Here is a 72089-nt window from a genome sequence, read left to right on the forward strand (position 1 = left end):
TAGCGTTACATTTCTGGGTCTGATTATCTCCACCACGGGGGTCGCAATGGACCCTCAGAAGGTCTCAGCGATCCTAGATTGGCCTGAACCCACGGACAGGAAAAGCGTCCAACGTTTTATTGGGTTCGCAAACTTCTACCGGAAGTTCATCAAGAACTTCTCGGGTCTGGTCTCCCCCATCACTCAGTTAACTAAGCTTGGGATGCGATTCAGATGGACGCCAGAGGCACAGGAAGCTTTTGAAGCACTAAAAAGGTTATTTACCTCGGCACCCATTCTGGGTCATCCCGACGCCTCCCTGCCCTACATCTTAGAAGTAGATGCGTCAGAAAACGCGGTTGGCTCCATCCTTTCCCAGCGGAAGGGCGCCAAGGAATTACTTCACCCAGTAGCATTCTTCTCACGGAAACTTACCCCTGCGGAGAGGAACTACGACATTGGGGATCGCGAACTACTGGCTATCAAAACCGCATTAGAAGAATGAAGGTACCTGCTGGAAGGTGCCTCCCATCCCATCCTGATATTCACGGACCACAAGAACCTGGAATATCTGAGGACGGCCAAATGTCTGCGCCCATGACAAGCAAGATGGGCATTGTTTTTCTCGAGGTTCCAGTTCCACATCACATACAGGCCCGGCTCGAAAAACACGAAGCCTGACGCGTTGTCGCGCATGTACGAGGACACCAAGGAGATCCCAGTACCCGACACTATTCTTCCTGCAGGAAATTTCTTGGCCCTCCAGACGAACCTTCGCTCCGAGATCCTGAGAGCGTCCACAGCGATGTCTACCTCCGATGGGGCGCCCCTCCAGAACAAGGAGGGACTCCTATGGAGGGAGGACCGGATTGTGGTGCCGGAGGATGCCCAAACCTTAGTCTGGGGACATTGCCATGACCATCCAATGGCAGGACATTTTGGGCCGGTCAAGACCCTGGAACTTCTCCGACGTTCCTTCTGGTGGCCGGACATGGCCAAGGATTGTAAGAACTACGTGGGCTCCTGTGCCATCTGCCAGCGGAACAAGCCTTCAAGAAATAAGGCGTGGGGCCTGCTACGTCCATTGCCCATCCCTGAATGGCCCTGGCAGAAAATCTCTATGGAGTTCATAGTCGAGCTTCCACCTTCACTGGACCACACAGCAATTCTCGTGGTCGTGGACCGCTTATCCAAGATGGCCCATTTCATTCCTTTACGGAAGACTCCATCAGCAGCCGAGACGGCGCAAGTCTTTATTCGAGAGATCGTTAGACTGCATGGGGTTCCCGAAGACATCGTCTCGGACCGAGGGGTGCAGTTTACCTCGCGGTTTTGGAGGGCGTTGTGCAAAGCCCTGGATATCAAGCTGTCCCTTTCCTCGGCATTTCACCCTCAGACCAATGGTCAGACCGAAAGGACCAATCAGACCCTGGAGCAATACCTGCGATGCTACACATCATTCTCTCAGGACGACTGGGTGCCACTTCTCCCTTTGGCGGAATTTGCGTACAACAACGCTTGCCATTCAGCAACTGGGCAGTCCCCGTTCTTCTCCAACTATGGGTTTCATCCTGTCTTCCTCCCGGACTTAGTCCCGGAATGCCCGATTCCAGCGACACAGGATGCACTGACCTTCTTCACCTCCAACAATAAAAAACTACAGGAAGCCATCCGTCAAGCCCAAGAAGACTATAAAAGGGCTTTTAATAGGAAGCGAAGAGGGGACCTGGTGTTGCAGCCCGGAGAGAAGGTTTGGCTGGCTACGTCAAACTTGAAGATGCTCTGCCCGTCAAAAAAGTTGGGACCTAAATTTATAGGCCCTTTTTGCATCAAACGGATGGTCAATGAAGTGGCCTATGAACTTGTTCTCCCTGAGACACTCAAGATCCACCCTGTCTTCCACGTGTCCCTGTTGAAACCAGTAGTCCCTGATGCCTTCCCGGAACGGGAATCCAGGCCCCCGGAGGCCATAACGATTAAAGAGGAAGAAGAATTCGAGGTGGAGGCAATCTTGAAGTGCCGACGAAGGGGGGGCCAGACCCAATTTCTCATCAAGTGGAAGGGCTACGGCCCTGAGGACAATTCGTGGGAGCCAGCCCATAATGTCCATGCACCTAGACTTGTCCGGAGGTTTCTTTGTGATCACCCGTGGTGGAGAGATCGGGTGGGCATCCGGAGGTTGCCCGTAGGGGGGGGCAATGTCAGGGATCTCCTCGATCCCTGCAGCGATGGTCCCGGCGCAGGCGCACTGCTCCGCCCTGTACACGGGCACTAGGTCCGGGCTGGCCGCGGCGTTCGAGTTCGCGCATGTGCAGTAGAAGCCGCGGCCGCCCGCTGGGCACAAATGGCAGCGCAGGGCGGGATATTTAAAGGTCCCTGAGCTGTCATTTCGTTGCCTTCTGGTCTTACCTGCTTCCTGTGATTCTGTACCTGTGCCTAGTAAGTTTATTGACCCGGATTGTTTATTGACCTGCTGATTTCTCCTGCCCAGACCCTTGCTTGCCTTACCTCTCTCCCTGGATGCCCCTCATTAGATCTGACCTCCTGTTGCTGACCTGGCGTGTGACCCGACGATTCTCTGCCTGCTCCCTTGTACCCTACCGTCCTCTACATTACCGACTCGGCCTGTCTGACTACGCACTTGCTCAGCCATCCATCCATCCATCCCATCGGGGTCACCCGACCTCCTCACATCTGGCTCTCCCTGGTTGGAGCCCCTGGCGAACACCCCTACCACTGACAGGTGTGCTCAGTAGAGGCGACCTGGTCTCGGGGTACTACAAGTCCATCCCTACCATCAGGGGCCCTGGTGAACAAGTACCCTGGGGCTTAGACTCCGCGCTCTGGGCACGCCTGACCAGTGGAGTGCTAGTGGTGCCGCTCGGCAGTCCCTCACAGATAGATAGATACCAACCGGGCATCCGCTTATACCACAGAGTAAACACAGACCAAATAATGTGCTAGAGAAGTAATCCACTCTGGCCAGAGCACAACACATTTAAAAAACACACACTACTGACAAGAACATTTGACGACACATGCTCAACATGTTTTTGGCTCACATATTTTTCATTGCTTATTCACAATCAAAGTAAAAAACGTAAGACCGATAAACACTAACTGTGTGCTTTAAACAGTATATGTTACTCCTGGCCCCTTCTCTGCATTGTCTATGCTGTGCATTAAACTTTTCTCTTTTCTTTGTATAGTGTATGTTACACTGTACATTATACTTTTGACCCATTCTCTGTATAGTGTATGTTGTACGTTGTACTCCTAACCTTTTTTTCTGTATAGTCTTTATTGTACATTAAAACGCTATGCTTAACATTACACTTCTGACCTCTTCTCAACAAATTGTGATTCTTTGATATGAAGGGCTTATGGAGCTTCTTTTACTGTTCGCAAGTATGTCTCTTAGCGACTGATCCTTCTTGGCTGATCCCTTTCCTAGGTCGATCGCTGTGTAAAGAGGTAGATCGTTTCTTAGAGTTCGGAAACGAAGAGTTGGAACTCTGCACTGCTGTCCCGTCGGCGTGCCCAGTCTCGACTGTAAAACGGGGAAGAAGGTATACCCCTTTACGGAGGATAGACAGCAGGACCTTTTTGCGCGGAGTATCAGCTTTACAGCCAATCACCCATTTTATCCTTGATCCATAGAAAAATAGACAGACAAATATATAGATAGATAGATAGATCCCAACCGGGCAAACCCGCTTTTACCCCAGAGTAAACTCAGACCAGATAATGTGCTAGAGAAGTAATCCACTCTGGCCAGAGCACAACACATTTAAGAAACACACAATACTGACAAGAACATTAGACGACACATGCTCAACATGATTTTAGCTCACATATTTTTCATTGCTTATTCACAATCAAAGTAAAAAACCTAAGACCGACAAACACTAACTGTGTACTTTAAACAGTATATGTTACTCCTGGCCCCTTCTCTGCATTGTCTATGCTGTGCATTAAACTTTTCTCTTTTCTTTGTATAGTGTATGTTACACTGTACATTATACTTTTAACCCATTCTCTGTATAGTGTATGTTGTACGTTGTACTCCTGACCTTTTTTTCTGTATTGTCTTCATTGTACATTAAAACGCTATGCTTCACATTACACTTCTGACCTCTTCTCAACAAATTGTGGTTCTTTGATATGAAGGGCTTATGGAGCTTCTATACTGTTCGCAAGTACATCTCTTAGCGGCTGATCCTTCTTTCTTGGCTGATCCCTTTCCTAGGTCGATTGCTGTGTAAAAGAGGTAGATCGTTTCTTAGAGTTCGGAAACGAAGAGTTGGAACTCTGCACTGCTGTCCCGTCGGCGTGCCCAGTCTCGACTGTAAAACGGGGAAGAAGGTATACCCCTTTACGGAGGATAGACAGCAGGACCTTTTTGCCCGGAGTATCAGCTTTACAGCCAATCACCCGTTTTATCCTTGATCCATAGAAAAATAGACAGACAAATATATAGATAGATAGATCCCAACCAGGCAAACCTGCTTTTACCCCAGAGTAAACTCAGACCAAATAATGTGCCGGAGAAGTAATCCACTCTGGCCAGAGCACAACACATTTAAAAAACACACACTACTGACAAGAACTTTAGACGACACATGCTCAACATGTTTTTGGGTCACATATTTTTCATTGCTTATTCACAATCAAAGTAAAAAACTTAAGACCGACAAACACTAACTGTGTACTTAAAACAGTATATGTTACTCCTGGCCCCTTCTCTGCATTGTCTATGCTGTGCATTAAACTTTTCTCTTTTCATTGTATAATGTATGTTACACTGTACATTATAATTTTGACCCATTCTCTGTATAGTGTATGTTGTACGTTGTACTCCTGACCTTTTTTTCTGTATTGTCTTCATTGTACATTAAAACGCTATGCTTCACATTACACTTCTGACCTCTTCTCAACAAATTGTGGTTCTTTGATATGAAGGGCTTATGGAGCTTCTATACTGTTCGCAAGTACATCTCTTAGCGGCTGATCCTTCTTTCTTGGCTGATCCCTTTCCTAGGTCGATTGCTGTGTAAAGAGGTAGATCGTTTCTTAGAGTTCGGAAACGAAGAGTTGGAACTCTGCACTGCTGTCCCGTCGGCGTGCCCAGTCTCGACTGTAAAATGGGGAAGAAGGTATACCCCTTTACGGAGGATAGACAGCAGGACCTTTTTGCCCGGAGTATCAGCTTTACAGCCAATCACCCGTTTTATCCTTGATCCATAGAAAAATAGACAGACAAATATATAGATAGATAGATCCCAACCAGGCAAACCCGCTTTTACCCCAGAGTAAACTCAGACCAAATAATGTGCCAGAGAAGTAATCCACTCTGGCCAGAGCACAACACATTTAAAAAACACACACTACTGACAAGAACATTAGACGACACATGCTCAACATGTTTTTGGGTCACATATTTTTCATTGCTTATTCACAATCAAAGTAAAAAACTTAAGACCGACAAACACTAACTGTATACTTAAAACAGTATATGTTACTCCTGGCCCCTGCTCTGCATTGTCTATGCTGTGCATTAAACTTTTCTCTTTTCTTTGTATAGTGTATGTTACACTGTACATTATAATTTTGACCCATTCTCTGTATAGTGTATGTTGTACGTTGTACTCCTGACCTTTTTTTCTGTATTGTCTTCATTGTACAATAAAACGCTATGCTTCACATTACACTTCTGACCTCTTCTCAACAAATTGTGGTTCTTTGATATGAAGGGCTTATGGAGCTTCTATACTGTTCGCAAGTACATCTCTTAGCGGCTGATCCTTCTTTCTTGGCTGATCCCTTTCCTAGGTCGATCGCTGTGTAAAGAGGTAGATCGTTTCTTAGAGTTCGGAAACGAAGAGTTGGAACTCTGCACTGCTGTCCCGTCGGCGTGCCCAGTCTCGACTGTAAAACGGGGAAGAAGGTATAACCCTTTACGGAGGATAGACAGCAGGACCTTTTTGCCCGGAGTATCAGCTTTACAGCCAATCACCCGTTTTATCCTTGATCCATAGAAAAATAGACAGACAAATATATAGATAGATAGATCCCAACCGGGCAAACCCGCTTTTACCCCAGAGTAAACTCAGACCAAATAATGTGCCAGAGAAGTAATCCACTCTGGTCAGAGCAGAACACATTTAAAAAACACACACTACTGACAAGAACATTAGACGACACATGCTCAACATGTTTTTGGCTCACATATTTTTCATTGCTTATTCACCATCAAAGTAAAAAACTTAAGACCAACAAACACTAACTGTGTACTTTAAACAGTATATGTTACTCCTGGCCCCTTCTCTGCATTGTCTATGCTGTGCATTAAACTTTTCTCTTTTCTTTGTATAGTGTATGTTACACTGTACATTATACTTTTAACCCATTCTCTGTATAGTGTATGTTGTACGTTGTACTCCTGACCTTTTTTTCTGTATTGTCTTCATTGTACATTAAAACACTATGCTTCACATTACACTTCTGACCTTTTCTCAACAAATTGTGGTTCTTTTATATGAAGGGCTTATGGAGCTTCTATACTGTTCGCAAGTACATCTCTTAGCGGCTGATCCTTCTTTCTTGGCTGATCCCTTTCCTAGGTCGATTGCTGTGTAAAGAGGTAGATCGTTTCTTAGAGTTCGGAAACGAAGAGTTGGAACTCTGCACTGCTGTCCCGTCGGCGTGCCCAGTCTCGACTGTAAAACGGGGAAGAAGGTATACCCCTTTACGGAGGATAGACAGCAGGACCTTTTTGCCCGGAGTATCAGCTTTACAGCCAATCACCCGTTTTATCCTTGATCCATAGAAAAATAGACAGACAAATATATAGATAGATAGATCCCAACCGGGCAAACCCGCTTTTACCCCAGAGTAAACTCAGACCAAATAATGTGCCAGAGAAGTAATCCACTCTGGCCAGAGCACAACACATTTAAAAAACACACACTACTGACAAGAACATTAGACGACACATGCTCAACATGTTTTTGGGTCACATATTTTTCATTGCTTATTCACAATCAAAGTAAAAAACTTAAGACCGACAAACACTAACTGTATACTTAAAACAGTATATGTTACTCCTGGCCCCTTCTCTGCATTGTCTATGCTGTGCATTAAACTTTTCTCTTTTCTTTGTATAGTGTATGTTACACTGTACATTATAATTTTGACCCATTCTCTGTATAGTGTATGTTGTATGTTGTACTCCTGACCTTTTTTTCTGTATTGTCTTCATTGTACAATAAAACGCTATGCTTCACATTACACTTCTGACCTCTTCTCAACAAATTGTGGTTCTTTGATATGAAGGGCTTATGGAGCTTCTATACTGTTCGCAAGTACATCTCTTAGCGGCTGATCCTTCTTTCTTGGCTGATCCCTTTCCTAGGTCAATCGCTGTGTAAAGAGGTAGATCGTTTCTTAGAGTTCGGAAACGAAGAGTTGGAACTCTGCACTGCTGTCCCGTCGGCGTGCCCAGTCTCGACTGTAAAACGGGGAAGAAGGTATACCCCTTTACGGGGGATAGACAGCAGGACCTTTTTGCCCGGAGTATCAGCTTTACAGCCAATCACCCGTTTTATCCTTGATCCATAGAAAAATAGACAGACAAATATATAGATAGATCCCAACCGGGCAAACCCGCTTTTACTCCAGAGTAAACTCAGACCAAATAATGTGCCAGAGAAGTAATCCACTCTGGTCAGAGCACAACACATTTAAAAAACACACACTACTGACAAGAACATTTGACGACACATGCTCAACATGTTTTTGGCTCACATATTTTTCATTGCGTATTCACAATCAAAGTAAAAAACTTAAGACAGACAAACACTAACTGTGTACTTTAAACAGTATATGTTACTCCTGGCCCCTTCTCTGCATTGTCTATGCTGTGCATTAAACTTTTCTCTTTTCTTTGTATAGTGTATGTTACACTGTATATTATACTTTTGACCCATTCTCTGTATAGTGTATGTTGTACGTTGTACTCCTGACCTTTTTTTCTGTATTGTCTTCATTGTACATTAAAACGCTATGCTTCACATTACACTTCTGACCTCTTCTCAACAAATTGTGGTTCTTTGATATGAAGGGCTTATGGAGCTTCTATACTGTTCGCAAGTACATCTCTTAGCGGCTGATCCTTCTTTCTTGGCTGATCCCTTTCCTAGGTCGATCGCTGTGTAAAGAGGTAGATCGTTTCTTAGAGTTCGGAAACGAAGAGTTGGAACTCTGCACTGCTGTCCCGTCGGCGTGCCCAGTCTCGACTGTAAAATGGGGAAGAAGGTATACCCCTTTACGGAGGATAGACAGCAGGACCTTTTTGCCTGGAGTGTCAGCTTTACAGCCAATCACCCGTTTTATCCTTGATCCATAGAAAAATAGACAGACAAATATATAGATAGATCCCAACCGGGCAAACTCGCTGTTACCCCAGAGTAAACTCAGACCAAATAATGTGCTAGAGAAGTAATCCACTCTGGCCAGAGCACAACACATTTAAGAAATACACAATACTGACAAGAACATTAGACGACACATACTCAACATGTTTTTGGCTCACATATTTTTCATTGCTTATTCACAATCAAAGTAAAAAACTTAAGACCGACAAACACTAACTGTGTACTTTAAACAGTATATGTTACTCCTGGCCCCTTCTCTGCATTGTCTATGCTGTGCATTAAACTTTTCTCTTTTCTTTGTATAGTGTATGTTACACTGTACATTATACTTTTAAACCATACTCTGTATAGTGTATGTTGTACGTTGTACTCCTGACCTTTTTTTCTGTATTGTCTTCATTGTACATTAAAATGCTATGCTTCACATTACACTTCTGACCTCTTCTCAACAAATTGTGGTTCTTTGATATGAAGGGCTTATGGAGCTTCTATACTGTTCGCAAGTACATCTCATAGCGGCTGATCCTTCTTTCTTGGCTGATCCCTTTCCTAGGTCGATTGCTGTGTAAAGAGGTAGATCGTTTCTTAGAGTTCGGAAACGAAGAGTTGGAACTCTGCACTGCTGTCCCGTCGGTGTGCCCAGTCTCGACTGTAAAACGGGGAAGAAGGTATACCCCTTTACGGAGGATAGACAGCAGGACCTTTTTGCCCGGAGTATCAGCTTTACAGCCAATCACCCGTTTTATCCTTGATTAGAGATGAGCGAAGAATTGAAAAATTCGATTCGGCTGATTCGGCGAATTCCAGTCTGAAATTCGATTCGATGCGAATTTCTCCGCTACGAAGATGACTTATAAAAAGGGTTTCTAGGCTTCAGAGAGCCTTTAAATTAGTGCAGAACACTGTACCTTTAATTTAAATGCCCTTGGAGATGAGGAAGGAGAAGGAGAAGGATGAGAAGAAGGAGAAGGAGAAGGATGAGAAAAAGGAGAAGGATGAGAAGAAGGAGAAGGAGAAAGAGAAGGATGAGAAGAAGGAGAAGGAGAAGGATGAGAAGAAGGAGAAGGATGAGAAGAAGGAGAAGGAGAAGGAGAAGGATGAGAAGAAGGAGAAGGAGAAGGATGAGAAGATGGAGAAGGAGAAGGATGAGAAGAAGGAGAAGGAGAAGGATGAGAAGAAGGAGAAGGAGAAGGATGAGAAGAAGGAGAAGGATGAGAAGAAGGAGAAGGAGAAGGATGAGAAGAAGGAGAAGGAGAAGGATGAGAAGAAGGAGAAGGAGAAGGATGAGAAGAAGGAGAAGGATGAGAAGAAGGAGAAGGATGAGAAGAAGGAGAAGGATGAGAAGAAGGAGAAGGAGAAGGATGAGAAGAAGGAGAAGGATGAGAAGAAGGAGAAGGAGAAGGATGAGAAGAAGGAGAAGGATGAGAAGATGGAGAAGGAGAAGGATGAGAAGAAGGAGAAGGAGAAGGATGAGAAGAAGGAGAAGGAGAAGGATGAGAAGAAGGAGAAGGATGAGGAGAAGGAGAAGGATGAGAAGAAGGAGAAGGATGAGAAGAAGGAGAAGGATGAGAAGAAGGAGAAGGAGAAGGATGAGAAGAAGGAGAAGGAGAAGGAGAAGGATGAGAAGAAGGAGAAGGAGAAGGATGAGAAGAAGGAGAAGGATGAGAAGATGGAGAAGGAGAAGGATGAGAAGAAGGAGAAGGATGAGAAGAAGGAGAAGGAGAAGGATGAGAAGAAGGAGAAGGATGAGAAGAAGGAGAAGGAGTAGGATGAGAAGAAGGAGAAGGATGAGAAGAAGGAGAAGGATGAGAAGAAGGAGAAGGATGAGAAGAAGGAGAAGGATGAGAAGAAGGAGAAGGAGAAGGATGAGAAGAAGGAGAAGGAGAAGGATGAGAAGAAGGAGAAGGATGAGGAGAAGGAGAAGGATGAGAAGAAGGAGAAGGATGAGAAGAAGGAGAAGGATGAGAAGAAGGAGAAGGAGAAGGATGAGAAGAAGGAGAAGGATGAGAAGAAGGAGAAGGAGAAGGATGAGAAGATGGAGAAGGAGAAGGATGAGAAGAAGGAGAAGGATGAGAAGAAGGAGAAGGATGAGAAGAAGGAGAAGGAGAAGGAGAAGGATGAGAAGAAGGAGAAGGAGAAGGATGAGAAGAAGGATGAGAAGAAGGAGAAGGAGAAGGATGAGGAGAAGGAGAAGGAGAAGGATGAGAAGAAGGAAAAGGATGAGAAGAAGGAGAAGGATGAGAAGAAGGAGAAGGAGAAGGAGAAGCAGAAGGAGAAGGATGAGAAGAAGGAGAAGGATGAGAAGATGGAGAAGGAGAAGGATGAGAAGATGGAGAAGGAGAAGGATGAGAAGAAGGAGAAGGAGAAGGATGAGAAGAAGGAGAAGGATGAGAAGAAGGAGAAGGAGAAGGATGAGAAGAAGGAGAAGGAGAAGGATGAGAAGAAGGAGAAGGATGAGAAGAAGGATGAGAAGAAGGAGAAGGATGAGAGGAAGGAGAAGGATGAGAAGAAGGAGAAGGATGAGAAGAAGGATGAGAAGAAGGATGAGAAGAAGGAGAAGGATGAGAAGAAGGACAGTTCTGTGACAGTTTCTGTCTATTTCTGACAGTTCTGGGACATTCACTCCATACAGCGGTTTCAACCGCTGTATGGAGGGAATGTCATAGAACTGTCAGAAATAGACTATTTATGACAGTTCTCGGACATTCCTTCCATACAGCGGTTGAAACATTGTATCTATTTGTTTCCATAAATGGATCCATTTATGGAAACAAATAGATACAATGTTTCAACCGCTGTATGGAAGGAATGTCCCAGAACTGTCATAAATAGTCTATTTCTGACAGTTCTGGGACATTCACTCCATACAGCGGTTTCAACCGCTGTATGGAGGGAATGTCCCAGAACTGTCATAAATAGTCTATTTCTGACAGTTCTGGGACATTCACTCCATACAGCGGTTTCAACCTCTGTATGGAGGGAATGTCATAGAACTGTCAGAAATAGACTATTTATGACAGTTCTGGGACATTCCTTCCATACAGCGGTTGAAACATTGTATCTATTTGTTTCCATAAATGGATCCATTTATGGAAACAAATAGATACAATGTTTCAACCGCTGTATGGAAGGAATGTCCCAGAACTGTCATAAATAGTCTATTTCTGACAGTTCTGGGACATTCACTCCATACAGCGGTTTCAACCGCTGTATGGAGGGAATGTCCCAGAACTGTCATAAATAGTCTATTTCTGACAGTTCTGGGACATTCACTCCATACAGCGGTTTCAACCGCTGTATGGAGGGAATGTCATAGAACTGTCAGAAATAGACTATTTATGACAGTTCTGGGACATTCCTTCCATACAGCGGTTGAAACATTGTATCTATTTGTTTCCATAAATGGATCCATTTATGGAAACAAATAGATACAATGTTTCAACCGCTGTATGGAAGGACAGTCCCAGAACTGTCATTAATAGTCTATTTCTGACAGTTCTATGACATTCCCTCCATACAGCGGTTGAAACCGCTGTATGGAGTGAATGTCCCAGAACTGTCAGAAATAGTCTATTTCTGACAGTTCTGGGACATTCACTCCATACAGCGGTTGAAACATTGTATCTATTTTTTTTCATAAATGACATTCTGCAGATACACTTAGAGGAGCGCTGCAGATACACTTTTTGCCGGCTTGGAATTATTCTTATTTTCATCCTACTTCTTCTTCTTCTTCTTATGAGGATGAGGATGAAGAAGAAGAAGTAGGATGAAAATAAGATTAATTCCAAGCCGGCAAAAAGTGTATCTGCAGCGCTCCTCTAAGTGTATTTGCAGAATGTCATTTATGGAAAAAAATAGATACAATGTTTCAACCGCTGTATGGAGTGAATGTCCCAGAACTGTCAGAAATAGTCTATTTCTGACAGTTCTGGGACATTCACTCCATACAGCGGTTTCAACCGCTGTATGGAGGGAATGTCATAGAACTGTCAGAAATAGACTATTAATGACAGTTGTGGGACTGTCCTTCCATACAGCGGTTGAAACATTGTATCTATTTGTTTCCATAAATGGATCCATTTATGGAAACAAATAGATACAATGTTTCAACCGCTGTATGGAAGGACAGTCCCAGAACTGTCATTAATAGTCTATTTCTGACAGTTCTATGACATTCCCTCCATACAGCGGTTGAAACCGCTGTATGGAGTGAATGTCCCAGAACTGTCAGAAATAGTCTATTTCTGACAGTTCTGGGACAATCACTCCATACAGCGGTTTCAACCGCTGTATGAAGGGAATGTCATAGAACTGTCAGAAATAGACTATTAATGACAGTTCTGGGACTGTCCTTCCATACAGCGGTTGAAACATTGTATCTATTTGTTTCCATAAATGGATCCATTTATGGAAACAAATAGATACAATGTTTCAACCGCTGTATGGAAGGACAGTCCCAGAACTGTCATTAATAGTCTATTTCTGACAGTTCTATGACATTCCCTCCATACAGCGGTTGAAACCGCTGTATGGAGTGAATGTCCCAGAACTGTCAGAAATAGTCTATTTCTGACAGTTCTGGGACATTCACTCCATACAGCGGTTGAAACATTGTATCTATTTTTTTCCATAAATGACATTCTGCAGATACACTTAGAGGAGCGCTGCAGATACACTTTTTGCCGGCTTGGAATTATTCTTATTTTCATCCTACTTCTTCTTCTTCTTCTTATGAGGATGAGGATGAAGAAGAAGAAGTAGGATGAAAATAAGATTAATTCCAAGCCGGCAAAAAGTGTATCTGCAGCGCTCCTCTAAGTGTATTTGCAGAATGTCATTTATGGAAAAAAATAGATACAATGTTTCAACCGCTGTATGGAGTGAATGTCCCAGAACTGTCAGAAATAGACTATTTATGACAGTTCTGGGACTGTCCTTCCATACAGCGGTTGAAACATTGTATCTATTTGTTTCCATAAATGGATCCATTTATGGAAACAAATAGATACAATGTTTCAACCGCTGTATGGAAGGAATGTCCCAGAACTGTCATAAATAGTCTATTTCTGACAGTTCTGGGACATTCCCTCCATACAGCGGTTTCCGGCAAAAAGTGTATGTGCAGAGTTCCTCTATTCTGCAGATACACTTAGAGGAGCTCTGCAGATACACTTAGAGGAGCTCTGCACATACACTTTTTACCGGCTTGGAATTATTCTTATTTTCATCCTACTTCTTCTTCATCCTCATCCTCTTCTTCTTCTTCTGAGGATGAGGATGAAGAAGAAGAAGAAGAAGTAGGATGAAAATAAGATTAATTCCAAGCCGGTAAAAAGTGTATGTGCAGAGCTCCTCTAAGTGTATCTGCAGAGCTCCTCTAAGTGTATCTGCAGAGCTCCTCTAAGTGTATCTGCAGAATAGAGGAACTCTGCACATACACTTTTTGCCGGCTTGGAATTATTCTTATTTTCATCCTACTTCTTCTTCTTCTTCTTCATCCTCATCCTCTTCTTCTTCTTCTGAGGATGAGGATGAAGAAGAAGAAGAAGAAGTAGGATGAAAATAAGATTAATTCCAAGCCGGCAAAAAGTGTATGTGCAGAGCTCCTCTAAGTGTATCTGCAGAGCTCCTCTAAGTGTATCTGCAGAATAGAGGAACTCTGCACATACACTTTTTGCCGGCTTGGAATTATTCTTCTTTTCATCCTACTTCTTCTTCTTCTTCTTCTTCTTCTTCATCCTCATCCTCAGAAGAAGAGGATGAGGATGAAGAAGAAGAAGTAGGATGAAAAGAAGAATAATTCCAAGCCGGCAAAAAGTGTATGTGCAGTGTTCCTCTATTTCTGACAGTTCTCTGACAGCTTCTTCACATGTACAGCGGTTGAAACATCTGTATCCTAAATGGAAACTAATAGATACAAATTGTATCTATTAGTTTCCATTTAGGATACAGATGTTTCAACCGCTGTACATGTGAAGAAGCTGTCAGAGAACTGTCAGAAATAGAGGAACTCTGCACATACACTTTTTGCCGGCTTGGAATTATTCTTCTTTTCATCCTACTTCTTCTTCTTCTTCATCCTCATCCTCTTCTTCTGAAGATGAGGATGAAGAAGAAGAAGAAGAAGTAGGATGAAAAGAAGAATAATTCCAAGCCGGCAAAAAGTGTATGTGCAGAGTTCCTCTATTTCTGACAGTTCTCTCACAGCTTCTTCACATGTACAGCGGTTGAAACATCTGTATCCTAAATGTAAACTAATAGATACAATGTTTCAACCGCTAAACATGTGTTCCTTCTGTCAGAGAACTGTCAGAAATAGCGGAGCTCACTGCAGGGACACTTTTGCCGGCTGATCGGGAAATGTTGATTCACGCACCCGAAGTAGGCAAAATTTTGGATTCGACGCGAATCGAATATTTCCTGAAATTCGACTCGAATTCCGGTTCGCCTGGTTCGATTCGCTCATCTCTATCCTTGATCCATAGAAAAATAGACAGACAAATATATAGATAGATAGATCCCAACCAGGCAAACCCGCTTTTACCCCAGAGTAAACTCAGACCAAATAATGTGCCAGAGAAGTAATCCACTCTGGCCAGAGCACAACACATTTAAATAACACACACTACTGACAAGAACATTAGACGACACATGCTCAACATGTTTTTGGGTCACATATTTTTCATTGCTTATTCACAATCAAAGTAAAAAACTTAAGACCGACAAACACTAACTGTGTACTTAAAACAGTATATGTTACTCCTGGCCCCTTCTCTGCATTGTCTATGCTGTGCATTAAACTTTTCTCTTTTCTTTGTATAGTGTATGTTACACTGTACATTATAATTTTGACCCATTCTCTGTATAGTGTATGTTGTACGTTGTACTCCTGACCTTTTTTTCTGTATTGTCTTCATTGTACAATAAAACGCTATGCTTCACATTACACTTCTGACCTCTTCTCAACAAATTGTGGTTCTTTGATATGAAGGGCTTATGGAGCTTCTATACTGTTCGCAAGTACATCTCTTAGCGGCTGATCCTTCTTTCTTGGCTGATCCCTTTCCTAGGTCGATCGCTGTGTAAAGAGGTAGATCATTTCTTAGAGTTCGGAAACGAAGAGTTGGAACTCTGCACTGCTGTCCCGTCGGCGTGCCCAGTCTCGACTGTAAAACGGGGAAGAAGGTATACCCCTTTACGGAGGATAGACAGCAGGACCTTTTTGCCCGGAGTATCAGCTTTACAGCCAATCACCCGTTTTATCCTTGATCCATAGAAAAATAGACAGACAAATATATAGATAGATAGATCCCAACCGGGCAAACCCGCTTTTACCCCAGAGTAAACTCAGACCAAATAATGTGCCAGAGAAGTAATCCACTCTGGTCAGAGCAGAACACATTTAAAAAACACACACTACTGACAAGAACATTAGACGCCCCACGCTCAACATGTTTTTTGGCTCACATATTTTTCATTGCTTATTCACCATCAAAGTAAAAAACTTAAGACCAACAAACACTAACTGTGTACTTTAAACAGTATATGTTACTCCTGGACCCTTCTCTGCATTGTCTATGCTGTGCATTAAACTTTTCTCTTTTCTTTGTATAGTGTATGTTACACTGTACATTATACTTTTAACCCATTCTCTGTATAGTGTATGTTGTACGTTGTACTCCTGACCTTTTTTTCTGTATTGTCTTCATTGTACATTAAAACGCTATGCTTCACATTACACTTCTGACCTCTTCTCAACAAATTGTGGTTCTTTTATATGAAGGGCTTATGGAGCTTCTATACTGTTCGCAAGTACATCTCTTAGCGGCTGATCCTTCTTTCTTGGCTGATCCCTTTCCTAGGTCGATTGCTGTGTAAAGAGGTAGATCGTTTCTTAGAGTTCGGAAACGAAGAGTTGGAACTCTGCACTGCTGTCCCGTCGGCGTGCCCAGTCTCGACTGTAAAACGGGGAAGAAGGTATACCCCTTTACGGAGGATAGACAGCAGGACCTTTTTGCCCGGAGTATCAGCTTTACAGCCAATCACCCGTTTTATCCTTGATCCATAGAAAAATAGACAGACAAATATATAGATAGATAGATCCCAACCGGGCAAACCCGCTTTTACCCCAGAGTAAACTCAGACCAAATAATGTGCCAGAGAAGTAATCCACTCTGGCCAGAGCACAACACATTTAAAAAACACACACTACTGACAAGAACATTAGACGACACATGCTCAACATGTTTTTGGGTCACATATTTTTCATTGCTTATTCACAATCAAAGTAAAAAACTTAAGACCGACAAACACTAACTGTGTACTTAAAACAGTATATGTTACTCCTGGCCCCTTCTCTGCATTGTCTTTGCTGTGCATTAAACTTTTCTCTTTTCTTTGTATAGTGTATGTTACACTGTACATTATAATTTTGACCCATTCTCTGTATAGTGTACTGTATAGTGTATGTTGTGCGTTGTACTCCTGACCTTTTTTTCTGTATTGTCTTCATTTTACAATAAAACGCTATGCTTCACATTACACTTCTGACCTCTTCTCAACAAATTGTGGTTCTTTGATATGAAGGGCTTATGGAGCTTCTATACTGTTCGCAAGTACATCTCTTAGCGGCTGATCCTTCTTTCTTGGCTGATCCCTTTCCTAGGTCAATCGCTGTGTAAAGAGGTAGATCGTTTCTTAGAGTTCGGAAACGAAGAGTTGGAATTCTGCACTGCTGTCCCGTCGGCGTGCCCAGTCTCGACTGTAAAACGGGGAAGAAGGTATATCCCTTTACGGAGGATAGACAGCAGGACCTTTTTGCCCGGAGTATCAGCTTTACAGCCAATCACCCGTTTTATCTTTGATCCATAGAAAAATAGACAGACAAATATATAAATAGATAGATCCCAACCGGGCAAACCCGCTTTTACCCCAGAGTAAACTCAGACCAAATAATGTGCTAGAGAAGTAATCCACTCTGGCCAGAGCACAACACATTTAAGAAACACACAATACGGACAAGAACATTAGACGACACATGCTCAACATGTTTTTGGCTCACATATTTTTCATTGCTTATTCACAATCAAAGTAAAAAACTTAAGACCGACAAACACTAACTGTGTACTTTAAACAGTATATGTTACTCCTGGCCCCTTCTCTGCATTGTCTATGCTGTGCATTAAACTTTTCTCTTTTCTTTGTATAGTGTATGTTACACTGTACATTATACTTTTAACCCATTCTCTGTATAGTGTATGTTGTACGTTGTACTCCTGACCTTTTTTTCTGTATTGTCTTCATTGTACATTAAAATGCTATGCTTCACATTACACTTCTGACCTCTTCTCAACAAATTGTGGTTCTTTGATATGAAGGGCTTATGGAGCTTCTATACTGTTCACAAGTACATCTCTTAGCGGCTGATCCTTCTTTCTTGGCTGATCCCTTTCCTAGGTCGATCGCTGTGTAAAGAGGTAGTTCGTTTCTTAGAGTTCGGAAACGAAGAGTTGGAACTCTGCACTTCTGTCCCGTTGGCGTGCCCAGTCTCGACTGTAAAACGGGGAAGAAGATATACCCCTTTACGGAGGATAGACAGCAGGACCTTTTTGCCCGGAGTATCAGCTTTACAGCCAATCACCCGTTTTATCCTTGATCCATAGAAAAATAGACAGACAAATATATAGATAGATAGATCCCAACCGGGCAAACCCGCTTTTACCCCAGAGTAAACTCAGACCAAATAATGTGCTAGAGAAGTAATCCACTCTGGCCAGAGCACAACACATTTAAGAAACACACAATACTGACAAGAACATTAGAAGACACATGCTCAACATGTTTTTGGCTCACATATTTTTCATTGCTTATTCACAATCAAAGAAAAAACTTAAGACCGACAAACACTAACTGTGTACTTTAAACAGTATATGTTACTCCTGGCCCCTTCTCTGCATTGTCTATGCTGTGCATTAAACTTTTCTCTTTTCTTTGTATAGTGTATGTTACACTGTACATTATACTTTTAACCCATTCTCTGTATAGTGTATGTTGTACGTTGTACTCCTGACCTTTTTTTCTGTATTGTCTTCATTGTACATTAAAACGCTATGCTTCACATTACACTTCTGACCTCTTCTCAACAAATTGTGGTTCTTTGATATGAAGGGCTTATGGAGCTTCTATACTGTTTGCAAGTACATCTCTTAGCGGCTGATCCTTCTTTCTTGGCTGATCCCTTTCCTAGGTCGATCGCTGTGTAAAGAGGTAGATTGTTTCTTAGATTTCGGAAACGAAGAGTTGGAACTCTGCACTGCTGTCCCGTCGGCGTGCCCAGTCTCGACTGTAAAACGGGGAAAAAGGTATACCCCTTTACGGAGGATAGACAGCAGGACCTTTTTGCACGGATTATCAGCTTTACAGCCAATCACCCGTTTTATCCTTGATCCATAGAAAAATAGACAAATATATAGATAGATCCCAACCGGGCAAACCCGCTTTTACCCCAGAGTAAACTCAGACCAAATAATGTGCTAGAGAAGTAATCCACTCTGGCCAGAGCACAACACATTTAAGAAACACACAATACTGACAAGAACATTAGACGACACATGCTCAACATGTTTTTAGCTCACATATTTTTCATTGCTTATTCACAATCAAAGTAAAAAACTTAAGACTGACAAACACTTTGTTCTCTAAACAGTATATGTTACTCCTGGCCCTTCTTTGCATTGTCTATGCTGTGCATTAAACTTTCTCTTTTCTTTGTATAGTGTATGTTACACTGTACATTATACTTTTGACCCATTCTCTGTATAGTGTATGTTGTACGTTGTACTCCTGACCTTTTTTTCTGTATAGTCTTTATTGTACATTAAAACGCTATGCTTCACATTACACTTTTGACCTCTTCTCAACAAATTGTGATTCTTTGATATGAAGGGCTTATGGAGCTTCTATACTGTTCGCAAGTACGTCTCTTAGCGGCTGATCCTTCTTTCTTGGCTGATCCCTTTCCTAGGTCGATCGCTGTGTAAAGAGGTAGATCGTTTCTTAGAGTTCGGAAACGAAGAGTTTGAACTCTGCACTGCTGTCCCGTCGGCGTGCCCAGTCTCGACTGTAAAACGGGGAAGAAGGTATACCCCTTTACGGAGGATAGACAGCAGGACCTTTTTGCCCGGAGTATCAGCTTTACAGCCAATCACCCGTTTTATCCTTGATCCATAGAAAAATAGACAGACAAATATATAGATAGATAGATCCCAACCGGGCAAACCCGCTTTTACCCCAGAGTAAACTCAGACCAAATAATGTGCTAGAGAAGTAATCCACTCTGGCCAGAGCACAACACATTTAAAAAACACACACTACTGACAAGAACATTAGACGACACATGCTCAACATGTTTTTGGCTCACATATTTTTCATTGCTTATTCACAATCAAAGTAAAAAACTTAAGACCGACAAACACTAACTGTGTGCTTTAAACAGTATATGTTACTCCTGGCCCCTTCTCTGCATTGTCTATGCTGTGCATTAAACTTTTCTCTTTTCTTTGTATAGTGTATGTTACACTGTACATTATAATTTTGACCCATTCTCTGTATAGTGTATGTTGTACGTTGTACTCCTGACCTTTTTTTCTGTATTGTCTTCATTGTACATTAAAACGCTATGCTTCACATTACACTTCTGACCTCTTCTCAACAAATTGTGGTTCTTTGATATGAAGGGCTTATGGAGCTTCTATACCAGGGGTGGGCAAACTTTTTGACTTGAGGGCCGCAATGGGTTCATATATTGGACCCGGGGGCCGGACCAAGAGTAGATGAATTATGTGTATGTGTCATCCATAGTAAGTATAGTAATATTCCTCCATAGTAAGCATAGTAATTAATCCCCCATATAGTAATTCATCCCCCATATAGTAATTCATCCCCCATAGTAATTCATCCCCCATAGTAATTCATCCCCCATATAGTAATTCATCCCCCATATAGTAATTCATCCCCCATAGTAATTCATCCCCCCTATAGTAATTCAGCCCCCATAGTAATTCATCCCCCCTATAGTAATTCATCCCCCCTATAGTAATTCATCCCCCATAGTAATTCATCCCCCATATAGTAATTCATCCCCCATTTTGTAATTCATCCCCCATATAGTAATTCATCCCCCATAGTAATTCATCCCCCATATAGTAATTCATCCCCCATAGTAATTCATCCCCCATATAGTAATTCATCCCCCATAGTAATTCATCCCCCATATAGTAATTCATCCCCCATATAGTAATTCATCCCCCATATTAATTCATCCCCCCTATAGTAATTCATCCCCCATATAGTAATTCATCCCCCATATAGTAATTCATCCCCCATATTAATTCATCCCCCATATAGTAATTCATCCCCCATAGTAATTCATCCCCCATATAGTAATTCATCCCCCATAGTAATTCATCCCCCATATAGTAATTCATCCCCCATAGTAATTCATCCCCCATAGTAATTCATCCCCCATATAGTAATTCATCCCCCATAGTAATTCATCCCGATATAGTAATTCATCCCCCATAGTAATTCATCCCCCATATTAATTCATCCCCCATAGTAATTCATCCCCCATATAGTAATTCATTCCCCATATTAATTCATCCCCCATATTAAGTCCCCAAGTCCCCCCTGTGTCAATTCACTTACCTTTGCTCCGCGCGTTCCTCTCGCCGTGTCCCGCGCCGTTCTGGTGTAGCATGAAATCTGTCTCCTATGAGGATCTGTCCCGCTCGACGTATCTGCGCATGTGCCAGTTTCAGGCATTAGCAGCCAATCGGCTATCTCCGGCACATGCGCAGATACGTCGAGGGGGACAGATCCTCATAGGAGACAGATTTTCATGCTACACCGGAACGGCGCGGGACACGGCGAGAGGAACGCGCGGAGCAAAGGTAAGTGAATTGACACAGGGGGGACTTGGGGACTTCAGGGCAGACTGTGAGAGGAGCCTAGCTCCGCGGGCCGGATTAAAAGGTCCGCCGGGCCGTAGTTTGCCCATTGCTGTTCTATACTGTTCGCAAGTACATCTCTTAGCGGCTGATCTTTCTTTCTCTGCTGATCCCTTTCCTAGGTCGATCGCTGTGTAAAGAGGTAGATCGTTTCTTAGAGTTTGGAAACGAAGAGTTGGAACTCTGCACTGCTGTCCCGTCAGCGTGCCCAGTCTCGACTGTAAAACGGAAAAGAAGGTATACCCCTTTACAGAGGATAGACAGCAGGACCTTTTTGCCCGGAGTATCAGCTTTACAGCCAATCACCCTTTTATCCTTGATCCATAGAAAAATAGACAGACAAATATATAGATAGATAGATCCCAACCGGGCATCTGCTTTTACCACAGAGTAAACTCAGAGCAAATAATGTGCCAGAGAAGTAATCCACTCTGGCCAGAGCACAACACATTTAAAAAACACACAATACTGACAAGAACATTAGACGACACATGCTCAACATGTTTTTGGCTCACACATTTTTCATTGCTTATTCACAATCAAAGTAAAAAACTTAAGACTGACAAACACTGTGTACTCTAAACAGTATATGTTACTCCTGGCCCCTTCTCTGCATTGTCTATGCTGTGCATTAAACTCCTCTCTTTTCTTTGTATAGTGTATGTTACACTGTACATTATACTTCTGACCCATTCTCTGTATAGTGTATGTTGTACGTTGTACTCCTGACCTTTTTTCTGTATAGTCTTTATTTTACATTAAAACGCCATGCTTCACATTACACTTCTGACCTCTTCTCAACAAATTGTGATTCTTTGATATGAAGGGCTTATGGAGCTTTTATACTGTTTGCAAGTATGTCTCTTAGCGGCTGATCCCTTTTGGCTGATCCCTCTCCTAAGTTGATCGTTGTGTAAAGAGTTAGATCGCTTCTTAGATTTCGGAAACGAAGAGTTGGAACTCTGCACTGCTGTCCCGTCAGCGTGCCCAGTCTCGACTGTAAAACGGGGAAGAAGGTATACCCCTTTAAAGAGGATAGACAGCAGGACCTTTTTGCCCGGAGTATCAGCTTTACAGCCAATCACCCTTTTATCCTTGATCCATAGAAAATAGACAGACAAATATATAGATAGATCCCAACCGGGCATCCACTTTTACCACAGAGTAAACTCAGACCAAATATTGTGCCAGAGAAGTAATACACTCTGGCCAGAGCACAACACATGTAAAAAACACACAATACTGAGAAGAACATTAGACGACACACGCTCAACATGTTTTTGGCTCACATATTTTTCAGTGCTTAATCACAAACGAAAAAACCTTAAGACAGAAAAAACTGAACTTTCTATTCTGAACTGTATATTTTTCTTCTGGCCCCTTCTCCACATTGTCTTTGCTGTACATTAAACTCTTGTCCCTTTTATCTATAGTCTGTGTTATAAATTATACCTCTTACTGCTTCTATGTATAATGTACATTGTACTTTATACTCTTTACCCTTTTTCGGTATATTCTTTGTTGTACCTTATACAGCATTCTCCCCTGAATTTGCGGTTCAGTATTTGCGGCCTTAATCGTTCGTGGGCTTTTCCTGCTTACCACGTGAGTGTTTTGCTGAGTGAAAACAAGAGACGTAAGATGCCTCCCAAATTGTCTGCACCTTCCAAGGCTTCTGGCAATGATCCTGGGCACCAGAAGAAGTTTAAAACACTTCAGGATCTTTCCTCAGCATAGAGGGATTGCTAATACCTGCACTTTGCATTGAAGATGCCAATCCTTGATACTAACACCATCTGCCAAAAATGGACTCTTTCCTGTGCAGATACACGGGGCAGCCACAAGAATAAGTTAGGGATTACTTTGGAGAAAGATTGTTACCTTTGACTGTCATTTCATGTTATTTACAGTAAGTAAAGCTTTTGAAGCTTTGCCTGGTCTGAAGTTACACAAGGGGTGGAATGTAAGTATGTAAAAGGCCCATAGTATCGCATTCTGTCCATAATGTAGCCGCTTTCTTGTGAATCTCTTTTCACAAATTTCTTTGTTGGTGGAATGTAAGTAACCTGCACACATAGTCGACAGTTTGGGTAATTTATACACATTGGGGTATAAAGACAGTGGTACAGGAGTTAATACAGTGTGAATATACGGTTACGAAGGATAACAAAGGTTTTTCTAGCAGCCTGTCTTAAGTGTACACATGTGATAGGTGGGATAACTTCTCTACCTAAACACTTATGTAAATATTTGTAAAGCAGATGCTATATTTTTGCACTGTTAATTTATTTTTATTTATTGGCCACATTGTCTCTGTATATTTGTTATCTCCCTTTTTCCCCTTTCAAGTTTTTGTTCAAAGTTTTCATGAGGATGGCTCCCCAGGCCAAAGAAGACATGGTCTATTTTTTTTTGGGGGGGAGGGGGTGAGTGTAGCAACCTCTTAGTTCGGTGCTAGGATTGGTAGTTAGTGTAATATAGTTTGTTCATCTGTTTAACTGGAGAACTGCTAGTGAAATCTAACCTAGCTCTCTGCTTAACAGGGAGCTGTAATAGTGTAGGAATGCCTGCTCAATGTGTTCAAGTTGGTTTGAATCCCAAATATGGCACCACCTGCCTGGAGTTTGCATGTTTTCCCTATGCCTGCATGGGTTTCCTCCGGGTACTCCAGTTTCCTCCCACACTCCAAAGACATGCTGGTAGGTTAATTGGATCCTCTCTAAATTGTCCCTAGTATGTGTATGTATGAATGTGAGTTAGGGACTTTAGATTGTATGCCCCTTGAGGGTTAGGGACTGATGTGAATGTACAATATATATGTAAAGCGCTGCATAAATTGACAGCGTTATAAGTACCTGAAATAAATAAATAAATAAGTGCTGTGAGTTCTGCCTCTGACTTCCTCTGTATCCATGCAACCTAGGAAAGTTCTGGATGAATAAGTGGAACTCATGCAGAGCACGGTATGAATATTAATGCTGCTCCAGCCAATCACAGGAAGGGTGATCCCGAAGGATGCTGGGAGATGTTATGTATTCTTTTGGCACACTGAGCCCTGGGTGTTTCCTGGAGTGGATTGCACCAGCCCAGGAAAGGACACTGTCCTCCCAGGCATCGGCTGACATGCAGCCTCAGATGGGTGACCTGAGGGCCTGAAGTAAGAGAGAGAAATACCCTGGTTTTTCAAAAGGCTGACTGATGGGGTGTCTATTGAGGATCTAGTCTGGTATCACTGAGAAGAGTCTACAGCTGCTCTTGTGGGCTTTGTGAGTACAGACATGCTTAAGGATTTTATAGACTGTTGTTAACCCCCTCGTCTAATGTGCTAAGGGAATACTGGTAAGTTTTCTGAAGAGCTCTGTCTAACTTATCCATCTGCTCAGGGAGTTTGCTCAAGTTCACTACTATTGCCGCCACTAGCTACAAGAAGACATCTCCCATCTGCTTTCAGCAAGGGTTTCACCTAAAGCTCAACCAAAGATCAGATAAAGTCCTCCATTGTATGTAGTTCTATTCTTGGAGTATCCTACTAAATCCCCCTCTCCCTATGTAAGTTCTCCAATAATAAAACTACAAAAACAACAACCCCGAGACTGATCATTGCAGACAACGAGCGAATGTGCATGTGCACCTGGCTGTGAATCTACTTTGTGCCTGGTTGCTAGACAAAAGTGGGGAAGACCTGGGTCAAATCCTAGCAACTCCTACTGGGGTGTCGCTACAGGTTACTGGCAATCAAGGGGTTAAATGTGGAGGGAATAGTGTGTCAGGCAATCTGACGCTATCTGGGAGGGACACTAACTGACGCTAGTGTTATCTGACATCGAATGTGACACTAATACAGTGATCAGTAAAAAAAAATCTGTATACGGTACTAATGACACTGATGACAGGGCAGGGAAAGGGTTAACTGGGGGCATTCGGGGGGTTACATTTGCCTATCTAGGTGTTTTAACTTGTATGTGTGCTGTTTTAACTCACGTGGATGTGCTCTCTTCTCTCTCCGGAACCGAAAGAGCTCCAGGAGAGATCACGCAAGTTCCTGTATCTGTGTTTTGTAAACACAGGCTCAGGCTGATCTCTGATTCAGTGCAGCCAATCAGCAGGGCCAGGCCAAAAATCATTGCTGTACCAAGCCACAACACCGCCAGGCTGGTGAGCATGTGCGTGCCCCCTGTTTGGGAGCATGGATCATGTACTAGGTACGTGATTCAGCGCAGAGTAGCCTCTCTGCCGCAGTAAATGTGCGGTGGGGTAGTTGGCAGCTGGATAATAAAGGTTACCATATTCTGTTTTAAACCCAAATAAAAGGCCCATAGTCATAATTTCCCACATCGGTTGCTTGGTTTTCTTTATTATGCACAGAATGATCAGATTGTTTGTGTGGGTGGTGTTGAAATGGTTGTTTGTCACACAGTCCCGTGTCTCCCTTTTTTAGTCAGAGATTGGCCCATCCAAAAGCCCCCTATTGGCATAATGACCTAAATTCAGATGCCAGATGATACATTATGGTTGCATAGAATTTGGTCTGATGATTTTCCTTATTAAGGAATATGTACACCCAACATTTCATATTCCTGATATGTGCCTGCTGTACCATGTGTGGGAACTCGCTTCAAGTGGTAGAGCTTTTCTTGTTAAAGCACACAGCAACTCGCTTCGTTAAGGGCCTTCTTGCCCAATTTTATTTAAATTAAAAAGTTCCAGAAACACAAATGCTTCCCACGCAGGGGTATCCACCATCAAACAAAACAATTCAGCCTTCTGGCTCTTTCAGCTATACCACTCTATATTTGTCTCCTACAGACTTCTTCCACAGTTGTTTTAGCACACAGCTATTCTCAAACAGCTCCTTGCTGCCTTTGGCTTCCACCTCTCCTTGGTGGAGCCCTCCTGACTCCTATCTGCCGGGGTGGAGCCCTCCTGACTCCTATCTGCCGGGGTGGAGCCCTCCTGACTCCTATCTGCCGGGGTGGAGCTCAGAATCATGGCCTGGCCTCCACAAAAAGGCCTGCACACACCTGTGCAATCAGCACGCTGGCTGCTCCAAAAATATGGGCCCAGGATTGGAGATTTCATCCCTCCCAAATCTCTAAGAAATCTCCAGGCTACAGGTCCCAAAACAGGCTTTACAAACCAATGCTTCTGCATTATGAGATCTGCCTGGAGCCCCTCAACCTGTATAGTTGAGAATCCTGGGTGTCCATCATGATTTCCACCGTGGCAGGATACCGTACTGCCACACATGTAATTGGATGAAAAAGTGTCCTGTTCTCTTTGTATTGCTTCCTTAGTGTGAAATCCCTGGTGTTCCTGCCAGTCCCTCTGCTTTCCTATTAAAAACTGACAACGCCGGGCATGAGGTGCACAGGATGTTATTGGATTAAACAGAAGTAGCATTTACAAATGTCAAGGTAGTGGCAGAAGCTTACTCAGCAAATTTAGGGTGGCAGAGTCTTATTAATACACGGTTCAGATTATATCAGGACTAGCAGAACTGTGATACAGGCAGAGATTGGTATCCCATGTACTGGTACTTACTGTATCGGCGAGTCAGTTTTCTGGCTGTGCTAAGAACCCTGGCTGCTCTTGTAATGGCTATTTTGGGCCTATAATAATTTTTAACATTATTGTGAACTTCTGATAGGGGGTTTAAGTCTCAGTTCCTGCAACTTATCTTTCATCACCTCAACAACCCCCCCCCCCTTTTGAAGCTTTCCTGTTGGGGTTTATGGCAGTATGGCCACCTTGCTGAATAAGCCCTGGAGTCTTAATTTCTAACACCTCCTAGGGAGTATTGTCATAGATCTTCCTGCGGGAACTGGCTTCAAAGGAGGTATGCTTCACTGGACATTGGCTGATCATAAATTCCTCTGATGAGCTACAGTTGGCCAATATCTTTCACAAGTCACAGAGCCCCCCTTTGAACAGAAATGGAAAAATACTAGAACTTATTGAAGGGTGTGGCTTCACCTGGAATGGAGGGGGAGGGGTATAAAAGTAAGCCATTGCTTAATTTCTGCCCCTTTTCTCTTTGGAAACCAAGTCATCAGGATGTCTGCGTAACGTATTATTCTGTTTCTTTTCTGTAACTTTCTTTCCTGTAGTCATCTCTTTGTATTGGTAACATTCTGTATTGGCATTGTAATATTACTACTTTTAAAGTTATGCCAGCTACATTATATTTTGATATATATGATTAATAACAAGCTTCTTTTCTGTGTAAATAAATTAGATCTTTATTTTTTGCACAGTTGTTATCATTTGGTATTAACATTATTGGTATTAGCCACATTAGGATTGGCTAAATTCATGTATAGACAAAAGGTTGTAATCACTTATTACATTTATAATTTTAGATAGAACCAAGTGAATAAGTTCTGTAGCAAAACTGCCAAAACACTCTCCTCCAATGATCAGACTTCTGGTGACACGCCTCTCCTCCCTTCTCATAGCCATTCACTGGGAAAACCACTGTGCTGCTGTTTCTCCTCCCCCAGATTTCTAGGCTCCTTATGCAGAGGGCATACAAAAAGGGAAATATTGTATTTACGAGTATATTATTTTTTTAATATGTACACAAATGTTTTGCCTTTCATTTCTATTTTAGACCAAGGTCACACCTATGCAGTTTGCTTTTGATCCATTTCTGCAGTGCTTTTTGCAGTGCTATAATGCATCAAAAACGTGCCAAATGTGTTTCTGCAGGATCTTCACCGAAGTCTTTTGAACCAAAAAACAGACCATTTTGCATTTTAAAAAGTCCCTTACTCTTTCCAAAAATGTAGCGGCTCAAAAAAGCATACATGTGAATGTGTCCCATAGGCAACCATGTAAAATGGACTGTAGTGCATTTCTGCAAGGAGCACCAAAAAACGCATAGGTGTGAACTAGGTGTAGCACTACCCTGGTAAGGGCCTCTGTGTTGTGGGTACCCCTAAGCTTTTTTTTTGCACAGCCAGGCAACAAGTATTTCTCACACAGACTTGCATCCAAAGACAGTGACCAGTCCATGGGCTTGGTTTTGTTGTTTTATTAGGGGAATTCAACTTGGATAGGGAAATAGAGATTATGGGATGCCCGGTTTGGCTTGAATCAATGAAAGGGGGACACCTCCTTTCTATGTACAAAAGCAGATCCTGGACTGTTCTTTTCCTGAAAGCCGTCAGTCATTGCAGATCAGTAGCAGCTGCCCTTTACAGGCGAGGAACTAGCAGCCCCTCAAAAATCACTTTACATCTTGTAGCTACATGCAGAGATATCTTCTCTCCCCTTATAGAGCTGCTCCCAGCTTCACAGCCTTAAAGCACTAACACCCCTCCTGGCTTCTCGGAAGATCTCCTGGGACAAGAATCAAGGATTGAGCCCAGTGCTGTCCTTAGAAAGCTTGCTACATTTGGCAGTCTATTCCTTTGTAGATCCCAAACTGTGCTGCTGTACTCACACTGTCCTCCTCGCTCCCTGCTGCTCCAGGCCTTGATCCCATCCATGCCTCTCGCAGAATGTATCTTCCTGAGCCAGCCCGAGCCCAGTTTAGAAGCCGCCCCCCCTTCAGACCTAGAAGACCCCTCCTAGACACCGACAGTCTCCTCAGCACTCCATATTCCACCCAACTCCCCTTTTTGCCTGACTCTCCAATATTTATAGGCCCGTCCACCACTCAACCAGGGTCTCCAAACCTGGGATTGGCAGGACCCCCAATGAATATGCTGATTCCACCCCTTCCTTCTTACCAACTTCCGGAAGGTTCTATGGTCCTCCAGAGTCAGGAGGAGGCGATAGAGCCACAACCTGTTGAGTCATCCAGCTGACCTGCAATAATTCAACCTTAATTGCCTGGCTCACACAACTACCATGAGTCATACACAATGATTTTGCCTATAACACACTATACTATTCTAGTAGCGCATTAGAGGGTGTTACACTGGTCTTAACTGTATGGGTTGTTTTACAAGATGAGAGTTCACATATACTCTAATTAGCAAGGAGTGTAAATTTCAAACCCCCTGGATGTGCTGCAAGCCCATGGTATCGGTGAACTTGATCCCCTAGTCAAGTTATTTTTTTATACTAGCAGGGTCTTAAAAGGATAAATCGTGGGGAAATATGCATGCATTACAGAGTTGTACTACATTTTGTTCCTTTTTTCTCTTTGACATATGCTTTAGGATCTAACAACTATGTATGAGCTTGACAAGGTATGGTATGTAGGAAATAACTGAACAAAAGGCAAGTAGCTGTGCAAAATGATCCCTAGAAATGGCTTTGGCTTTAATTAACAATGTTGATTACTGTTTGATATGTTTGAGTAAGCACACATCTGCATTGTTTGGAGCCAGAAGGATCTAGCTGGGGCAGGAGACACAGCAGTTCTTACACAGGTCAAGTATTTTCGATGTAAATTGCAGACAATTCTAGGAGCACAAGGACAACAGATGACTGTGAATTGTGCAAGAATCACTATTGGTTAGGAAAGAGGAATGGGGAGGAGGAGTTACTTAGATATCTTAACAAACAGAAAACAGACAAAACCTCATTCTAAAAGAGACCTGAAGAAAAGCAACATTTTTAGCCACTATGTGGACTTTGGTAGCCTCTATATTGTGTTTGATGACCTCTCTTACACACACTGAAGAGACTTGTCCAGGTAAGTCTAATCATAAAACTGTAGAAGGGACGATTTAGAGGTTCTCAAACATTTTAGAGGTTCTCATGGACATTAGCTAACAGTCCAGATGACCCGCTGCTTATACGTCAGTCCTGACAGTTCTACACAACCAATGTGAACAGAGAAAGTAGTATGCCCAGACTGAACAACTATCGTTCTTTTCCCTAAAGATAAGCTGACACTGGGAATGTCTAACATTGTTCCACTGAGGATTATGTTATGCAGCAAGATGCAGTCAAGGCAGATGTAATTTGTTACTAACAACTTTATTTCAAACTATGATAAACAATATGTCTTTCCTTAATAAGGTTAACAATACTTTGGTGAAAGACAACAGAGTTCATTACATTGAACACGCAAGCGCTCCTGGTGGCAGACATACCACAGTATGAGAAGATGTTATATGTTGAGTTTTACATGCTCAATAACTAAGGAGAGAGCATTTAGAATGAATATCCTAATTCTATTACCCAACAGCGTTGTTGAATTTCATGACATTTGAATTAAAATACTTCTGGAATGTTTGGAGCTAAGTGGATCAATCTGACTTTGGCCAAGTGACAGGTTTATGATGTTAAAAAGCAATTCTAGGAACACATAAGGAACCAGATGATTCTGAATCTCTATAGATTAAGAAAGAGGATGGTATGCATGGGGAAAAAGGCATCTTGTTAAATAGAGCACTGACAATGTCTCATTGTGCAAGAGACTTGAAGAATAGCAAGAAATACTTTTTAGCCACTCTGCACACTTCACAGTCACCTGTAAACTTAATAAGTTCACCCACTTCTTTTAAAATGCAGATATTTCAAGAAGGACATGATTAAACAAAGATTAGTTATTAATAAGTACCCATTAGGAGAGACACTAAGCTCTGGTTTAAAAAATAAAAATGCTATTTAACCCCTTGCCTATCGGACACTTATACCCCCTTCCTGCCCAGGCCAATTTTCAGCTTTCAGCGCTGTCGCACTTTGAATGACAATTTTGCGGTCATGCAACATTGTACCCATATGAAATTCCTCTCTTTTTTTTACACAAATAGTGCTTTCTTTTGGTGGTATTTAATCGCCACTGGGTGTCTTATTTTCTGTGCTATAAACAAAAAAAGAGCAAAAATTGTTGGAAAAAAAAGTTTTCCTTTGTTTCTATTATACAATTTTGCAAACATGTAATTGTTCTCCTTCACTAATGTGCGTTGATGAGGCTGCACTGATAGGCAGCACTGATAGATGCACTGATGAGGTGGCACGGATAGGCAGCACTGATGGGCACAGATAAGCAGCACTGATAGGCGGCACTGATGAGGCGGCACTGTTATGCAACAATGATGGGCACAGGTGGGCGGCACGGCTAGGCACTGATGGGCACTGATCATCAGGGCACTGATGATCGGTGCTGATCCATCCTCTGGCAATTGCCAGTTATCGGCAGTACTTTCCTCACGCAACTGCATTTACCAGTGATCTGCTGTGTCGTTGGACACGGCTAATCACGTGGTAAAAGGCCACTGTGATTGGCCTTTTACCACATCACGTGATCAGCTGTGTCCATAGGACACATCACGGAGATCGCTAGGTGGCACGCCCCTGGGGACACGAGGGAGAGCGTGTTCTGGGAGGACGTCATATGATGCCCTCCCAGAACTGGCCGGCCACAGTGAAGCCGTCATTTGGCTATCTGCGGTTGGCAAGTGGTTAAGTATGGATTTGTAAGTCAAAAATTACTATATGTATTGCTCTAAAGCTGGCCATAGATGATCAGAAACTGAGCCTGTTCACCAGGGACCGGCCGTATTTTGATCCATGTGTGCCTGCTCCTGCTCAGCAGAAGTGGATCTAACAATCAACTTCTGTCAAATGGGCTTGTTGGAAAAAAATTTTTGATCAGAAGCTGCAGACACTGATCAGTAAACAATAGAAGGAAATGGCTACACATTTCGGTAGGACATGATGATTTACTGAAAAATGTTCACGGAAGTATCAAAAAGTTCTCAGCACACAAGTTAAAATTATAATCAGGAGAAATGTTGACCCATTTCACACTCCGTAGCGCTTATTCATAACATAAGTTAAGCACTTGGTTATGTTTCTTATACTGTATATACCTCAAAGATCAGAGGTGTGGGTCCCGCTTAATCACCTATTAACCCTAAACAGAGCCTATTGTAAAGGTATGGAAATCTGGGCACTGCCATAGTGGATATGTACCAATGTGAATAAAAACAATACTGTACATACTTGCTGGATGCAATAGAGCTGTACACAGTGTTACAGAACCGCACACTTTTCATGGAAAGCATATTCTGGCAGTGTATATTTGGCTATGGTTTAACAGCAAAGAAAGTGATTTTCCCAAAATCTAGCAATGAGAAATAATGTAGTTTCTTAACTGGTCCTAATCTTTCCCTGTGCTGTTTGTCATTCCTCTCTATCCTATCCCTACATCAACTTCCTGTATAGTCATGCTAGGGCTTCTTCTTCTTTGAGCCTTTCTTTTATAGTGAGTTCATTATGGTTTAAAAAAATCTTATGGGTGAATCTGCACATAAATTTGCCAGGATTGTGAATTTCAAACCCACAGGATTCATCACAGATCCATGGTAGGGGAAAACTCAAACCTCCTCCCCTGACAACTCATAGGGCCCCAGGGCAATAGGGGATCATGGGGCCCCTGTGTCCTTGCCCAAACTCAAAAAAGCCTATGAAAAAGGTACCAGGGGAATCTCATGGGGCCCCCTACTGACCCCGGGCCCTCGGGCAGTGCCGAGTTTCCAAATGGTCAGTCCGCCCCTGCTCATCCCTACTCTCAATCAAGTTGTGGGTGGAGCCAGATGGCTGGTACCCAAGATGGAGGAAAGAGACAGAGAGACCAAGTTATTAGCATGCATGTTATTGAATTAAACAGAAGTAGCAATTACGTGTCAAGGTAGTGGCAGAAGCTTTCTCAGCGATCCTAAGATTGTGGAGGCAGAGTCTTATTAATACACAGTTTAGCTTATATCAGGACTAGTGGAACTTTGATACAGCCAGAGATTGGTATCCCATTTATTGGTGCTTACTGTACGGGCAACAGCATCTGAATGAAGAAGGTGGCTGTTACTCAAGTATCCATGTGGCACACCTGTAGACCGGCAGAGGTCCTTAGCCTATTCTAGTGCTAGATCAGTGGAGCAGCAGCAGATTTCCTAATCTGTCCCTTCTCGACGGGAACCTTTCCGTATTGCTAGTGCGCTGTCCCTAGCCAGCTGGGAACTTGTCCCTACACTATCCACTTCGCAACTGTGCACCAACTGCAGTGAGCCAGTACTTAGTAAGCATTGTCCTCACTAAAGATGGCCGCGAAGGTCATCCAGAGTTGCTGCATCCTATCAGACAGCTGCCTCCCTGATGACATATGTTGAGGTTTCAGAAGAACAAATTTCCTCTTATTCTCCATTCTCTTCTGTATCGTAACCTCACTCTGGATCCCCTTGAAAACTCCATATTTTAACAAAACGAGTAGGGGCAGGGCCTGGATGTTGTGACGTCATCACGCATACAGGCCCAGCTGGGATCTTTACATCTGTTTGGATGAATGCTTTTTGACCATGTCTTATATAAGTTTTTATGATCTTTTCTAATGAGACTTCTACTCTGTGGATTTACACTATTCCTTGCCTTTCTTCTCTTTGGGCATGTTATGCATTATTGCGGGTCTAATAAATTAACCCTTGGGAACCTGAAAGTGACCGTGCTGGAGGATTCATGTTACATGCTTACCATGAGCACTGTATTATGGGGGTGATTAATTTCTGGTAAGCATTTTTCCTGTTTGAACACTGGGATCTTGGCTATTTGGGTATTAAAGAAGACCATCTTCCATGCCTATTGGAATTTCAGATGAAGACTGGGGACTTTTTCAGCACCTGCTTTTATTTTAGCACATTACATTCTATTGTTTTGCACTAATGAAGACTTTTGGTGTTGTTATATTTTTTCCACGTGTTATGTTAGTAAGATAAACTGCACCTGCCTACAAACAGTAATGTTAACCATCTACATAGAGCTTTCACCTCCCAGAACAGTTATACATAAGCTGTATTGAAAAGGTATCTGACTAAAACAGTTTGAAAAAACTTGTGGAGAAGTGTCTTTAGAATATCAAGAAATTAATTTCATAAGTTGAAGGTACTAGAAGAGAACTGATGCACAGAATATTTTCATGTATTAGTGACCAATTATTTAATTTTATTAAATTATATAAAGATTACTTGTGAGCCACTGGAGTGTGTGTTCTAGATCTTTATACAAAACAAATTTATAGTGTATAAAATGACTATATGTTTTAATAAATGTAAATATGGGCGCTGGCTTCCTTGCTCTCCCTCATATATGTGAGTCTAATATTGATAAAATTGAATATAGTATAAGGTACCGCGCTCTATTTAGGACTAATGGTTGCTTACTCACTTATGGTGGTGACTATGTACTCTCTACAGTATAGTTATGAACAGTTTATGATGCAATGAGATAGCATATCTCTAAAGTTAATATTACTAAAGAAACTAATATATTAATTATTGTGATATAATCCGTGAAAAGCAGAAAAAATAAATAAAATAAATATATTCACCTAATTAATTTCAAAGAAATACAAATTATGTGTACTAATTAATTTATACACTCATTAATTGTGAAAAAATAATAATAGAAAAATTAGACAAAAATAAAAATAAAAATGTATATAGAGATAAAAAATAAAAAATGAATAATGTATATTATAATGATGGTAGATATAATGTGAATAAAAGTTCCAATGAAAAAAATTTTTTCCAATGAAAAAAAGTCTTAACCAACTTTGTGCAGAGTTCAACGAAATAGTTAATGCGATGTGCTCTTTTCCCAAACAGTCTGCTGATTTATGGGTGTAGTCTGTGTAGAGAAGATACTTCCGTGTTAACCTAATGACAGGCAGACCTCTCCCTCCTTGGAATGCTCCTTATTCCTGCTCTCTGTTATTCCTCATTTTAGCCATGTAAAAAGAAAAAATGACATAGTGTCTTATCATAGATAAATTGTGAATTTTATTAAGTTCCCAATATGCACTCACATATAAAAGGATAAAACACGCTTTGTATATAAAAAGCCGCTGTAAGCGGTGATGACCAGCCTCTTTAGTGTGTCAGCACACACTGACAATACTCGCCGTATGGGTAGTCGGATCACTGGTGACGTCTCTGCCCCTCCCCAATTTTATAATTTTGTAATTTTAATATCAATGTTACATCTTACTGTATATTCTGTTCCCTAAATTCTATTTCCCTACAGATGTAAAACTTGTAGGCATTCAAGGCTCTGACAAGTTGGCTATACTTCGTGGATGTCCTGGGTTGCCTGGACCTCCTGGCCAGAAAGGTGAACTTGGTGAACCCTCAGAGAAAGGTTAGTGGATAGTTGACAGTATATGAATTATCGCATGTATACACAGGAGCCTTATTTACTGTGCTAAGTCAGGAGGCAGCCAGAGCTATGCTAATTCCTTCTCTTTTCTCATTGATCTTCTTGCCCATGTTCCCAATTGCACCTTGCACCTTGCTAGGGATGAGCTTTCAGCATACATGATTTCACAGCAAAATATTGTGTATGGCAACATTTTTTGAAAACCACCCTTAATTTTGCCATGACATGCTCAAAGGAAGTAAAAGACAGCTTAGAAAAAAGAAAATTTGCTGTTTGACACGGTGTTGTCATTTTGATTAAATATATCCTTCTTTTTTCTCTACTTGCATTTCCACTTTTATTTATTGAATCCTGGGAAGTGATATTATACAGATTGCTATAATATTCCTTAAACACCTTGGAGATCTCTTTAGTAGAGTGAACCGTTTCTCCCTTGGGGTTTCTTATTTTTTCTATATAATTCCTGTTTTTCTTTTTCCTCAAGGCTCTCATTAAATATTTTCCTGGTCTATCTCCCCATCTATACCTCTCACTTGCCACTTTATTAATAACTCTTCTCTTCTCCTCTTCCATCAGTATCTCTAGTTCTTCTTTCTTTTTTGTTATCTTCTGTCTTATCTCTTTTGTTATTCTGTTTTTATGTATCTGCTCTAGGTCAAATATTTCTTTTAACAGCCCCGCAAGTTTCTCTCTTCTTTCCCTCTTCTTTTTTGCCCCGGATGCAATCAGTATACCTCTTATGTAGTGTAGCATGTAGGCCTTGTGGGACTCCCATACTGTGGCCACCGACACTTCCCCTGTCTCATTCTCCTGAAAAAATCTTTCAATCTCCTCTCTAATCTTCTGATCAATCTCCTTATCCAGGAGAAGAGCCTCATTCAACTTCCATCCAATACCCACTGTCCGCCGCCTCCTCCACCCTAATTTCAGTGTAACAGGGGCATGGTCTGAGAGAGACATTGCCTCTATCTCTACTTTAGCCACCATCTCAATAAGTTGATGATCCACCAATATATAGTCCAATCTCAAGTACATCTCGTGTGCATTAGAAAAGAAGGTATAGTCTTTCTCTTTTCCATGTATTATTCTACAAATATCCACCAGTTGGTACTCATGCTTCACTTTTTTTAACATTCTCAGAGACCTACCTCCCTCTCGCTGCACCGGAGAGGTCGTATCCATTTTTGGAATTTACAAAAATTCAAGTCCCCTGCCACTATCAAGCACCCCTTTTTGAAGGCCATCAATTTTCTCAACACACCTTTCAAATATAACTCCGGTCTCTTATTTGGGCAATAAATATTCGCAATTGAACATTCCATTTCTTGCAACCTACCTCTCAAAAACAAAAATCTTCCCTCCGGATCTATTACTCTTTCCTCCAGCTCAAATCTTATGTTTTTTGCAAGCCGTATTGCTACTCCCTTTGCTCTCTTAATTGGGGAATCTGCGTAAAACCATGTTTGATAGTTTCTAGAATTCAACTTAATGTTTGACTTAATCTCAAGATGTGTCTCCTGCAAAAAGACCACAGAAGCTTCTCTATGTTGCAACTCCTTGAATAGCTTAAATATTTTCCCAGGACAATTCAACCCATTTACATTATATGTTATAAACCGTAGCTCTTCCATATTTCTTGCATATCTCTTTTTTTCTCCTCAATTTCCTCGTTTCCACCCTCGGTTCCCTTGTACTTCCCTTCCTTATGCAGAGTGTTAATTTTAATACCCCTTCCCCATTCCCTCCTACCCACCCTCCCCTGTTACTCCCTTCCCTTACCACCCCCCTCCCCTCCTAATACCCTCCCCCCACCACCCCTCCCATTTTTAGGCCTCTAATTTGCCTATTAATCATTTGTGGGTCTATACCCACCCTTGATTGAACCTTAGGGCTAAACTCCACTCATGAACGGCACTCCCACCTTCCAACCACCCCAATTACCCTCCATATATCTGTTTATTTCTAATAGCTTTATTTTCCACGGTGCGTGAAGAGAGAAAAAAGAAAAAAAACAAACAAACCACAAAGCCCCAATGAGTCATCATCTAGTGGAAACATCATCGGGAGGAAAATGTGGTGAGGGGACAGAGAAAAAAAAACACCCCACACCTCTCTACTCCTCCTCATTTCCCTGTTATAATAGTCTGCCAGACCTCCTTTCCCCTAACATCCATTTCTCCCTCTTCTTCCCACCCACTAATAATTGTTCTATGTAATTCCAGTCTATCGCAAAAGTCTCTCAGGTCCTCTGGAAATCTCAGATATGCTGTAACACCATTCTTCCATCCGATTAAACACTCTGGTTTACCCCATCTATAGTGTACATTCCGTTCTCTCATCTGCTCAAGCAGGGGTTTCAAAGATCTCCTTCTCCACAAAGTCTCAGGTGATAAATCCGCAAAGATCTGAATGTTCATTTCTCCATACTTGATAATTGTTTTTCCTTTGATCCTTCTCCAAATCTCCTCCTTTTCCTCATACTTGTGCAGCTGAGCAATTGTATCTCTTGGTTTTTCCTTCTCCTTTCCTTGATGAAACTTTCCTGATCTATAGACTCCCTCCAACTTGACTAACTCTGTTTCAGGTCTATCCAGAATGGAGTTAAAAATTTTACAAACTTTTTCTCTCAATTCTTCTCCTTTAAAGATTTCTGGGACTCCTCGTATCCTAAGGTTGTTTCTCCTATCTCTGTTTCTTGTACTTCCATCTTATACAGCAATTTTTTCTGAGTGTTCCCAATAGTAGCAATCCTTTTTCCTAAATCTGAGATGTTTTGGGTATGATTTTTAACTTTTTCCTCCGTTGCTTCCACTCTCAGTAACAGATGCCCCAAATCCTGTCGTATAGTTGTCATTTCTTGCTTTAAGGCTTTTTCCAGATTTTTAAACATTTCTGCCATTTCTCTTTTATTCGGTACTTGTAAGTCATTTTCCAGGTCCTTCCTCTCTCTATATTTTCTGAACTTTGTTGGCTACTACTATTCAGGCCCAACGATAATCTAGGGCTGTTTTCCAGGCTGATTTCCATTTCCCCTTTTTCACTTGCACCTTGAGACCTTTCTGGAGTCACATTCCCCTGGTACGTATATTTTTTAATCGTACCCGTCTGGGAACCTTTAAGTCCGCTTCCTTTAGCACCCTTATTCTTCATCCTTTCTGTGTATCTATTTCTCTTTAATCAGCCTAGAGGGAGACTTTAGAATATATATTAGGGTGCCAGCATTGGTCTGTTCTTTATCAGTTAACCCTTCCTTTCCTCTTCTCTTCCCGGGCCAGTAACCTCTTATCTTCTTTCAAATGTCTTAAAATCCCCCTGGAAATCCCACTGCTCTCCTTTACAGGATTTTTAAATACATATCACACAGTCCAAGACACCATAGATTCCCAGTTTACTATCAACTTAGGCCATCTTCACTCACCCTCCTTCATGAAAATTCTCCTGTGAGCTGGCCCCAAACCACTGCTGTCCGCCTCTCTCTCTCCTGGAATGTGTCCCGGGGGGAATTCCTACAGGGTCCCTACAGTCTCCTGTCATCTGCTGATGGGTGTTCGACCATTGTCTCCGCTGCCTCTGCTGTCTGGTGGGTTAGGGATTAAACCGGCATCTTCTTCTCCTCTCTGAGCGCCGGCCGGCTTCTCCCCTTCCCAATGCTCCTTTGCGGCTGACCACGTGGTCACGCCGCATTACTCCGTCACCTCGGCAACCCCACCGCCTTCTCTCAGATCGCCGGGGGATCATCTCCTAGGGATCGGGGCCAGGGCCAGCTTCCACTCCTGCCCCTCTCCCAGCTCCAGCATCTCACGTCCCAGGCTCAGCTGACTCAGGTAGGGCTCCACGCACCGCTACATGAGGGTTCTCGGGGTGATGGCTATGGAGGTTTACCGAAGAGCACTCACAGCATGCTCTCCTGCACCGCCATGCTTCTTGTCATTTTGATTAAACCTTATCAGACCTGTTTGGTCTGAGGGCTCAGTCATACCAGCCTTGTTTGCTGCTGTGCATTAAACACGTTCATTTCAATGGGCTGCCCATTGTACTACAACAGATTAATCACTGATGCCTACAGCCATGCATGCTGCCTTCTGGGCAGATTCATGGCTGTAGGCATCAGTGCTCTTGTAAGTGACGATACTTCCTCATATCAGCGTTTACAAGTGCATGCACATCCAACATATTTTCTGAATCTGAAATTGCTCGTTTGAAAAACACATTGACGTGCATGTGCAGGTAAACACCGATGCAAAGAAACACAATCAGATAATTAATTCACTCATATGGCAGGCTGTACATGGCACATGCAGCTCCCTGGGTACAGGAAAGCCCCAAGAAATTACACCAGACATCTAAAATGCCTGTGTAAGCCCTGTGTACATGAATTCTTAAAGAGACCCTGTCACAAGACCATTCATTTCAACAGCAGTCTTCATATAAGATTATATTTATTTATTACAGGTAGTTCTATAGTGCCATCAATTTATGCAGTGCTTTTCATATATATTGTACTTTCACATCAGTCCCTAACCCTCACGGAGCTTACAATCTAAGGTTCCTAACTTACTTTCATATATCAGGGCCAATTTAGACAGGAGCCAATTAATCTACCAGCATATCTTTGGATTGTGGGAGGAAACCCATGCAGGCACAGGGAGAACATGCAAACTCCAGGCAGCAGGTGTCATGGTTGGGATTTGAACCAATGACCCTATTACTGCCAGACATAAGTGCTAACCATTTAGCCACTGTGCTGCCTGAGTATATGTGCATTTTACGTATTTTAGATATGTTATTTACCAGTAGAAGCTATTTTTGTGTAGACAGCCAAAAACCCTCAGGCTGCTACTGGGCACCGCCATCTTGGATGTGATGCCAGCAGCCTGGGCAGACTCAGATCTGTCACCCAAATGAAACTCTATAGCAGAGTTTCTCAACCTTTTCACCCTGGAGGAACCCTTGGCAAAATGTTTGCGATTTCAGGAAACCCTGATAGGAATCAGCCTATGTCTGTAGCCCCTATCCTCCCTATTTTCACCCTCTGGCCTGGGAGAAACAAAGCTCCAAACACCGAAGTGTGCAAGCTAAATCTCTGAACGTTTAATGCATGCTATCAGTTTTTTCAAAGTCATAATGACCAACAAAATATTGTAATGACCAATGAAATACTGCACTCTTATCAAGAAAGATAACGACCACAAATGACTGAAGACCACCATATAAGGCAGTTCTGTTTCTACAGAACGGAAACTGAATTCATGAAACAAAGAGTTGTTACAAGTGACACATGAAAACTAAACTAGCTTGTTCACACATCTAAAATGGAGGCATTAAACTAAATGGATGCCAGTTAATAAGACATTTTTCCTTACAACCCCTAAAAAGAATTTCGGATCTACAGCTCACGGAACATTGGATGTGGTCAGCAAGCTCTAGATATAACAACAATTATTGTAGAAATAGCATTAAATAATTTATTTAAATAATATAAAAAAAAACATGTAGCACCTCCTGAATGTAAAAAGTGGGTTTGCTTTTCATACACACAAATATGCAATACTGTATGTATGCATTTTTCTGCACAGAAAAAAAAATCACTTAACACCAATATTGTGGTGTGAACGGGGCACATATAAATTAATTGTTTTCTTTATGTGCTTGCAGAAACCTACATTAGAAAAACAAACATTTCAGCACATGGTGTGAACAAGCCCCAAATATTCTACTCAGGTTTTTTGCTATCAGTTTTTATGCACATATAGTGTGAACAAGGCCTTAGTGAATATGAACAACTCCCCAATATTGTGATTCATAAATAAGGCACTAGAACAATTGAGCCTCATTCACAACATATATGCATAGGAATTGATGGAAAAATGATGCAGATTTGACCTGCATGGTCCATAGAATTTTTTTGGGCGTGTTCACACCATGTTCGGAGAAAACAATTGATTTCTATGTACACTGTGTGCACCATAATGTTGCTGGTGGCTGAGTTTTTTCTGCATAGACAAATGCATACATGTTGCATATTTCTGTGCAGAAAAAATACGCACATGATACCATTGTGAGTACAGTCAGTGCGCATTGATATCTGATACCTCCTCTGTAGTTAGAGCTGCTGTGAACTCAAAGGGTGGTGCAGGGAGGAGCTTGTGGCTGAATGTTGCAGGAGACGAGATCCTGTGTATGGTAGCGGCTTAATGCAGACTGCGGAGGGGGCGAGCAGAGAGTGGGAGCATGCACCTGAATGTATCAGGAGATGACATTCAGCATATGGCAGCACTGAATGCAGAATGCAGAGAGGGACAACAGAGAGCGGCAGCACCTGGCTGGATCAGATTGAATATAACAGGAGGTAAGGTCATAATAGCTTTATGCAGGCTGCTGTTAGAACCCATTGGGCCTCATACAGCCAACCTGACAGGGTCCCCTTATAAAAAAAAAAAAAAAAAACAGTCTACCATGTTTCATTTATGAATGGACACAGTGAGTGATCAGTACTGATCACTTGTTGTGTTCATTCAGGAAAGGAAGGCTAATATGACATATTTATCAGACCTTTCCTCCAATCTCCATCCTGAAGGATCCTATTGTGTGCTTGCAGTTGCCAGTGGGAAGGGGAAGGAGAAGAGAGAAGCGGACAATGTCACAGCATGAGGAAATTACTGCCGATAGCTGGCAGCTGTCACAGAGCAGATCGGCACTGATCATTAGGGCACTGATGATCAGTGCCCAGCAGTGCCAGCCATCAGTACTGCCAAGCAGTTGCGCCCATCAGTGCCCAGCAGTGCTGCCCAGCAGTGCCACCCAGCAGTGCCACCAGTCAGTGCTGTCAGTCAGCGCCGCCCGTCAGTGTCGACCATCAGTGCTGTCTATTAGTGCCCATCATTACTGCATATCAGTGCAGCTTCATCAGTGCCTCCTCATCAATGCCCACCAGTGCCACCTCATCAGTGCTGCTTATCCATACAACCTCATCAGTGCCCATCAGTGCTGCCTATCAGTGCAGCCTCATCACACACATTAGTGAAGTAGAAAAATTACCTGTATGCAACATTTTATAATAGAAACAAAGAGAACCTTCTTTTTTTTTTCAAATGTTTTGCTCTTTTTTTTGTTTATGATGCAAAAAATAAAAACTCAGTGGTGATAAAATACCACCATAGGAAAGCTGTATTTGTGTGAAAGAAATGATAAATATTTAATATAGGTACAATGTGTTGCATGACTGCGCAATTGTCATTCAAAGTGCGACAGTGCTGAAAGCTGAACATTGGCCTGGGCAGAAAGGGGGTAAAAGTGTCTGGTAGGCAAGTGGTTAATGAAGAACTGATGTCCCAGGTCTACTGCCAAAAAAAGTGGACATCCATTAAACCTATTTTTATATTCATTATATTTCATTTTGTTTGGTTTCGGTACAGGGGTAGATGGCAATCCTGGAGTTAAAGGGCAAAAAGGTAAGAACTTTATTTATTACTATTGTCTTGAATAACTGATGTATTTACAGTATTTCCTATATTTATTTAGCACCAACATGTTGAAAACTAAGATCATGAGGCAGGAATGTTCCAGATATGTAACCCTTCCCCAGAAGGGACGAGCTCCCGGTTCGGTCCGGGCACAGTTTCAGACCACACTTTGCTTGTTCAGATTTTTGGCTTACATTAGCTAAACATCATATATAGTAGTGAGCTTTTCTCCCACTACAGTACTATATATGACAGCTTCCTTCTTCTGCTGTCAGTGGTTGTTAAGGAAATGGTGGTAAACTAAGAAGATGGGGATAGTTTAAAAAAGAAAACAGCATGGAGATTCTTTCAGAATTCATACCAGGCCCCCAAGGTGGACCTTATGCGAAAAAAAAAAAAATTCTATACCAGACTCTTTAGGTTTTTTTTTTCTTTCCGCGGATTGACAGGTGTCAGGTCTCGTGATTGACATAGATCTGCATCGCTGGACAATGTGATTGATGGAAGATATACATCAATTAAAAAAATGAATGTGTGTTTATTTACACTTTATTTTTATTTTTTTGTGACTGAGTAAGGGTACTATGCACCCAATTCTGCCTCCAGCAGAGAAATTCATTATACTGTCTTCCCTTAAATTTGGCCACTAGATGGAGCCTGGAAAATAAATTTCTGTTTTACAAAAGTCAGAAACAGTTTAGCTTTAAGAACCCATCATCCATCATTTTCAGAAAAGGAAACAGGCGCATCCTGGGAGCTCAGACTCCATCTTAAGAACTGGGGAAAAGCAACCCAGCCATCAATGCAGCACATGTCCATAGACTAAACCTACATCACGTACAGGCATCATCGCTGGTGAGCATGGACTTATCTGCAGCCTAGTTTTTTCACTTGGTTTTTTATAACATTGATTGTATGTACTTCTTATCTGACTTCCCCATAGTTTTACCCACCCTGTTTTGTTAATAAAGCTTCAGGATTACATTCGGTCTGCAGAATAGGAGGGTTTAGCTGCATGTTGAGTTACACACTGGGAAACATGTAGCGAGAACAGAACACAACCTTTACTCATTCACACTGGGGATGCCAGCATCTGGGTGCCCCCTTATTGTCAAAGTAGGCTTGCAAATTTTGATAAGCTCCACCTGCAGACCCCCACAACCACTCAGCTAGCATTGTGGGGAAGAGGCCCTTCCTCATCATCTTGGGGATAAGGTACTTTTGCCAGGGGAATCCCTGGCAAAGTATCCTCTATGTTGAGGGCATGCAGCCTGGTATGGTTCAGAAAGGAAGGGGGAGTTCAGGGCACACTCACCATCCCCTTTCCTGGACTACTAGCTCAGATAAGGATCCAGTATGGATTTTTGGGGGGACCTCATGATTTGATTTTCTTCATTTTTGTGAGGAATTCCCCTATAAAAAAAGTACCAGAGTGTAAGAGAAGGGATGAGACCCAAAGAGCCTGATATGAATCAAGGGGTAACCCCTGCACCGTTTTCCCCTTTTTTTTGTGGGGGTCCCCCATCAACCTTTATTTGTACAAAAAAGATCTGGTATAGATGAATGGAATCCCTGGCCATTCTGTTTGCAAACAAAATAAATCGCCTGAAGCTGCCATTTTGCTGGAAATTCAAGCAAACTTTTTTCAGGCTCCCATTGACTGCATTTGGGTTTGGATTCGACAACGTGCGTTCAGACCTGTGGCAGACCTGTAGCATTGACAGATATGCATAGTAGCTCCTGATATTTGCACAGCGTGCCTACAATTCAGTGGTCAGTCCATGACATCACAGGCTTACATGCTCATTGCACAGCCCTGTTGGAAGTGGAGTTATTATTGTACAATTACTATATCCCTACAGAGAAATAAATGGTTTTCATGGCAGATTACTGACCAGGCAACATTGCCTATAGTTAAATCTTTCCCCAAAACACTATAGCTGCATGTATCAAAGAAGCCAACACTTTTGATGATCAATACTGATTCAGGAGAGCCCAGTATTCAGGATTCCCATCTGGAACTAGTAAACGTGTATCTCTAGGAAAATACTTTTTTAAATTTAATTTAAATTTTTTTTTCAGCTTAGACCCTTTGAAGTTTTGATTGCTCTCTGTGTCCCCATTGAGGACATTCATCCTTCTATTTGTACTGGTGACCATTGTCACCAAGAAAGAAAAAGTTAGGGGAAATCTAAAAATTTAGAGTTGGCCCCATAACAAGAGGTGAGGAGAAACCTGTCAATGGGGACAGCTGTCCAAGAAGGGAATTCACCTTGACTTTGGCAGGTTCCCACTAATTTCCTGTTGTGTCTCTGGCACAGGAAGTGAAGGGAACTTTCCACAATGGTGCACAGACAGTAAAAATAATCTCAACCTTCCCTACTCAATCTGAAACAAAAAGAAAGTGTTGGCTACATACAATTTAGATCGGTTGTAAATGATTTTGCATGAAGGTAGAAAACCTTTAGTATGCAGATCTCCCCCAGCCTCCCCCCCCCAATACTTACCTGAGCCCGATCCTGATCCAGCAATGTGTTTGAGAGCAGCTGTTCTCCCAGCTCCTCATTGGCTCCTGTCAATTAAAGCCAGTGAGGAGAGAGTCTGGGGTTGAGTTGCGCTCAGTGTGTCAATGGATACACAGAGCCGGCTTAGGAGCGAGCATGCACAAGTTCCTCCATTGCAAGGGACTTGCTATGGGGGCACTAGGCAGAGGGAGGAGACCGGAGCGCCAGTGGGGGATGCAAGAAGAGGAGGATTGGGGCTGCTTTGTGCAAAACCATTGCACAGTGCAGGTGAGTATAACATGTTTGTATTTCTAAAAAATAAAAACTGAGCCTTTAGCTTCACTTTAAGTATTAGGAGGAGAGAGTAATATAGTGTATGCGAAGAATGCTGTACTCAACTCACCAAATTCTGTCTTCACTAGGAGAGAAAGGACACATGGGCGCTCCAGACCAAGGCTATGGTGAGTCATGGGAATATTATTCTGGGAGATAACAAACTGTTTGGTATTCTTCTCTCTATGTAGACATTGGTTCACCACAAGGGCCATTCTCACCGTGTGGTAAGGTGATGGTATTGTCTCCGGTGGCTCCTTCTAAAAAAAGTTAGAGTGGTCTGCCTGCAGCAGCTCTTGAGGACACTTTAGATACAATGCAGGAAGGCAGAATCTGCACCATGCACAGCTTTTCTAATGTCTGTAAGGGCACATGTACACTTACATTGGTCCCTGAAAAGCAGCTCTATGTTAGCCTATGTGTCCATGCACATTAGGGAGCTTACAGGAATATTTTCAGAGGAGCGCTTAGAGGCATAAAAAACCCCTTCAATATTACGTTTTTGAAAGTTGCTTTTGAGCAGAAAAAATGCTTACAGCTTATAAACATGCCCAATCATGGCATTTAGGAGTGTTTGGAGTTTTCAAGTGTAAATTGATTATAGTGAAAAATGAGGAGAGGGGAATATTTTGGAAAACAAAATGCTTGTAAAAGCAAATGCCCATAAGAATGCTCATAAACTCTTGTGCAACATGAGCCACTATGAGCATTTTTTATGCCGCTTTTTCTAACAGAGGTCCTGACAGTTTTTTACCCCTAGTGTGCATGGACCCTTCAAAAATATAAATGTAATTATGACTAAAGATATGCAATAATTTGTGTCTTTTATATCTGCCTAAAGTTCGGCTTTAATGTGTACCTAAAGCCAAGACCTATTCTCTTGCAAAAGAAAAGCTATCTGCTGGAGAGAGTCACCATCTGTCATGTACCTGTTAACGGGAAGGCCCCTTACACCTCCTGTCCTGTTTCTCCTGAAGATGGTGACAGGATATAACAGGGCATGGAGTGGCAGGGGTCCCTGGTTGAAGATCCTGGATGGCAGACACTTACAGTAGGTGCCAAGCAGAAGGCAGGCTGGTGGACTGGCAGAGACACAGCAGCAGGAGCAGAACAGCAGACAGCAAGCAAGTGGGCAAGCAGGTAGATGCAGGATCTCGGGTGGTCAGGCAAGCAGATGTTGGTAGCACCCGTGCAGTAGGGGTATAGAATTGGGACCAGAGGCAGAGTAAGGGTCAGGCTAGAGTTGACAATAGGTGAGCACAGAAACCAGAGCAGTAGGCAAAAGGCAGAGTCAGGTCATTAACTGGTGTCAGCAACACGGTATCAGGAATGAGCAAACTCAAGCAGGCTGGGTAGACACAGGAGTTAGCATGGGATCAGGTCACAGGCGGTAGAAGCTGATGACCACTCAGCAATCCTTTAGTCACAAATGCAGCTATAAAAAGGCAAGTGGGCACCAAATACTTACGCTTGCTCACCCTAATGCACATGCTCAAGTTAGGGCACATCTAGTTCTCACTATAGAAGTTCTTTTATGCGCATGTGCATATCTTGAGATGCGCATAAGATTTCCCTGACACCATCTTTGATTGTCCTGGTGACTGGCATTTGAACAAAAATTGGTAAGAAATCCAAAGTTTTACAGTTTTCACCAGAACAAGCGGTGAGGGGAAAATTTCCGAAGGGACACTCTGATGACAACCATGTAATAGGGGACTTCCTCTCACTATAGAAATATTTACTCTCAGTTCCCGTTATGCCTTCAAGACAGGAAGTGAAGGGAAATCTCCCTAAGTGGACACATACAGAACATAACAAAATAAGTGATGTGGGTTTTAGACAATTCTACTCTATGCTTTGGTTTTAGATACTCTTTAATAAACATCTCATTGTCCTTCAGGTATTGAAATACTCTTCATGATCTGTATGCCTTTTCTTACCCTAAGCCGCACTCGCTCACACGATTGTATTTCTCCTGTAGCTGCACGGAACTGCAAAGAACTGCTGAACCTGGGCGCCTTCCTCAGTGGCTGGTACACCATATATGCTGGAGAGAAGTCACTTAAAGTCTTCTGTGACATGGACACAGAAGGAGGAGGATGGATCGTAAGTTTTTAAATGCCAGTCAGAGAAACTCCATTTTACAATCAACCTGAATATAGAATTAGGGACATTGATCAAAAATCGCATTCGTAGCGATCGCATGATAATCTGTTCGTTAGTACACAGCTTTCGAGAGCCGATCACAACATTTCATTTGAAATTATAAGAAGGGACAAGCACAAAAAATTTCCTCGTAAGATAACATAATTAATGACTTTCATTTAATCAGTACAGTATTCATCTGTAAAAAATCAAGTGACCAAGATCAGGATCGATAAACATGCTTTTTGTTTGAAAAGCATAAATTTGTCTGAAAATTTGATTTTCAGAGATCCGGATGTATATGAATCTCCGAATGGACATAGTAACAAATGTCAATGAATCAGAAAAAAGTTATAACGAAATGAAAGAATGCATTCGTTTCATTCGGATAACATCACATGATTTGATAGTAGTTCGGTCCAATGAGGAAATTATACGCCCATGGGGAAATGAGTAAATTTGTGATTTTAATAGAATTTGTAATTGTCACAGTCAGTCAGTTCAGTTCCACAGTCTAACGCAATTCTTAGGTTTGAAAAATTCAGGGCTGCCAAATTTTGTATTATTTATTCCGTCTGAAAATATTGAATCCTTCCGAATAGTTTTGATATATGAATATCGAATCCATCTGAAATATATAGCAACCAAAAAATGCAAAACTCCACTGGGACCATCTAATATATGAAACGAATGCCAGATGTGATGACATGAATCCTGAAAATAAATCAGTTCAACATATCGAATATGAAGAAAAAAAATTCTTCCATGAATGAATGCATCTGAGATGAAACAAAATTTGGAGTCCACATGTCTTGTGATTGGAAACATGAAAACAACCCAGAAGGAAAAAGGGCAATGAAAACCTTTTTTGTATACAACGAAATTGCTCCTAAATATGAAAAGATATCATTTTCAAGATATAAATATACATAAAATGCAGTGATAATCATAGTACTACAATGTGGTAATTATCTGCAGAAGGGTCACATTACATGTACATGACATCACTTCCAATTAAACGTTGGTATGTTGCTATGCATATGGGAAGTTGTATTGGATCTGTACAAGAATTTTTGTATGCATAGTAGAACTCTTGTATTCGATATAGTATATACTGTATATATACACTGTTCAAAAACATTAAAGAAACACTTTTTAATCAGAATATAGCATCAAGTCAATTAAACTCCTGGGATGTTGATCGGGTCAGTTAAGTAGCAGAGGGGGTTGTTAATCAGTTTCAGCTGCTTTGGTGTCAATGAAATAAACAACAGGTGCACTAGATGGGCAACAATGAGATGACCCCCAAAACAGGAATGGTTTTACAGGTGGAAGCCACTGACATTTTTTCCCTACTCATCTTTTCTGACTAGTTTGTCATTTGGCTAGGGTCAGTGTCACTATTGGTAGCATGAGATCCTACAGAGGTTGCACAGGCCCTCCTCCAGGATGTCACATCAATACGTGCCATTGCCAAAAGGTTTGCTGTGTCTCCCAGCACAGTCCCAAGAGCATGGAAGAGATTGCAGGAGACAGGCACTTACTCTAGGGGAACTGAACAGGGCCTTAACCCATCAGCAGGACCAGTATCTGCTCCTTTGTGCAAGGAGGAACAGGATGAGCACTTCCAAAGCCCTACAAAATGACCTCTAGCAGGTCACTGGTGTGAATGTCTCTGACCAATCAGAAACAGACTTCATGAGGGTGGTCTAAGGTCCTGACATCCTCTAGTGGGCCCTTTGCTCACTGCCCAGCACCAGAGAGCTCAATTGGCATTTGCCATTGAACACCAGAATTGGCAGGTCCACCACTGGCGCCCTATGCTTTTCACAGATGAGAGCAGGTTCACCCTGAGCGCATGTGATAGACGTGAAAGGGTCCAGAGAAGCCATGGAAAATGTTCTGCTGCCTGTAATATCGTTCAGCATGACAGTTTTGGTGGTGGGTCAGTGATGGTTTGGGGAGACATATCCATGGAGGGACGCACAGACCTCTACAGGCTAGACAATGGCCCCCTGACTGCCATTAGGTATTGGGATGAAATCCTTGGACCCACTGTCAGACCGTACGCTGGTGCAATGGGTCCTGGGTTCCTCCTGGTGCATGACAGTGCCCGGCCTCATGCTGCTCCAGGATAAAGGAATTGAAACCATTGAATTGCCCCCACTCTCTCCTGACCTAAATCCAATAGAACACCTCTGGGATATCATGTTTCAGTCCATCCAATACCGCCAGGTTGCACCTCAGACTGTCCAGGAGCTCAGTAATGCCCTGGTCCAGATTTGGGAGGAAATACCCCAGGACACCATCCGTCGTCTCATTAGGAGCATGCCCAAATGTTGTCAGGCATACATACTAGCACGTGGGGGCCATACAAACTACTGAGTACTATTCTGAGTTGCTGCAATGAATTTTCAGCAAAATGGACTAGCCTGACACATAATTTTTTCACTTTGATTTTTGGGGTTTCTTTGAATTCAGCCCTCTGTAGGTTGATACTTTTCATTTCCATCAAATGATGGGGCATCCTGACATTGCTAACACATTTCCCGTCCATATCAGTATAAATATCCAGCATGATATTTATCCCCATTGAGATCTGATGTGTTTTCAAAGTGATCCTTTAATTTTTTTGACCAGTGAATATAGTAGCATGCAAAAAACCACAAACAATCATTCGTTCAATTTTCTCATCATGTGTACTAGGCATTAGTCTGCTCCGGCTGTTTACACCACATCCAAGATGGCTTTTGGGTTGGTTGAATGGCCAGATCACACATTTGGCTGCATGAAATTATGTTTTTTTCTTTTGGCAGAAAACATTGTTCACATATAACTAGTGCAAAATGTATTATGTCAGACAAAGAGGCTTATATACTTTACCTATACTGTTGATTCACTCAGTCCAATTCATGATGAAGCCTAAACAAGACCCTTCAAGTGTTTGTTTTACCTGCATGCTGATGAACGGATAAACTGCTGGTGCTGCTGAATGGATAAACTGAACAACTTACAACTGGAGAGATCTACTGCAGATAAAAAAACATTATATAAATAACTTAGGTAGGGTTGCCACCTCATCCCTTTAAAACCAAACACATACAGTATTAGTTACATAGGTTCTGTGACTGATTAAGGTGCAAATTAAACTCACCTATTGCCTTATCTGCATTAAATTAGCCTCAGAACCTGTGTAATTAATATGTGTTCAGTTTTAAAGGGATGAGGTGGCAACCCTAAACCTAGGTGATCTTTAACATATCACTTATCAATCAGTGTGCTGGCCAGGAGTGACCTGATAGAACTTCTCATACTGCTGGCCAGGTCAGTTCTAAGAGTGAAAGTAGTCCCTGTTCTCATTAGAACTTTCTTAGTTTCCATCATATATACTAAGAGGAAGATTTACTAAAACTGGAACACTCATAAACTGCTGCAGCTGTGCTTGGTAGGCAATAAGCTTCAAATTTCTGCTTGTTAAATTAAGCTTTGACAATAAAACCTGAAAGCTGATTGGTATATATGCAGAGCTGCTCCAGATTTTACACTCTCCAGATGTAGTAAATCTCCCCCATATGATAATATGGAGATTGGTGCTTTTACAGTGTGTGTGACAACAATGAGACGTATTTCAAAATTGCCTCAAAATTTCCACTCACCTGCTCGCATTTGGCGAGTGAAATACACACCAAACTGAACATGTGCAGAGTTACTCCACACGATATGTCTTTTCAGGAGATAAGAGGGGGACACTGGAAAAAGGGGGGGATCAGAGAAGTCAGGATCAAACAGCCTTTTTACACAATACAGAGGATTAACCCCTTAGATTCCACAGTGAGTATAACAAGCATGCTTTACTGCATATACAGACTGATTTTACTGTTGTGGATTTATTAACACTTTGAGGCCTGACTAGTAGCTCAAGACTTGACATTTTGAGCCCTGATTGACATAAATTGTAATTACATTTTATTGTACACATCTGTAACACTGCTATGCAGTAACTTAGCAGAGCTATTTAATCCAGACTAGTCACACAGAATAGAGCTGTGAAGGTTCTTGTGTATCCAGGTCATGGGATAGTGAGTAGTAGTCAACTGTATCTGATTCTAGCCCAGCTACAATAGCTTACCTTATTCATCATCAGTCAACTTTCTTCTATCCTGACATTTGCCACTAGTACTATCATCATTTTACCTTGTGATTTATTTAAACTTTTAGGTGTTCCAGAGGCGGTATGATGGCACAGTGAATTTTTTTAGAGACTGGAAGGACTACAAGAGAGGGTTTGGCAATCAACTGAGTGAATTCTGGCTGGGGAATGATAATATCCATCTGCTGACAGCATCTGGTAATTGATATGTTCATTCTCTCGAGTCAGGTTTGGGGGTCCTCTCGAGTCAGGTTGGGGGACCTTTCATATGAGATAGTGAGCCCAAATTGATGAAGAAAGGTGCATTTATGACACTGCAGTGGAGATAATATAGCATACAAAAGTTAATCTCGTATGAGATGGACCAAGGTAATTAATATATATCTGAACTCTTAAAATGAAACTCATACATATATAGTTATAAGGTCCAGGCTTGATCGTATAAGGTCCAGGCGTTTTCGTATAAGGTCCGGGCGTGATCTTATAAGGTCCAGGCGTGTTCGTATAAGGTCCATGGGTATTCGTATAAGGTCCAGGCATGATTGTATAAGGTCCAGGAGTGTTCGTATAAGGTGCAGGCATGATTGTATAAGGTCCAGGGGTATTCGTATAAGGTCCAGGCATGATTGTATAAGGTCCAGGAGTGTTCGTATAAGGTGCAGGCATGATTGTATAAGGTCCAGGGGTATTCGTATAAGGTCCAGGCATGATTGTATAAGGTCCAGGAGTGTTCGTATAAGGTCCAGGCATGATTGTATAAGGTCCAGGGGTATTCGTATAAGGTCCAGGCATGATTGTATAAAGTCCAGGGGTATTCGTATAAGGTCCAGGCATGATTGTATAAGGTCCAGGAGTGTTCATATAAGGTCCAGGCATGATTGTATAAGGTCCAGGGGTATTCGTATAAGGTCCAGGCATGATTGTATAAGGTCCGGTTGTGTTCATATAAGGTCCAGGCGTGATCGTATAAGGTCCAGGCGTGATCGTAGAAGGTCTGTGCGTGATCGTATAAGGTCCAGGCGTGTTTGTATAAGGTCCAGGCTTGTTTGTATAAGGTCCGGGCGTGATCGTATAAGGTACGGGCATGTTCCTATAAGGTCCGGGAGTTATCGTATAAGGTCCAGGCATGATCGTATAAGGTCCAAGCGTGTTCATATAAGGTCCAGGATTGTTTGTATAAGGTCCAGGTGTGATCGAATAAGGTCCAGGATTGTTTGTATAAGGTCCGGGCGTGATCGTATAAGGTCCAGGCGTGTTCTTATAAGGTCCGGGCGTGTTCTTATAAAGTCCGGGCATGATCGTATAAGGTCCAGGCATGATCGTATAAGGTCCAAGTGTGTTCATATAAGGTCCAGGATTGTTTGTATAAGATCCAGGCGTGATCGTATAAGGTCCAGGATTGTTTGTATAAGGTCCAAGCGTGTTCACATAAGGTCCAGGCGTGTTTGTATAAGATCCAGGATTGTTTGTATAAGGTCCAGGATTGTTTGTATAAGGTCCAGGCGTAATCTTATAAGGTCCAGGCGTGATCGTATAAGGTCTGGGCGTGATCGTTTAAGGTCCGGGAGTGTTTGTATAAGGTCCGGGCGTGATCGTATAAGGTCCGGGCATGATCTTATAAGGTCCAGGCATGATCTTATAAGGTCCAGGCATGTTCGTATAAGGTCCGGGCGTGATCGTATAAGGTCAGAGCGTGTTCGTATAAGTTACGGGCGTGTTCTTATAAGGTCCGGGCGTGTTCATATAAGGTCCGGGCGTGTTCGTATAAGGTGCAGGCATGATCGTATAAGGTCCAGGCATGATCGTATAAGGTCCAGGTGTGTTCGTATAGTTTCTAGTCCAATCAAATCTTTATATGCTTACCAACAAGCTCAGAGTTAAGTGGTCGTTACTATCATGTGACTAGTCCAGAATAGAGACTTGTGGTCATCCATCATGACAATGGCTGGTTCAAACTGGTTTGACCACAAGATGCTTTTCTTAACCTTGAAAGGGTAAGATAGCCTCTTGGGTGCTTACGTCACAGGCACAAACTTCAAACCACATCTCCTGAGTAGAAGAAAAGGCAAATTCATTAAAAGCTCTTTTAGGAGAAATGACAGTATATATGTTTACAAGAACCTTCATTCTTTGACCCCCTATATTTCTACGCAATCCTAAACCTCATCTTTCCCTTTTCCTGCCACCTGGGCACACTCCTATCCATATATTTACTAATACAATTATCTGGTATTTCCAAGAAATGAAACAAACCTGCTGTGTTGCCTGTATTTACCTAACTATCCACTGATGAGCTGCAGCAGTTGAGGGATTTCTAAGAGACCCATGGAAGAAGTTTTATAGCAAATCCATCTTAAAACCTATTTAAAAACTAAATGCAGCAAAGCATAGTAACCATGTGGGAAGTTTAAAGTCCAATGACAAGATTGTTATGACTATGGTTCGGCATCATTCAATCCACTTCCCCTGAGTCCAAATCATCTTGGATCCATCCCAGCCTGTGACTGGACAGTGACAAGAGAAGCAGTACAATGATGATCATCTCTCTTTAACTCTGCTTTTTCCCCCAATCAGCATGCTTCTTATCAGCACATGGACTGATTTGCCCTTGTGCTGTTTCTTCCTCCAGTTCTGTTGTATAGTAGAGTGCAAGGGGCTGATACCAGGTCAAATCCAGTTCCTTACACTAAAAAATACTTTTAACGATGTATGAATCTTTACAACGCTGCATTCATTTGTGCCCATCTTTAAAATAAACATTTTTAAGACAAATGTTTTAGGATATGCACCAATGCCTTTCTCAGGATATTTTTCAACCTACTAAAAAAAAAATTCAAATTTTTCTAGCACAGATGCGCATTTTAAAATTAGTGGATAACATAGTTTTAAAAAAGTGACCGTTGCATACTTACCAATACTGCAGTTCCAAGACATGGCAGACGTTTTAGCCAATGGTTTTGATTCTGCCCAGACCCCACCTACTTCAAGTGAATGCTCACCCCCTAGGAATTTAAAACTGTTCTGAGAATTCCAGAACTGGGAGAAAAATTAATTATCCACACAATCTTCTACTTGTGCATAGACGTGTTTAAGAAAATTTACCTATGTTTCTTGTAATCGAACAACTGTGGTTTTATTAATATGTTTCCCTACAGGAACACATGAGTTTCGGGTTGACCTGGTTGATTATGAAAATAATTTCAGTTTTGCTGCTTATGCTTCATTTGCCATTTTGGGAGAAAAGGACAATTACAAGCTGGAGATTGGAGCTTATACTGGAGGCAGTGCAGGTAAATATCCTTTCAATTGAAAACTGAAAAAAAAACTAAAAACAGAAAAGGTATGTTGTTTTAAAGGTGGTATTGAAACAATCAAATGCACAAATACAAAGCTTAGAACATGAGTAGCTACTCATATACTGTATGTTACAACAGAGGATTCATCATTTAAGCGCTGTGCAAACTTGATGCTGTATAAATCTTATATAATATTTACAGAAGAAAAGAAAGTACATTATCTAGTTGTGATGGTCTTACAAGTTTGAGAAAATCCAGCTCATGATCTTGGAGGAGTCAATATAATCATTGATAATGTGCTAGTTGGCAGAAAGGGAGAAGGTTAGACTCTGGTGTGTAACACTTAGCACACCTTTTCTTTTGTATTTAGCTCATTTAAATTGAATGTTCAATAGGACTTTTAGAGAACAAGGAGTGCTTGGTAATAATTTGTATCAATTCCCACATTTAAAGTAAGCTCTTCTAATGTATATATGAGCATGCTCCAATCAAGGGGGACTGACAACTCATGGGGCCCCTGGGCAATAGGGGACCATGGGGCCCCTGTGTCCTTGCCCAAACTCAAAAAAGCCTATGAAAAAGGTACCAGGGGCATCTTATGGGGCCCCCTACTGACCCCGGGCCCTTGGGCAGTGCCCGAGTTTACAAATGGTCAGTCCGCCCCTGCTCCAATCATTTTCATGACTGCACATGTTACATGTAGTGCTTACCCCCTCAGGAACCTCTAGTGATGATGGGTCTTCTGTTCTGCCATGACTCATAGAACCGATCAGTTCCCCTTGACACACCAGTTAGAGGTAGAGAATCACTTACACCTGGATACCTTACGTTTTAGCAAGTCACAGCTATATAATAATGCATTGAAATTAGGCCACAGATTACCAGATGGCAAGTTATGTAAATTTATTATATAAAGCAGATAAACAGTACAAGACTTGGCATCAAACGATAAAATACTTCAAAGTTGCAGAACTGAATAAAGTGAACACAGGCCTATAACAGAAAAGACTAACTGAACTGCAGCAGTGTTAAACCAAGTGTAAACTGAGATAACTATTAATGAGTGAAACTAGACTCAGGTAATGCAAGGATAAAATTCTTGAGTGCACTCTATCACAATACCACAATTATGGGTAAGTGTTCATTAGCAGGGTACCCCTAGATGGTGATGTCTCATATACCTGGTGCCTTAATGCTAGCATTGGCTAATTTGCGGTGGGGCCCTTCTGTTGTAGGTGCACAAGAGTCTGTCTCTTTAAGAGTATGTGGTGTATAGCTGCAGGGCTACTAAGTGGAAAACAGTCTAAGCAGGACTGGGTGTAGCAAGGAGTTAAATACAGTATCTCTTCTCACCACCCTTAGCAGGCAACAGGTCCAAATCCACATGCATGGCAGTTCCAGACTGAAGGTCCCAGAGGCTCTGTTTCTCAGCTCTGGCTCACCCACATCTAGTCTTTGGCAAGCTGCAGCAGTGGAACTATCCTTCCTCTGGTGCAAGCAGACAAGATCAGGCAGTAAGACCAGTAACACCCTCTATGTGGCACCTCTTCTTCCATACCAAGGTGGCATGTCCCACCGCAGGTCCTTTTGGCTTCGCTTGCAAAAGGCGGCCAGCATCCTGATTTTGCCTGGGAAAACACTATCTTGTCTCTCCTCCGTTTCTAAATCCTGTCTCTTGTAGTTTAGAGGCTCTCAGTCCCCCATTCACTTGTACTGTGCTCTCCTTCTTATGAAGTCCCAGTGTCCTTTGTGGCAAGTGCATCCTCCCTGTTCAGAGCGTGGGGGGAAGCAGACAGATGGGGGGGGGGGGGATTGACTGCCCAGGGTACATATACTTCCCCAGGATGCAGTGATGGAGGAGAATGTTTACTAAAGACATCAGCTCCATATCATCTGTTGGTACTGCACCCACACATGTCTACTGCTCGCCATGTATGAACAATTGGCATGTGTGGACAGATGGAACAAGAGAAGATTTATGTAATTAATATGTATAGTGTAATCTTTACATATAATGTATCAGTGTTGTGTGACTAATGAGTGCTTTTGTTGCATGGATTGTGTTGGGTTAGTATGCTGGCACTGTAGGAGTGCACAGCCCCACAATCCATACCCTCCTATGGGCCAAACTACTTACTACATTAAAATGAACCTGTCAGTTTGTCCAATAAGTGTAGAAAACAGATTATCTTGATAGTCTACATTCTCTACTACGTCTTTGCTCCCACCCACTACACTCACTTACTGTAGCCCTGGGTGGAAAATCCTGTGGAAGCTCCATGTTGATCTGTGTTGGAGCTTACACAGTGATAAGAACCATACCCCTTGTTCCCTCAGCTGACAGTAGGAATGAACTTGTTACTTTGCTCTAAATGGTCAACTGGACAGGAAGACTTGAAAACCCTTCAGGGAGAGGAAATTACATCATCTTGGCTAATATATTCCAAATTAAAGACACAGATACCCTCTGTAGGTTTTATCCGTTTTAGTCTTAAATTTCTTTTCTAATCTAATGTATGAAGACCAGAATTTACCTGACATGTCATAAAGCTAAATCCTTTTTTATATTTCCTTCTGTTTCTTGGACTTTAATTTTTTTTTATCTGTCAGGTCATGAAGTGGACCTTGCATCAAAATACAAGGTCCCCATATTTAGTAGACCCCGCCCACCATGTAAAAACAATTATATATAGCCCAAAAAATTAGGTGAAAAATGTAAAAGATAATTACCATAGGAAGGCTATAGATGAGTCGAAAAGCAAACGTTTTGTTGATCGAAAAATGAAACATACGATTGTGCCATCATTTGTTTAATTTTTGAAACAAAATCCAGCATGTTGGATTAGTCACTTTCGATTGCGATGCGAAAATTGCATGTCACAGCTGGCACACTAATGATGCAAGAAACTAATGACCAAGAATTTTCGGTCAGTTTTCGACTCATCTATGGCCCTTCTTTACAGTAGACCACAGTCACTCAACGTGGAGTCTTTTTTTTTTTTTGTAGTGTAACCTAGCAAATTTTAAATGCTTAAGCACAAGACTACTATATAGCAAGATCTTGCAATTCATTCACATTGGGAAAACATTTTATCTAGGCTGGTATGAGCAACAATCACAATTGCATTCAAGTTGATATGAACATATTGTTAGCTATGAGATTTTCTGCTGGTGATCCCATGACCAACATCAGGCAACCTGAAAAGATTTCTGCAGAAGGTTGCAGATAGAATATAAACAAATGAATAGCACTCTTTCTTTATTTGCAGGTGACTCTCTTGGATATCATAACAACCGTCCCTTTAGTACAAAAGACAGGGACAATGATGAATACAGCAGCAACTGTGCAGCAGATTTTAAAGGTGCTTGGTGGCATGGAAAATGCCATAACTCCAACCTGAATGGGCTGTATTTGAGGGGAAAACATGACAGTTATGCAAATGGAGTGATTTGGGAGACGGGCAAGGGACAGCATTACTCATATAAAATCACAGAAATGAAGTTTAGGCCGGAGTAACCTGCAATATCTGAAGGAAGACTTCTTATCCATCAAACCATTCAGCTTTTTCCTTTTATTGTCCTGGTTTTGTATAGGATATTTAAAGAAAGATTATGATTGGTTGCTATGGATCAACAATTATTCCTGCAGGAATTGTAATAAAAAAGACTTTGTTACAATTAGCCCTGCTGAGCCCCATATACCTCCATTAAAGAAGAAAGTTTTATATGACTAGTTTGTTTCAGTAATAAAAAGAACTGGCAAAACAAAACTTTGTGTGAATCTCTTTAATTTTATTATCAGTCTTTTATATAAAGAAGTGTGTTTTTTTTTTTTGCTGGAGACTGATTGCCTGGAAATGACTGGTGCTTAAAGTGGTATTAAAACCAAAAGCAAATATTTATTATATTGCAGCTTACCAATTTTTAGATGTGGTGGCTGCATTAGTTTTTCTTTTGTTTTAAGGACAACCCTTAAATGTGGCAGAGCCTGGGGAGTAGTGAGCAGTGTGGGGTGGAAGATGGATTGAGGAAGGCTGGAGTGTGGAGCCTGAGAGGGGGCCCCAGGGAGCGGAACCTACCTACAGGCAGTATGCTGGAGAGGAGGATCTCTTTTGCCTCAATGTCTCCTGGAGAGGACAGCTTGTTTAGCAGTGATGGAGCCAGCCCAGTGTAAGGCCTGAAGGCAGCCACCAGTCCACTAAGCTAACAGGAGAGGACAGTGTGAGTACTCCTACACCCCCTGGGCCGGATAAGGGCAGAGGACAGTCAAGTGTAATACCCAACTAGCTTCTCATATGGAAAGGTTCAATTGGCAGCTCTTGGGCCCCCTTGCACAGGGATACCCTAAGGCAGCCGGATGAAGAGGAAGAATCATCCAGGGTCGGAGGAGATACACCAAAGAGTTTTTAGTGCTCTTCAAGAGGAGACTGTTGCTATCCACATTTTTGTACATAGTTGCTCAGAAGTTGTCCTCAAATTCTTCAGTTCCTTGGGCATCCCATATACTCCTAGACCCCATCCAAGTTGTTAACCCCTAATAAAAACAACAAAACTAAACTCAAGGACTGTTTATTGACTCCAAGTGTACAAGGGTGGAAAATGTGTGTTGCCTGGCCATGCAGAGCTTAGGGGGACCCAATTAAAATCCAGTGGCCCCTAAGGGAGTGGTGCTACATGTATATATAAATGGATATGGGGTGCTTAACTCTCGATTTTTACGACAGGCAAAGAATTCACAAATGTTTTCCAGGTGTCTATTGGGGTAAAACTTCTCAGAGAGATAAACATTTGATGAGAGATTCACCTATTGTATTAGTCTTTAACTTTAGCCTGGAATAGCAAATTTACCATAAAACTCTAAGGACAGCATTTCCTAATAAGACGACAAAGAAAAAATGTCACTATGAAATTAAATCTTTATCAGTTGGTACAAAGAATGTAATAAACTTTTTCTCAAAGACTGCTAACTGCACAAATTGCAATTACAATTATTGTCACTAGATGGCAACATTTTCACACTAACCATAAATGATCTGATTTTGAAATACCACCTGCCAATCAGATGTGTGCTAGATACCCCCATGGCATTGCTATCGTTCATGCAATTTTTTATTTTTGTTTGCTTTAGAGGTTTTAAACCAAAAAAAAAAAAATCAAATATTGCAGCTTACCAATCTTTGCATATAGTGGTTGTGTTATTTTTTTAGACATTTTTCCCTTTTTTTAATCTGGCCAGTAACTCACTTCATATTATAGGGTGTCTCCACTCTGCATGGAGGAGCAATGGAGACAGCAGCACTGACAATCTGGGGAAAGGCATATTTAGACGGACTTGACTTGAATTAAACTCCAAATAACACATTTAGGCAGTTACAGCAACATTTTTTTTTCCTATGGGATAAAATTTTTACATTAATTTATGAAAGCTGACCATTGTAAACATCCCTGTCAGTGGTAAATAATTTTTCTAACTGCCACTTTTGCTGGACAGCACGGTCTGTTTAAGAAACGTAAAAAGGAAAGACTCACTTGTAGGTAGGTGCAGCCTGTTTTCTCCACTGTAGGTGGCTCTCGACTGGAGCTGTATTCCAGCTGGAGAGGAAATTAAGAGAAACTTGTTTTCTCTATAGTTTCGGGATAAGTGTTCCAATTGGCTACGCTACATCCAGGTGACCCTGGTGGCCATCTTGGGTCAAACAGAGTCTTTTTAAGTGCCTGCCCCCAGGTTTTGGTGCACATTTGCAAAGTGGCTAGAGCCAGGGACAGCACTACGGGCCTACGTCTACACTTTTGCAAGCTCCCTCTTGGGTTGGACCAGCTAGGCCGCATTCCACCTCCCTCGGCAAGTGCTGTCTTCAGCTCGGGCTACTACTGCTGACTCCGCTGCATTGACTGTGAATTTCTGGATGAGTGACCTCCCCACTGGGCTATATAAGTTCTTCAATTCACTGGTTTCTGCATTCCAGGCCTTGGTGTGCGTACGGCTGCCGCACCTCGCTGTGTCTAACCCACATACTGGCAGGATCACCAGGTGAAAATAAAGAGGGAAAAAAACAAAAAGAAAACTAATGCAGCCATCACATCTAATAATTGGTATGCTGAAATATGATACATTTTTGCTTTTTGGTTTAATACTGCTTTAAATACTCATAAAAGTCTAAGCTGAACACTCTAAATGATTTGTATTTACCAGTGTGTTGACAGTGTGGCACTTGACTCAACAAGATAGTTTTGTGGGTTTGCTTGCAGTTGATCCTCCTTTCTCACAGAAGGGTGAACTGAAACCAATTCGAGAATGAGGAGACTGGAAGTGTCTAACTGTTAGCAAATCAGGAGAGGAAACAGAGAAACAAATGAAATCCACAAGACATCAAATTAAACAGACTGTTGTGGCAGCACAATTTAAGAGTTGAACCACATATTCTAAAATAATCTATTATTTATAGAAGCTTTAAAGCCAAACTGTCAGAAAGCTAAAATACCTGCATGAGAGGTGTAGTGCTCATCCTCCTCAGGGACCACTGACAGTATACCCCGGTGTCCTACAATAGTACAGAGGCTGCTAGTCACTAGCACAGTTCCATGCACACCAACAATTCAGGCTCAGTCTAGTGGATATCTTTTTAGAATTTATTGCTGAATAACTTGAATAGGAGATGGGTTCAGTGTTGCAGGATACTTCAAAACAATAATAGCAATAACAGAAAGACAGCTTCTCACTAATCTTCTTCAAGCAGCCTTTCCTGGAGGTAACAGGGGATGGCTAGTACAAGGTATATCTAAGAGTCCATAAAAGCAGTCCCAGTTCATAGAGCACTTAACTCCCTTCTAGCACTTGCACACTCAAGAGTGCACAGCAAGGTCCCAGGAGTTGTCTGCCACCCAGCATTCACAGGTAGTTTCTCAGTGAGGGAGACAAAAGAACCTTCTCCAAATCAAGACCTCAAGAGAGTGACCTCCAGCAAGCATAATCCTTTAGATATCTTCTCCAGGCCCTCAGTCCAGCACCTTCTGAAGCCCAGACTGCAATTTCTTACTTCGGAAGCTTTCTTGCAAGGGCAGCAGCCCTAGGAGAACTGGAACCCTTTCTGGAGAAGAAAGAACACTCTGGAGATGCGTTCCCAACATTTATCACCCCTCCAGCCACATTCTAGACAGCTTCCAGAGAATGGCTGGGGTAATATTCATACTGGGCATTTGACTGTCCATGCCCTATACTTTGGAAAGTTCTTCCAGAAACAGGTGAGAGAAATCAAACATGCCTAAGCCCAGCTCTCTAAGGATGCTCCAATTTACTTCACCAAAGATATATCCCACTGTCTTCAATCTCACCCCTGAAGTAGTGACAACCTGTTCTGTAGTGATGGTTGGTAGATAAAACTTTGTGCCTCCAGGTGTGACTGACCTCCGGTGCCTCCGTGCACAAGCCCCAGTTCTAATCTACCCAAAAGTTAGTAGGTGGCAGATTGAGGGGCAAAGGTTCCCTGCGATGGCCACACTGACTTCAGGCCTTCATCACAGTAGTAGGTTTTCAGTAGCTCCCATATAAAAGACACAGGTATTCCACTCCTCGTATGGTGACCAAAGTGAAATATCCCCAAAACACCAGTCTCACACCTGTATGTATCAGGTGTCTTGGACCTCGGCCAGCTAATCTGAATTGGTATTCAGCTGCAGCGATGACCAAGATATCACCCTTCTGATCCAATGACGTACTAGTACATTGTTGGAGGGAAAGTGGTTAAGGATTGGTAAGCTGCAATATTTTGCGTTTGTTTTTGAGTTTACTACTTTAAATCATAATACCAAACTTTGTATACTTTTTCAACAGGGGCCGGTGATATTTGCTTGTTAAATGCACTTGTTTCAATTTCTGTCATTTTGCACTGGAAACAAAGGAAAACAAAAGGACGGGAAAAAAAGAGGGAAGGAAAGGTAAAACAAGGTAATGAAAAAGGAAAGGGAAAGGAAAAAGGGAAATGAAATGTAAGGAAAAAGAAAAGGAAAAGATTGGGGCGAGGAAAGGAAACAGAAAAAGAACAGGGAAAGGAAAGGAAAAAAAAAAGAACGGGGAATGTAAAAAGGAAAGGAACAGACAAAGAAAAGGGAAACAAAGGAAAAAAGAATGGAACAGGAAAAGGAAAGGAAAAACGAAGAGAACATCGGAAGGAAAGGAAAAGAAAAAATAAGAAACATGGAAAGTAAAGAAAAAAGAAAAGGAACAGAATAATAAGGAACAGGAAAAGAAAAGGAAAAGGAAAGATAAAAGAAAAGGAAAGAAAAAAAAAGGTCCTCGGAAAGGAAATGAAGGACAGAAAATTAAAATGGGAAGAAAAGAAAAAATAAGGAAAAGGAAAAGAGTGGGGAACAAAAAAAAAGAAAGGAACAGGGAAAAAAAGTTAAAAGGAATGAAAATTCTAAAGGGAAGGAAAGGAAGGGTAAAGAGAAGGAAAAGGAAAGGCTCCCTTTATTGAGGGCCCCAGTTCATTTTTTGTTAGAGGAGTTTAGCTTGGTCCGTATCCAGGTTGTTTCAAAACAGTATCTTTGAATCCAGGTAAATTCCTTCCGAGCCCAGCCTCTCCTACAAATGCTTTCTGAATCTCTTAGAAAACTTGGCATTCAGTGACATGTCGGCCTGTCAGGAGCAATTACTTTAATCTAGTACAGCCTTTCTGAATCAGGAGCCCAGCTTAACAGCCGAGCCTGCATGAAAGGTACTATTGTGCATGGCAAGAACACTCCACTAAGAGAGAGATTGCTTCCTCTTATGGCAAAAGACAAGTGAAAATTCCCAGCTCATCTCCTTTAAGATGCCGCTGATTTCTCCCTCCAGCTGGGTATAATACACTGGACCTGTCAGTGTGCCAGTGCCTGTATGCGCTTTATGCAGCTTGTGCCTTTCTGGAGTCGGGGTGGACAATACGCACTGTACAAAGTGCCAGCCCTCAGAAAGTCAAGGATCTAATTGTGAAGCTTTGCATCGGTAATCGAGGGGGGAAGTTAGGTTTCCTGCCCCTCGTAGCATGGGAGCGGCTCATGGAAAGAAGGTACATTCTCTTCCTAGCAAAGTATGGCAGAGAGCGTTAATCTCTATTCATCAATGAATGACTATGGTGTTGCGACTGAGTGTGCTATGGGCTTGTAAATTTGTTACTTTACTGTACCCAGTTCCCTTTGATAAAAAAAGGTGAAGGTTAATACAGGAGTGCTCAGGTATGGCATTAGCTGGAAAAATGATTTGATCAAGTACACTTTGCCTATTTCAGTTTTGGGTGGATGCAAGCAGACTGAGTTATCGATCTATGTATTATAGCCCAGGAACTCCAACTTAGTTATTTCCGTACCTGGCTTCTCAAACTCAAAAAAGCCTATGAAAAAGGTACCAGGGGCATCTCATGGGGCCCCCTACTGACCCCGGGCCCTCGGGCAGTGCCCTAGTTTGCAAATGGTCAGTCCGCCCCCTGTCCACAAGCTGCAATTATTACAGAAGATTCTCTATTTCAAGGCTGAATTCTCCTTTCGTCACTTCATTTTCACTTAATAGAGGAGTGAGGTCCTCTTGGGTGGTTTGGTGATGGCTGCAGCAATGTGGCAGAGACAAGAACAGGCACAAAGATTGCTAAGTACCTTAAAGTACCTGTTTCAGATTTATTCTGTAAAAGGGAAACTAGTTTGGCTAGTTTTTTGTCCACATTGGGAAGAATCATCCTTATTTCCTGTCCACATTGGGAATAGCCCCCCTTATTTTCTGCCCCGAGACCACAAATAAAATTTAAGCAAGTCTCACCTAGGAGACATAGACCAAATTAATTTTTTATAGAGCAGGAAAGATCCAGGGTCTTCAATGGCTTTTTTATTCTCATCTGTACCGTTCAATTATTGAAGAAAGTTCAGCTGATAGTATAGAATTCTACTGTTCATATACTTGAGCACTTGCATAAGTTTGTAGACTACAAACAGGGGCGGACTGACCATTTAGAAACTCGGGCACTGCCCGAGGGCCCAGGGTCAGTAGGGGGCCCCATGAGATGCCCCTGGTACCTTTTTCATAGGCTTTTTTGAGTTCGGGCAAGGACACAGGAGCCCCATGATCCCCTATTGCCCGGGGGCCCCATGAGTTGTCAGTCCGCCCTTGGCTACAAACAAACAGATCATGGCATGGTTTGATCTTCTCCAGGAGAATTGATTTACGAACACATTTCTTTACAGGAAGGTAGATAGAGAAGGCCTTTAGATTTGATTGGGTAGGTCCTTTTCTCCTCCAGGACAAGTTCTATCCCTGATAACTGCTTGTAATGTTGTGTTATGTATGACACATTGTCCCATGTCTCCGATTTGACAAGTTTTTTCTCCAAGTCAAGTTTTTTCTACTGGGGTTCTTCTGACAACAAGTGTTACTCCTGCTTGTTAAATTAAACTGATATACAACAATTACACGGCTATTAAACAACAGATCTGTTTTGGTCTTCTTCTCTGCAGCACCACATACTCACCCTAGTTGTGGCATGTACCCACTCCTGCGTCCACTGGTATCACCTAGACAATTCGTCCAGAAGTTCTCACCCCTTTCCTACTTTGCCCACAACCTCTTGGGACATGGGGCTGCAGGACCATTCACAAAGCACAGCAGAAAACCAGCTGTGGAACAACAAGGAGACACAGCCGGCTTCCCATAGTAAACATGCCAGTGCCAGAGACCTGGAGACCAGTGAAGAACCAGCCGAGATGAGGACAGCACTGGATCCCTGGACAGGTAAGTGTCCAAATATTAAAAGGCAGTAGCTATTTGTAGCTGCTGACGTTTAACTTTTTTCTGCAAACAGACTGAAGATCTAAAGCAACAAAGGATCTACTGAGGCTTGGGAGGCATCACCTTGGCTGCTCTTGGAACTCACTTTTTGCTTTCTCTTCTCCTTTTTCATTTTCTACCTTCATCTTGTACATTTTAGACCAGCAATGGGCAAACTACGGCCTGCGGGCCGTATACGGCCCGGCGGACCTTTTAATCCGGCCTGTGGAGCTAGGCTCCCGCTAGGCTCCTCTCACAGTCCGCCCTGAAGACCGGTATAGCATGAAAATCTGTCTCCTATGAGGATCTGTCCCCCTCGATGTATCTGCGCATGTGCCGGAGATCGCCGATCGGCTGCTAATGCCTGAAACTGGCACATGCGCAGATACGTCGAGGGGGACAGATCCTCATAGGAGACAGATTTTCATGCTACACCGGAACGGCGCGGGAACACGGCGAGAGGAACGCGCGGAGCAAAGGTAAGTGAATTGACACAGGGGGGACTTGGGGACTTAATATGGGGGATGAATTAATATGGGGGATGAATTACTATGGGGGATGAATTACTATAGGGGGAATGAATTACTATATGGGGGATGAATCACTATGGGGGATGAATTACTATATGGGGGATGAATTACTATGGGGGATGAATTACTATGTGGAATGAATTACTATATGGGGGATGAATTACTATGGGGGATGAATTACTATGGGGGATAAATTACTATATGGGGAATGAATTACTATGGGGGATGAATTACTATGGGGGATGAATTACTATATGGGGGATGAATTAATATGGGGGATGAATTACTATGGAGGATGAATTACTATATGGGGGATTAATTACTATGCTTACTATGGGGGAATATTACTATACTTACTATGGATGACACATACACATCATTCATCTACTCTTGGTCCGGCCCCCGGGTCCAATATATGAACCCATTGCGGCCCCCAAGTCAAAAAGTTTGCCCACCCCTGTTTTAGACTAATATGTTGCCTTTTAGTTTCTATAATGTTGTTCTCTTACGTACATATAGCAAACATAACTTATCCACTTCCTGACCGCCCTATAGCAGAAATACTGCTACAGGGTGGCACGGGTGCGCAAAATCACGTATATATACGTGATTTAGCATCTCCGGGTAGGGGGCGCACGTCCTACCTGCGCTGCCATTCGCGGCCTTGGCTTTCAATCACCGGCGGCCGGTGATTACTCACCAGCGACCGGTGATTGCCGAGGATCTCCGATGAGGAGGAGAACTGTTTGTAAACAAAACAGTTCTCCTCCATGTCGGCTCGTGCACACTGCTTTGGATGGCTGTACAGAGCACAGCCATGCAAAGAAGTGTGATTACAGTGAAGCACACAGACACAGGAGATAGTGAAACGGCACACAGTTAACCCTTTGATCGCCCCTCCTGTTAACCCCTTCCTGCCCAGTGCCATTAGTAGAGTGTCAATGTTTTTTTTAGCACTGATCACTGTATTGGTGTCATCGGGGATGTCAGTGACACCAAGTCAGTTTCCCAGTGTCAGAATGCCGGCCGCAGTCCCGCTATATAAAACCACAAAATGGTGAAGCACTAAGCGAATGCGATAAACCAATAAATCTGAGTAAATAAACAAAAATAAATAAAACTAAAATCATAAATATAATTAATCAATATATGTGAGACTCCAACCTATGAAAAACGTAAAGTGACACGTGCTCAAAATGCAAATATATCTGAATTGATAAAAATCATTAATCAATATATAAACGTGAGACTGCAACACATAAAAATTGTAAAGTGACACTTGCTCAAAATACAAAACAACAATAAACTGTGTAAAAAAACCAGGTGCCTGGTCCGCCAATCAATAAAGGCACACCAATTGATTCCTGAGGAAGCCACATGTTGGATCGTAGTGTAACGCGTAGAGCGCATGCGTGGTGATGCACTTCCGGTAGCACGGAGATGCATTTCCGGTTCCTGACGCCATCTTGGTACACCCGAGTCCTCTAGTACACCCATAGCACATGGGAACTGCTGTACTGTCAAGATAACGATGTGAGTGTCCATTTTATTTGGCGTGTTTATCGCTTTCGCTTAGCGCTTCACCATTTTTTGATTTTATGTTTGCATATCCTGGGGTATAGGGAACAGGTAACAGCAGCTTGCTTATATATATTAGGTGTTCACACAGTTAAGCGCAGGAGGACATTCCCATTTTTATATCTTACGCAGTCCCGCTATAAGTCGCTGATTGCCACCATTACTAGTAAATATATTTTTTAAAAAAAGCCCACTATATATTCCACCATTTGTAAATACTATAACTTTCACGTAAACCAATTAATTTACACATATTGGGATTTTTTTTTAGCAAAGACATGTCGCAGAATACATTTTGGCTTAAAGTTGTGATGAAATTTGATTTTTTAAATTTTTTTACTGGACATGCTTAATAGCAAAAAGTCAATAATATAGTTTTTTAACTCAAAATTGTCGGTCTTTTCTTTTTATAGCGCAACAAATAAAAAAGCACAGGCGATCAAATATCACCGACAGAAAGCTCTATTCGTGGGAAAAACAGGACGTAAATTTCAACTGGGTGCCATGTTGCGTGACCGTGCGCTGTCAGTCAAAGTACCGCAGCGCCGTAACGCAAAAAATGGCCTGGTCAGGAAGGGGGGTAAATCCCCAGGAGGGCAAGTGATTAACCACCTCCTGCCCGCCATATAATAATATGACGGATGCAAGGTGGTTCTCTTGTTCTGGGAGGACGTCATATGACGTCCTCCCATTCTCACCGAGCATGCGCGGCTCAGGGAGGATCACCGATCACGGAAAGAGCGGAAGATGTTGGCTCGGTCATGTGATCAGCCGTATCCAATCACAGCTGATCACATGTAAACATGGAAATACCGGTAAATGCCGGTAAACAGGAGAGGAGAGCCGGTAATTGGCTTTCGGCGGAGGGGACCCTGATGATCAGTGTAGCCCCAGCAGTGCCTTGTGTCAGTGCTCATCAGTGCCTCGTGCCAGTGCCCATCTGTGCCACATCAATGCCACATATCAGTGCCTACCAGTGCACATCAATGCCACATATCAGTGCCCATCTGAGCTGCCTTTCAGTGCCACCTATCAGTGCCAGTCAGTGCCACCTATCAGTGCCAGTCAGTGCCGCCTATCAGTGTGCATCAGTGCCGCCTAACAGTGCCAGTCAGTGCCACCTAACAGTGCCAGTCAGTGTCGCCTATCAGTGCCAGTCAGTGCCGCCTATCAGTGCTGCCAGTCAGTGACATATATCAGTGCCATTCAGTGACGCCTATCAGTGCCAGTGAGTGCTGCCTATCAGTGTGCATCAGTGCCACCTATCAGTGCCTGTCAGTGCTGCCTAACAGTGCCACCTAACAGTGCCAGACAGTGCCGCCTATCAGTGCCAGTCAGTGCCGCCTATCAGTGCTGCCTATCAGTGCCATATATCAGTGCCATGTATCAGTGCTGCCTTTCAGTGCCCATCAGTGATGCCTGTCAATGCCCATCAGTGCCACCTACCAGTGCCTCCTCATCAGTGCCCATCAGTGCCACCTATCAGTGTACATCAGTGCAGCCTATCAGTGCCCATCACTGCAGCCTCATTAGCGCATATCAGTGAAGGAGAAAAATCACTTATTTACAAAATTTTATAACAAAAACTAAGAAAAAAAATTTTTTTTTTCAAAATTTTCAGTGGTTTTTGGTTTGTTTAAGAAAAAATAAAAAACACAGAGGTGATTAAATACCACCAAAATAAAGCTCTATCTGTCACAAAAAAATTATAAAAATTTCATATGGGTACAGTGTTGCATGACCGTGCAATTGTCATTCAAAGTGCGACAGCGCCGAAAGCTGGAAATTGGCCTGGGCAGGAAGGGGGTATAGGTGCCCTATAGGCTAGTCGTTAAACAGAACTTACTATTTACAGTGTGTCAGCTTCACCATTTGGTTGATAGGAAAGACAATTTTGATTTGGGTTAATACTGAGTGCTTACACAAGGTTGTTTCATTATGATATGACATGGCAAATGTTGTGTTCACTTTTACTGATATTAAATCTGTTGTTGATTATCTGTTTCCACTGACATACCTTTATGGATACCCTGAAGATTTTATCGTGAATGTACATTTGTTTTAACGACTAGCCTACAGGGCACTTATATCCCCTTACTGCCTAGGCCAATTTTCAGCTTTCAGTGCTGTTGCACTTTTAATGACAATTACGCAGTCATGCAACACTGTACCCATACGAAATTGTTATCATTTTTTTGAGACAGATGGAGCTTTCTTTTGGTGGTATTTAATCACCTCTGGGTTTTTTTTATTTTTTGCTAAACAAACCAAAAACAACTGAAAACTTTGAAAAAAAAAGTTTCTGTTATAAAATTTTGTAAATAAGTGATTTTTCTCCTTCACTGATGTGCGCTAATGAGGCTGCAGTGATGGGCACTGATAGGCTGCACTGATGTACACTGATAGGTGGCACTTATGGGCACTGATGAGGAGGCACTGGTAGGTGGCACTGATGGGCATTGACAGGCATCACTGATGGGCACTGATAGGCAGCACTCATATATGGCACTGATAGGTGGCACTGCCTGGCAGCTCAGATGGGCACTGATATGTGGCATTGATGTGCACTGGTAGGCACTGATATGTGGCATTGATGTAGCACTGATGGGCACTGGCAGGTGGCATTGATGTACACTGACAGGTGGCATTGATGGGGCTACACTGATCATCAGGGTACACTGATCATCAGTGCCCTGATGATCAGTGTAGATGTCCCCTCTGAGCAGGGGCAGACTGACAACTCATGGGGCCCCCGGGCAATAGGGGATCATGGGGCCCCTGTGTCCTTGCCCAAACTCAAAAAAGCCTATGAAAAAGGTACCAGGGGCATCTCATGGGGCCCCCTACTGACCCTGGGCCCTCGGGCAGTGCCCTAGTTTCCAAATGGTCAGTCCGCCCGTGCCACATATATAGTATGTGCTTCAACTGTGTATTTAGCTGTTTTCTTTGAGTATGACTCTTTAAAGTGTAACCATTGAGATGTTAATGAATGTACCAGTCAGGTGACAGGTCAGTGTCAGTGCAGGGTTTGGATTGGAAATCTAAGCAGTGAAGCATTGAAATGAAAATGCAAAACAAATGTTTGTACTTCAAGCTTATTAAAATGTCACATTTATCTATAGATCTATCATAGTTCAAGACACTACTTTTCAGGATCAGCTTAGGTATACCATGTCAGTAGACAATGTGTCCTAGAAATGAGTTTATTAGGTTTGCACCTCTGTCGTTGTTGATGCTTTTGATGTTGCTGCACATTGTAGCATGATAATGATCATTGTTGTAGGACACAGCGGGATTGCTTACTATTGTAAAGCCGAGAGCTATCTGCTTATATATCTGTTTGCTGCTTACTGCATTGCTGACATTCCAGGCTACAAATTCACAATCAACTTAAAGCAGAGTTTCACTCACGCTGTCAAAACATAAAAGTCAGCAACTACAAAAACTGTAGCTGCTGACTTAAAAAACAGCCACTTACCTGTCCCTAGGTCCAGTGGTGTGTCCCCCGCAGCCCGTTTCACCGGCCGTCCTGTATTCCAGGAGGCATCTTCAGTGTGGGCACCCGGCTGTGACAGCTTGAGGCTTCTCAGTCGGGTACCCACTGCGCATGCGCAAGTAGCGCTGCGCTTCATGAATGGTCCTGTAATTTTTTGGGACCTGTCACGTGTCCATCAAGACTACAGGAAAATCTACTAGTGTATAGCCAGCTTAAATTTAATCCAAACTGGTCCCCTAGGAGGGAGGATAATGTGTGGTGTAGGAGTATTG

At 42.3% G+C, this 72089-nt stretch overlaps 1 protein-coding gene across 2 annotated transcripts; it reads left to right on the forward strand.

Annotated features, from left to right (window-relative positions):
• The first annotated feature begins 29933 nt into the window (after positions 1-29933).
• Positions 29934-59194, forward strand: LOC149467084 (ficolin-2-like). 2 transcript variants are annotated; one of them, XM_089672282.1, is made up of 8 exons: positions 29934-30071; positions 35402-35515; positions 42949-42984; positions 45923-45961; positions 47815-47939; positions 52197-52326; positions 55284-55418; positions 58694-59194. In XM_089672282.1, exons 1-8 carry the CDS (start codon positions 30002-30004, stop codon positions 58939-58941), a joined length of 897 nt encoding a protein of 298 aa, XP_089528408.1. In that variant the 5' UTR covers positions 29934-30001; the 3' UTR covers positions 58942-59194. The 2 variants fall into 2 exon arrangements, with proteins under 2 accessions (XP_089528408.1, XP_089528409.1); XM_089672283.1 differs by lacking the exon at positions 35402-35515 and having other exon boundaries at positions 29959-30071.
• The last annotated feature ends 12895 nt before the right edge of the window (positions 59195-72089 follow it).

Source organism: Staurois parvus, unplaced genomic scaffold (assembly GCF_062004578.1).
Source record: "Staurois parvus isolate SC_StPar_1 unplaced genomic scaffold, SC_StPar_1.0 ptg000124l, whole genome shotgun sequence".
Classification (NCBI taxonomy): domain Eukaryota; kingdom Metazoa; phylum Chordata; class Amphibia; order Anura; family Ranidae; genus Staurois; species Staurois parvus.

What these genes read in the sequence shown, in the direction of transcription:
- LOC149467084 (XM_089672282.1), top strand. Translation starts at nt 30,002, where the DNA reads ATGTGGACTTTGGTAGCCTCTATATTGTGTTTGATGACCTCTCTTACA. An exon ending in TGGTGAACCCTCAGAGAAAG is followed by an intron (nt 35,516 to 42,948) that starts GTTAGTGGATAG and finishes GTTTCGGTACAG; the next exon opens with GGGTAGATGGCAATCCTGGA. An exon ending in CAGAAGGAGGAGGATGGATC is followed by an intron (nt 47,940 to 52,196) that starts GTAAGTTTTTAA and finishes TTAAACTTTTAG; the next exon opens with GTGTTCCAGAGGCGGTATGA.